This window comes from Zingiber officinale, chromosome 4A (genome assembly GCF_018446385.1).
Source record: "Zingiber officinale cultivar Zhangliang chromosome 4A, Zo_v1.1, whole genome shotgun sequence".
NCBI lineage: Eukaryota > Viridiplantae > Streptophyta > Magnoliopsida > Zingiberales > Zingiberaceae > Zingiber > Zingiber officinale.
In genome coordinates this window covers 48,612,494-48,684,582 of record NC_055992.1, presented here as the reverse complement: position 1 = coordinate 48,684,582, position 72,089 = coordinate 48,612,494, and the positions used below count along the sequence as shown (strand labels likewise).

General features: G+C 38.2%; 1 non-coding gene across 1 annotated transcript; it reads right to left on the bottom strand.

Moving 5' to 3' along the window:
• Positions 1–55,751: 55,751 nt before the first annotated feature.
• On the bottom strand, positions 55,752–55,857 carry LOC121974013. Its single transcript, XR_006109900.1, has one exon. It is a non-coding gene; the product is annotated as a small nucleolar RNA R71 (small nucleolar RNA).
• Between the last annotated feature and the right edge of the window lie 16,232 nt (positions 55,858–72,089).

Here is a 72,089-nt window from a genome sequence, read left to right as displayed (position 1 = left end):
TCAGGACCTTCTTCCTTCTTTGCTTTTTTGCTTCCTTTTGGTTGGCGCAGTTGGCTTTGATGTGCCCCTTCTGGTTGCATCTGTAGCATATTACTTCAAATTTTACCTTAGAACTCGGTTGGGCCTCCTTGGATTGTACAGCCTTCTTCAAATCTTTTTTGTTGAAGCCCTTCTTCTTCTTGTAGAGCTTCTTCACGAGGTTCACGAGTTCGCTGATCAGTTCGTCATCTTCATCTTCTGAGTCGGGTTCGTCTTCTGATTCCGGTTCAGTTTTTCACCGTAATTTCGGTTCCCGTGTTCGACTGGTACCTACAACCAAAGAAACCCCCTTCTCGGTTGGCTGTGCATTAGTCTGCTCGTGAAGTTCAAACTCAGAAAATAAGCAGGATAGGAGAAGTGCACGGTCGTGCAACCCTTTCACGACCGTGCGGCCAACCTAGAGGCAGATCAGAGCATGGTCGTGCATACTTGCACGGTCGTGCCCCCCCATGACTGTAACCAGGCAGTACACGGGCGTGCAACCCTGCACAGTCGTGTCCCAGAGCCGAGCCCCAAGTTCACATGGGCGTGCTAATTGGCACGGCAGTGCAGTGCAGCCAGAGCAAAGAAAGGGCACGGTCGTGCCATCCTTGCACGGTCGTGCCGCCGCAGCAACGCCCTAGTCGCGCCCTATCCTATAAAAGGGTTTTAACCCTTTTTCCTCAAGGGGGGGAGACGAGAAGCGAGCTGTTAGGGAGAGAATCGACTTGGTGCCATTCTACACCGTCCAGGACCTCCGTCAAGTGATCCTTTATCACCACATCAACTCCAGAAGCAAAGGATTGGATCCGAAGACCACACGTCATCGTTGGATAAGCGTCTTTCCTCTTTCTCTCTTCTTGTTTGAGAATTGTATGCTTAACATTATATCTTCGGATTTTTCTCTGCCGTCTATGGAGTAGATTCTCTGTTCTAAGATGAGGGAGTAGTTGTGGATTGGTTTAATGTAGACTCATATGTTGGATCGAGATGCGCTAGAGGGGGGGGTGAATAGCGCTCGTGGCTTTCACTTTTTGAAATCGTAAATCGTATCAAAAACTAACAGAGTAATAAGCAGCGGAAATAGAAAATAAGAGCAAACACACACAGAAGGACACGGAGAATTTACTTCGTTCGGAGCCTGTAGCGACTCCTACTCGAAGGCCCGCGATCCTTGATCGCTTACTGTGGGCAACAACTATAATCTCGAATAGATTTACAAGTTTAAGTACAAGAAGCAAATAAAGAACGTAAATAAACTTTTATACCGACAACTAAAATGCTAAATTGAAGCTCCAGGTCGTCGGTGTCGAGTTGCAGCACTTCGAAATGAGTTCGTTAGCAGTTGAATGCAGAAGAATCGCTTAAGAGTTGATGTTTTTCACTGCTGCTCGAAGTCCCCTTATAAAGGGCATCCAAGGCACCTTGAAAGCCATTCAAGGCGCCTCTATTGCTCCAAGTCCACCGTGCAGATGAGCGCTGACCATTCTACGCTTATCCCATCTAAAGGCGCCTTAATCTACCTGAAGGAACCTCCATCCACCGGTCCAAGGCGCCTTAAACCTCTTCTAAGGCGCCTGGGGCTGTGCTGCGCTGGTCTCTTCTGGCTCGCACCCGAGGCGCCTCCAAGCTCCATGGAGGCGCCTCGGCACTGTTCATCCGAGGTCATTTGTGCACTTTGGTCCCTGCAAGATATGTTAATCCAAAAATACCCTGCAGCACAAAGTTAGCACAAAACAATAATATAAATGGAATGATATAACAGTCTCCGGACTGTCTGAGTCTGACTTCGGATTTCCAACCGGAAACCCTAGGTGACCCGACGTCTACTGTTCCCTCTACGGGGAACGTGTCCTCACCTACTCCACTTAGGAGATTTACCTGTTGCCAGTGCGATCCTCCAGATCGACTGGACTTTTGCTCAGCACTCGACACTTCCGGACTTTCTGCTGGACATCCGCTTCCCGGCTAGTCCAGTCTTTCACCTGGTTCGCGACACCAGGACTTTCCACCTAGGGTTACCACCCTTAGTACTTTTTCCTGAAGCCATCGACCTGCCAAGACTTTTCGCATAGGGTTACCACCCCCTAGGGTTTTCCCTTTGCCTAACCGCAGCTAGGACTTTCCTAAAACACTCAAGCAGACTTGTTAGATCACAAAACACCTTAACTTTGAATCCTTTGCCATTATCAAAACACGAGTTCGATCGTCGGATGCTTCCCGCACCAACATCATACTTTTGCCTCTATTTCATTGGATGATTTCACTTACTTTGTTTCGACTACTCAATCTCTATATCGTGTTAATTGATTGTGTAGGAATTACATATCTTGTAGAGAGAATATCCTAGATCATACACCCGAGGGGCCCTAGTGACAGGGGTAACCTGTTCACGGACATCTAGGGTACTTCCTTGAAAAGAGAGACAACTCTTCCACAAGGAAGTAAGAGACCAAACAAAGCTCCTTATCTCTATCCTTAGTGAGACCAATTAGAGTAGTGTTCTTGTGATCTACCGAGGCGCCCTAGTGACAGGGGTTAACCGTAACAGGATTTCATAGGGATCTACTTTATTTGGCACCTAAGGTTAGATACTTCAGCTTCCGGCGAATGGATGTCGATGGACAATGAGTAAAGGATAGAATGAGATACATCAACACCACCACAATGAAACCGAACTCCTAGGACTCTTCATAAACCAAGTATATTACTTCCTCTTTGCTAGTACTTATTTCTGTTTCCAAACCCCTTTTCTTTAGATAACTTACAACCATTGGTAGTTTAGCTAATCCTAAGTGAGCCATTTTCTAGTGCTTATAACCACTCCTCGAGGGATCGATAATCTTTATTACTGACGACGAATTTGTGCACTTGCAGTTCGTAACACCACACTCGTTGAGCATTTACTTTGGGCAACAACTATAATTGTGCAAAAAGTTTACAAGAGATTATTACAAAACTGTATTGAAAAAGCTATACTGACAACAAGGAATTGAAACTTCGCAACTTTAGGTCATCAAGGTCTAGTTGTAGCTCAGCCAGGTCGTCTCGTCAGCAGTGCACTGAAGAAGGATGGAAGAGAGGAACAATAGAATAGGTTGTGTGTCCATGAAGGCACCCTTTACCTCTCTTTTATATTCCTTAGTGAATCCAAAAAGGAAAGTTTTATAATAAAAAATAAAACTTCCTTTAATTCCTCTCTATGGCCATCCACACCATGTTTTAACAAACAAGGAAAGATTTTAAACAAAAATTAAAATCTCTCTTAAAATTATCCCTTTTGTGGTTACCTATAAAAGGAAAGTTTTATAAATTAAAATCTCTCTCTTTTAAATCCTTTTATGGATATCTATAAAAGATAATATTTAAAAATAAAACTCCTTTTATATCATGGTTACAAAAAAAGGAGAGTTTTGTCAAAAAACTAAAATCTTCCTATCACATTATAGATATCTACAAATAAGAAAAGATATCTAATCTCTCTTTTAATTATTTGTAGAAAATCTTTAAAAGGAAAGTTTTTAAAATTTAAAATTATCTTTTAAAACCATATGGATAAAAACATAAAAGGAAAGATTTTATCAACATTTTATTTTTAATAAAAACCCTCTTCCCTTTCACACTTGGTCGGCCCCTTGCTTGGGCACCAAGCAAGGCTTGGCCGGCCCTAGCCTTAGCTCCAAGCTTGGCTTGGTCAGCCCCTTGCTTGGGCTCTAAGCAAGGATGTTGGCCAGCCCCTAGAATGGGCTAAGAGGCTAGGCTTTGGGTGGATATAAGACTATATATAAGAGGCTACAATAGGGACCGAGAGGAGATATTGGTTTTGGTCTCCCGATGAGCTTGAGCTTCCCATGTTCGCCCTGAACACCCAACTCAAGTTCATCAATAATAACTCATACCACTAAAGAACTACTACATCAATCTCAAATTACATTATGGGCTCTTTCTTATTATGAGTGTGTTGGTCTCCCTATGTTTAAGATATCGAATGTCCATTAATTAAATGAGTTACTGACAACTCACTTAATTAATATCTAGATCCAAGAGTAGTACCACTCAACGTCATTGTCATGCCGGACTAAGTCCACCTGCAAGGTTTACATGACAATCCTTATGATCTCCTCAATGGGACATCATCAACCTAAATTACTAGGACACAGTTTCATTCTATAATCAACAACACACCATATAAATAATATCATTTCCCAACATATCGGCCCTATTGATTTATCGAGCTAAATCTCACCCTTTGATAAATTAAAGAAATAAATATTAAGTATACGTGCTTGTTATTATATTATGATTAAAGCACGTATTTCCATAATAACAGAGGTCTTGTTCTTTTAAAGGGTCAGTATAAAAAGAAACTACTTCAATTGGTCCTACTTAATATACTCATAGTATACCAGTGTAATTTATTAGTCAAGATAAACTAATAACTAATTACACTACAACCACTCCAATGATTTATCCCATTCCATCTTGGTTGTGAGCAACTGTTTATAATTTATAATGAACTGATAACTTGATCTTCTGTGTGTCACCTCACACCATGTTATCTACAATATAAATTAAATGGACAACTACACTTATCATAAATGTAGAGATTTGACCAAATGTGATTCTTATTTCAATATAAATGTTTAAAAAAAAACTAGACTTTCAGTATACACTCTAACACTAACCACAGCTAGGACTTTTATCTAAGATGCCTTAGGACTTTCCTGCAAACTCATTCAAACACATTAGATCACAAATAACCTTAACTTTGAATCTTTTGTCATTATCAAAACTCAGGTTTGATCGTCGGATGTTTCCTGCACCAACAATCTCCCCTTTTTTGATTATGGCAATAAAAATTCAAAGTTAAGTAAAAGGCAAAAAGAATAATGCTATAAAGAATTTAAATAATAGTGTTTGTTACTGCACCACTATTATCACAATAGATTGTGATTATTTTGGGCAAACCAGGAATCACATATAAGTCCATCAAGAAGTTCCTGAGCCATACAGCTTCTTTGGCTACCTCAAAGGCTGCCACATACTCAGCTTCCATAGTTGAGTCTGAAACGCATTTCTGCTTAACACTCCTCCATACTATGGCTCCACCTCCTAAAGTAAACACAAAGCCTGATGTAGACTTACTATTATTCCTATCTGATTGGAAGTCAGAATCCGTATAACTCACAGGGAGCAAATTATCTACTTGGTAAACTAGCATATAATCTCTAGTCCTTCTCAGGTACTTTAATATATGCTTTATTGCAGTCTAATGTCCCTGTCGTGGATTACTTTGATATCTGCTAACCATGCCCACGGCAAAATAGATATCCGGTCTCGTGCATAACATAGCATACATTGGGCTTCCTACAGCTGAAGCATAAGGAACTACCTTCATTTCTTCTATCTCTTTTAATGTCTTCAGAGACATCTCTTTAGATAAAGATACTCCATGCCTAAAAGATAGAAAACCTTTCTTGGAGTCTTGCATGCTAAAATGAGCTAGGATTGTATCGATATATGAAGCTTAGGATAAGCACAACATTCTTTTCTTGCGATCCCTTATTACTTTGATCCCGAGAATATGTGCACATTCTCCTAAGTCCTTCATATCGAATTTCTTAGACAACCATATCCTTACTTCTGACAACACTTTGATATTGTTTCCAACTAACAAAATGTCATCTATGTATAGTACAAGAAATACCACCACATTTCCATCACACTTCTTGTATACACAAGACTTATCCGAATATTGTATAAATCCAAACGACTGGATTACTTCATTAAACCAGATATTCCAAGACCATGAAGCTTGCTTCAGTCCATAAATAGACCGATTGAGCGTACATACTAGATGCTCTTTGCTCTTTGCAATAAACCCCTCTGGGTGCTTCATATGAATATTTTCTTCAAGACTTCCGTTAAGGAAAGTTGTCTTGACATCCATTTTCTAAACCTCATAATCCATATGAGCAGTAATAGATAAGGGTATCCGGATAGACTTAAGCATAGTTACTGGTGAAAAAGTTTCCTCATAATTCGATTCCCTCTTTCTGAATATACCCCTTCACAACAAGCCTTACTTTGAAGGTTTCCACCTTCCCGTCTGTCCCTCTTTTTCTTTTGTAGATCCATTTACATCCAATATCTTTTACACTATTTTATGTTTCTACTAGCTTCCAGACTTTGTTAGAATACATAGATTCTATTTCTGAATTCATTACTCTTTGCCAAGATGCTACATCTTTATCTTGGAGTGCTTCGTCATATGTTCAGGGATCAAGTTCATGTTTACCTAGGATCAAGTCTGATGACTCTCCCAAAAACATGAATCTTTCAGGTTGCCTCACAACCCTCCCACTACGACGAGGCACTGTCTGTAGTTGTGTATCATTTGTGATACGCGTTGCAGTTTCTTGTGATATTTCATCTTGCACTATTGGTACTAAAGTAGACGTGCCCTCTCTCATTTCTTCTAGAAAAATTTCACTGATGGGCTTATGGTTTATTACATAGTCCTCTTCTAAAAATCGGGCATTCATACTAACAATGACCTTCTGATCTTTAGGATTATAAAACAAACCACCTTTCGTTCCTTTGGAATAACCTATAAATAGGTGAACTTCTGTACGAGATTCCAACTTATCAGTATCTCCCTTCAACACATGTGATGGACTACCTCATATCTGAATATGACTCAGACTAGGCTTACGCTCATTCCATAATTCCATGGGAGTAGAGAGTACTGGTTTAGAAGATACCAAGTTCAAAATGTACACTGCCGTTCCTAACGCATATCCCCAGAATGAATTTGGTAATTCTGAATAACTCTTCATCGATTTAACTATTTCTATAAGAGTCATATTCCTTCGTTTTGCCACACCATTCTATTGGGGTGTACCAGGTGCAGATAATTGGGATTGAATCCCAAACTTTGATAAGTAATTCCTAAACTCTCCTGAGAGGTACTCACCACCACGATCAGACCGTAGTGTCTTAATACTTTTACTGTGTTGTTTCTCCACATCAGCCTTGTACTCTTTGAACTTATCAAAGCACTCAGACTTGCGGTGCAACAAGTAAATGTATCCATATCTCGAATAGTCATCTATGAAAGAGATGAAATATTTGAAACCACCTCTCACCTGGATAGTCATAGGTCCACACGAATTAGAATGAACCATTTCCAACACATCTTTTGCTCTATACCCTTTGGCCTTAAAAGGTTTCTTGGTCATTTTTCCTTCCAAGCAAGATTCGTAAGTTGGAAAGTTTTTCAACACTAATGAACCCAAGAGTCCATCGACTATTAGCCTTTGAATCCTACTCAAGTTAATATGACCAAGTCATAGATGCCAAAGATATGTTTGGTTCATATTTGAAGGTTCCTTTCTCTTATTAGAATTAGATGATGTGTTATTAATTTTCATTTGTTGTTTTGTGGGAGTTATCGGATTTAGAGTATATAAATTACCAACTAATGCACCAGAACAGATAATTATCCTATTTTTCTTGACAACCACCTTGTCATTAAAAGAAAGAGTATATCCATCCAAAAATAGTTTAGAAACTGAAATTAAATTCTTTCTAAAAGTTGGTGCATAAAGGCAATTCCTCAAAATCAAAGTTTTATTCCTATCAAATGATAAGTAGACGTCTCCCACTGCAACAGTCGCCACTTTCGTAGCATTGCCCATGTTGACGGTTATCTCTCCCTCATATAGTCATCGGGTTTCCTGGAACCCCTGAAATGTGTTGCAGACATGATCAGTGGCTCCTGTATCTACACACCCTAAACATGTTTCAACTACAAGAAAATAAGATATACATTTATTGTTCTGATTCCTATGAGGACAGTTCGCCTTCCAATGTCCATACTGCTTGCAAATAAAGAACTTGCCCTTCGACTTCTTTACTCCTACTTTAAGTCCAGTACCTAGAGGTTGTTTCACTTTCTTTGCCGAGCTAGCTTGTTTCTTATTCTTCTTCTTACCTTTCGACTTAGAAGTAGAAACATTTTCAACAAAGTGAATTTGAGAATTATGACGAAATAACCGTTTTGCTGCCTGAAGTTCTATCAGTAGTTCTACCAATGAATAAATCCTTTTATTCATATTGTAGTTCAGGCGGAACTGCTCAAAACTTCTGGGTAGTGTCTGGAGAATATTATCGACCTGGGTTTCCCCATTGATTTCAGCTCTAAGGATTTGTATTTCGTTCAAGTAAGTCATCATCTTTAGGATATGATCCCTTACGGGTGTCCCCTTTGTCATGGTGGCTGTCATTACTTTTCTCATTACCTTTTGCCTAGTAGCCCAATTCTGGTGTCTGAAGAGTTCCTTGACATTGTTCATCATGTCATAAGCAGTTGGTAAGTCCTGATGCGGATGTTGCAACACATTTGACATTGAAGCCAAAATGTAACACTCCGTCATCTCATCTGCCTTTGCCCATTTCTTATGATACTCAATCTCCTCTTCACTAGAGTCACTATTAGGCACATTAGGGCAAACCTCTAACAGTACAAACTTATAGCCTTTAGCAATTAGGACAATGTCTAGGTTTCTTTTCCAATCTATATAGTTGGGACCAGTAAGTTTGTTCTCTTTCAGAATAATAGCTAGTGGGTTAAAAGTCATCCTAAGAATCACACAATAAACTTTTGGTCAAGACTCTAAATTTAGAATAATATTGATTCCTCAAACAATATTATTTAAATTTACCAACACCTCAAAACATCGTGAATATTGCATGACACGTTAGTGTGGACGTATACAAATTCAGCATTTGTAAGAGGAGGTTTTACCCATTAATTTTATTATTTTGTCATCCTAACTTTATGACAAATAAAATTAATAGTTGATTTTCCTTTGGTCACATAAAAAATAGCAGTGACTCCGTTGGGGAGGATACTATTGAATGTGTCTAAGTGTATACCATTTCTTGATACTTAGTCCATTAAATAGGATTGTGCCCCTTCAGTTGGAGAAGATCACATGCTCCTAAATAATTTCCTATAACCATTCATAAAGTCTAGTGATATGCAAACAAACTCATCCGATGTGGAGAGAGGCACTCAGAGCCAACAAGTAAGTTTCTTGCATCACTTACAAACCAGTAATGGAGACTGTGGAATTTTTTACTAATCCCTCTCCCACTTAGTTTTTTAAGATGAGGATTTTATCATTCACACACATATCACAACAAATAAGGAAATAAATATGTAAAAATAATTTTCCAACTGTTATGACCTTTTCCATCACTATCCTCCGTGTGCTCCCAACCCTAGCTGCTGCCATCTTTAGCCACCGCAATCGGGTCTAGTTGCCACATCTATCTTACTTCTTTTTTCGTTGCGCCTCTGGTCCTCAAATAGCACCATGCCTCGCAAAGATACGATCCGTGACAAAAATAGAATTTTACATTTATCGATCCTATATTCCACGAAGGAATGTACATAGATTCTAGATCGAACAAAAAGTAAAATCCTAAAACTAATACAGATCCTACTATATTTAATACATACAATCATGCACACAAATAAAATGCCCTCGACATGTCTGAGGGTCCAATCACACACAATCACAATAGGTCATAATAGTCGGATCCAGGATGCCTGCAATCATAGAGTTAATCTATTTGCACATCCTACTATTATCCTGCCTAAAATATGTATGACATGTGCATAATTAAATTGAAAAACCAAACACACAGAGGTAATATCCTAACTCTTATACCAATTGTTGGTTACTACTCAGAATATCGTACTAGTTCTCTTGTATAAAAATTTTGTATAAGTCCGGAACTTTTCCTAACAACCTATTGTGTTCTTTAGAAATTAAATTTGGAATTGCAAACAGAACTTAATATTATTGATTCCAAATTCAACTTATCTGTTCTTAGAGGTTTAGACTTGGATCACAAACGATGCTTAACATTATTGATCCAAATCCACCCATGTTATAAAGTTGGTCAAATATTTATTTTAGAGATCGGCTTCCAGGTTAAACATGGTGAGGCACTAGGCCTTCTTGGGTATAGGATCATCCACCACTTCCTAGACAAAGCCTTTCAACAAAATTCAATATTTAATCTTCTTATAGTAACCCTAGGCTTAACCATTAAGAACAATCGAATCACAAGATCGAAAAAAAAGAAATATAAAATCGAAACATAAATTTGATTTCCTAGAATCGTTAGCCTCTTGTGTTTGGAAATTCAAAATCCGTACAAAGAAAACTAGTATGATGCGAAACAAGACTGTTGGAACCCCAAGGTTGTTTTGGTGTGATCAACAAGTTAAGTTAGGTCCTGTGTGATTCTAACCTTGTGTCTAAGTGTATAGGAACTTAGTAGCACAGGTAGTCGAGCGGAAGATGCAGCTAGCGAGAAGGATGTCAAGCGATGCATCCAAGGGATGAGGCGCTGCAGAAGAGTACCCCGGTGGACGAGAAGGAAGCGTGTGCTGGTTCCGAGGGACGAGAAGCTGGAGAGGAAGATTGCTCAGGGAGCAAGAGATGCAGCTAGCGAGAAGGTGGACGAGAAGGAAGCACGCGGCGATTCCGAGGGACGAGAAACCGGAGCTGAAGCCCGCTCGAGAACTTGGGTTCGGGTGAGCCCTATTCTGGATGACAGAGATCACCCAGGAAAGTGGATCCAGAGCAGAGGACCCGGACCGAAAACGTCAACCAGAGTTGACTTTTGGGTCCGGGGCGCCCGGAGCTGACCGGGGCACCTTGAACGCAGTGGGGCGCCCAGAGTAGACTTTTTCACAGGATCAAGTTCTGACTCGATCTGAATGCTGGGGATAAATTTTTATCCCCCAGGGCATCTGGAACCCTTCGGGGCGCCCCGACCAAGGCTATAAATATAGCCTTGATCCAGAAGCTTTTCAACAAACTCGCAAATTGTAATTCCAACACTTGTGTGCTTTAGTTTAGAGTTAAGCTTATGTTTTTGCGCTTTATTGTTGTACGAGGCTTCTCCTCTTGAAGGAGTATTTAGTGCTATATTTGCCTTAGATTAACAACCACCCTGGTTGTAACCAAGTAAATATCGTGTGCCTCGTTTTTTTTATGATTTACTTTCTGCTTACTTTATTTTATAAGTGTTAGTTTAAGAGTTCGAGAATGGTTGGTTTTGTTTTTGTGTTTACAGGCTATCCAACCCCTCTTCTAGCCGACCGTCGCGATCCTACAAGTGGTATTAGAGATAAGACGCCTTAGAAGGACTAACCGCAGTTTGAAGCAACAAAACGATGGCCGGAAATAGCATCTATCCACCAGCATTAGAGGGAGAGTTTCCATTATAGAAGAAACAAATGGAGGTATATCTAAACACTGATTTTGGTATTTTTTTTAATAATGAAATCTGGTTAAGAAGTACCAAAGACAAAGAATGGAGAAGAAATCAAGAAATATTTATGGAACGAGAAGCAACATAACGAATCGATGGCAAATGCCCGGGCTGAATTTCATCTCCTAAGCGTAATACCAAATGAAGATATCGACAGAGTCAGAGAATACAAAAGCTCAAAAGAACTTTGGGAAAATTTCTTGAAGCTCTACAAAGAACCTTTGGAAGCCGACAACTCAATGGACACCGAGCCACCGACAAAACAGTCCGAGAATGAAGAAACTGCCGAGACAGCCGAACTCCATCCCGAGGACACAGAAAGCTCATCCCAGATGAGCATTGATGAAGGGGGAGAGATTTTGGAAGAAAGCAAATCAACAGAGGGAGAATCAACAGCTGACAAGGTAACTCAGGTATGGTCTCCACCTTCTGAACAATTGGTTAAATCAATTGAAAAGTTGCCTGAAAATTTTTGCGAATTAGAAATTGAATCGTCAAAATAGTTTTTCGAATTAGAAAATCTATTATCAATAGATTTTTGCAAATTAAAATTTATGTTGGCAAAATATTTTTGCAAATTACAAAATATTTTGTCGACAGATTTTTGCAAATTAGAATTTATGACCAAATATTCTTGTGAATTACAAAATAATTTTTTGAATGAATTTTGTAAATTAGAAACATTGTCAAAAAATTTTATCAAGTTAGAATTTATATTATCAAAAAAAATTTATGTATTAGAAATTCAAAATATAACAAAAAATATTAAGTTAAAAGAAACAGACTGTCGATTAAATGATGTCAACAATCAAACAATAGAAAATGGCATGTTAAAAGAACGAATATACTTTTCAGTATGTTTAATATTGTTTGCGTTAAATCTGAAAAGTTATGATTTAATAAATTATGATAGACTAAAATATAAATTTAGATATCATAATAATATTAAAGAAATGGCAATAACTTGATAATGAATTTTATTTAAATTAAAAAAATCCTAACTCAAAAGTTTTTTCTGAAGTTAGAAATTTCTGGTTAAAATTTTATTCTTAGAAAAATCATCAAAAATAATTTTTAACAAATTTCTCAAAATTTGTGTGAAAAATATTTTAACTTAGAAATTTTCTCTGATATTTTTTTATTTAGAATTTTCAAAAATATTTTTTACAAAGTTGCCTAAGTCAGAATTTTTTAAAAAATTCTTTTACTTATAATTTCACTTAGAAAATTTTCTTAGAAAATTATTTTTACTTAGAGACTATTTATGTGAAAATTATTGCAAATTTTTTTAAGTCTCAAAATTTTCTAAGTTTTACCCTTAGATTTTTCTTGCAACCCCGTTTTATGTGATCAAAGGGGGAGAAGAAAAATGTATAAGTTTAGGGGGAGGTAGAAAATTTTCAAATTTCTATCTTTGCACTTAATTGCAAATTTAGTTAGTTTATTTTATGTCTATTTTTTACCCTAGCTTTACTTGGGTTGATCACATCAAAAAGGGGGAGATTGTTGGAACCCCAAGGTTGTTTTGGTGTGATCAACAAGTTAAGTTAGGTCCTGTGTGGTTCTAACCTTGTGTCTAAGTGTGCAGGAACTTAGGAGCACAGGTAGTCGAGCGGAAGACGCAGCTAGAGAGAAGGACGGCACGCGATGTGCCCGAGGGACGAGGCACTGCGGAAGAGTACCCCGGTGGATGAGAAGGAAGCGTGCGCTGGTTCCGAGGGATGAGAAGACGAAGCGAAAGATTACTCAGGGAGCAAGAGATGCAGCTAGCGAGAAGGTCGGCATGGGATACGACCGAGGGACGAAGACTGCGGATGAGTATGCTGGTGGATGAGAAGGAAGCATGCGGCGATTCCGAGGGGAGAGAAGCTGGAGCAGAAGCCCGCTCGAGAAGACCGAAACTTGGGTTCGGGTGAGCCCTATTCCGAATGACAGAGATCACCCAGGCGAGCGTATCCGGAGCAGAGGACCCGGATCAAAAAAGTCAACTAGAGTTGACTTTTGGGTCCGGGGTGCCAGGAGCTGACCGGGGCGCTCAGAATGTACCGGGGCACTCAGAGTTGACTTTTTCACAAGATCAAACTTTGACTCGATCTGAACGTTGGAGATAAAGTTTTATCCCCCCTGGGCGCCCAGAACCCTTCGGGGCACCCCAACCAAGGCTATAAATACAGCCTTGGTCCAGAAGCTTTTCAAGGAACTCGCAAATTGTAATTCCAACACTTATGTGCTTTAGTTTAGAGTTAAGCTTCTATTTCTACGCTTCATTGTTGTACGAGGTTTCTCTGCCGGAAGGAGTATTTAATGCTATATTTACTTTGGATTAACAACCTCCTTGGTTGTAACCAAGTAAATATCGTGTGCCTCATTTTTTTTATGATTTACTTTCTGCTTACTTTATTTTATAAGTGTTAGTTTAAGAGTTCGAGAAGGGTTGGTTTTGTTTTTGTGTTTATAGGTCATCCAACCTTCCCTTCTAGCCGGCCATCGCGATCCTACAAAGACAACTAGTTATACCTTTCTTTGTTAACAAAAACCTCTTGCTCTTCTATTGTATTCCTCTCCTTCTCTTGGACGTCATGTGGGCGACGATCTACCAAGAAGAAATCCACCAAAGCTTTCCTTGCTTCCAAGTTTCGGCCACCACCACAATGCTCTAAGGGATGCTATAAAACAATGCCTCCTTTCTCTACTTCTTCACCTCCAATCAATCGGCCACCAAGAGCTCCCTAAGAGATGATGTCACCGGCCACAAGGAAGAAGAGAAAGAGAAGAGGAAGGGTCGGCCACCAAGGATGGAAGAGAGGAACAATAGAATAAGTTGTGTGTCCATGAAGGCACCCTTTACCTCTCTTTTATATTCCTTGGTGAATCCAAAAAAGGAAAGTTTTATAATAAAAAATAAAACTTCCTTTTATTCCTCTCGATGGCCGGCCACACCATGTTTAAACAAACAAGGAAAGATTTTAAACAAAAATTAAAATCTCTCTTAAAATTATCCCTATTGTGGTTAGCTATAAAAGAAAAGTTTTATAAATTAAAATCTCTCTCTTTTAAATCCTTTTATGGATATCTATAAAAGATAAGATTTAAAAATAAAACTCCTTTTATATCATGGTTACAAAAAAAGAGAGTTTTGTCAAAAAATTAAAATCTTCCTATCACATTATAGATATCTACAAATAAGGAAAGATATCTAATCTCTCTTTTAATCCTTTGTAGAAAATATATAAAAGGAAAGATTTTAAAATTTAAAACTCTCTTTTAAAACCATGTGGATAAAAACATAAAAGGAAAGATTTTATCAAAATTTTATTTTTAATAAAAAACCTCTTCCCTTTCTATAACACCCATAGAGTACTTAGCAAGATTTTAGATATTTTTTTATCATGAATAAAAATATGCCTTATGTGTAAATTTGCAAAATAATAAAAATTGTGAGATCTCAGAAAAATTTAATTAATAGGGTTATTTGGAAAATAGCCTTATAGAATTTTTTCGGAATTTTTAGAAATTTTCTAGGAATTTTTCGGAACTCGTATGACGGGTTTTGAGGGGATTAATTTTGGGTACGGATTAAGCCTATTTGGGATACCCATTTAAAAGAGGAAATGTTTTAATTATAAATTCATTTTCTTTTAATTCTTTTCCCAAATCGCCGATCACCCGAACTCCTTCCCCTCTTCCTCCCCGATCCCCTCCTTCTCTGTTCCCTCTCGCGGACGAATCGGCGCCGAGACCGGAGGAGCACATCACCAGAGCTCGACGGGAACCAGCAGGCTCCAGTTCATCTTTGGCTGAAGAAGACAAGTTGAATTTGGCTGAGGGATCTCTATCTCAGTGGCTTCTTACGCCGATCATCGGCGATTCTTTGGTGGCTAGGGCACGGTGAGGAGCAAGATTTGCATCGTCTCCGAGCCAATCGATCCTTCCTTTCTCTGGTCTCCTTCATCCTGGTTCTCTCTGCCCCTGATTGGTTGTATCTGTCGATCCTTTCTTCCCCGATCCGACGCTACCGGAATCAAGCCAGATCTGATCGCCGGCGTGAATATGCCCTAGGGTTTTGAGGGTAAGCAACCGAAATCCTTCTTTCCTCTTGATTCATTGTTGGATTCTTGTTGATTCACGAGTTAGTGCTATGTTCTGGTGTTGTTGTGATCCGATTGAATCCAGTGAGGAGGAATTCCAAGGAGATCTCGATGAGGTCTTCTTGAGCTGTTGGGCAGAGGCTAGAAGGTTTGGGCTTGATCAATTTGAATCCTTCTTGATCTAATTGATTCTAGTAGGTGAGGTTCTGTTCCATTTCTATGGTGTTGATTTCTTGATCGCCTGAGATGTTATCTTCATCCGATCAGTAGGAAGGATTTTAGCAGCGAGGTTGTGTTGCTGTGATGCTGGAATTATGGTCATTGAGGTGGTTTACAGCAGCGTTTCTGGTTCCAGCAACTCTCCAACAGCAGCTACCTTTCCTGGCAGCACCATTTCTTTGTGTGGATCAACAGAACAGTGCTAGGAATTTAGGTAAGGTATTGGATTTTTTATCTTAGTTGTAGATCATGGTGTGGTTTGATTTCTAGATGGTTATACATGATGTAGATGAATTATACTAGTTGTTAATTGTATGTAGGGTTCTTGATCTTGCTGTAGAATAGTTATTTTAGGTTTATGTATTGCATTAGGGAATTGATACATGATTAGTGTAATTAGTTGTTGGTCATGGGTAGATTAATTTAGGTTTGTGTGTTGAATTGGAGATAGTTGGATTACATGATTACTAAATGGTTAGTGATTGTGATTAGAATTATCTGCTTAGAGTAATCTAATTGGTGATTAGGGATTAGGTAACTAACCCTAATTGACCATTAGATTCAACTAGGCAGGGTGTGATTGTGTTGATTAGGGTTTTGCCCTAATTTAGTATTATGGATTTTATTTAGCTATTCATTTGGATTTAGCTAAATAAAATATTTATACGTGTTTGACGCAGGACGCTGATTCGAGACGGGCGTCTCGACTTCGGATTTGGATTGACTGTACCTTCTATTTGAGGCGGGTACCCTTTGACTTATCTTTTGATACTGTCTTGTGATATGTATAGTTTATATATAATTACTAGTGGTAGATGGTAGATTTATCTCTTCCCTGGTCTTAGCTTAGTTGATACCTATCACATGCTTCTTCTGTTAGTTGATTTACTTTAGAACTGGATGCTTTTATCTTTTGCCATATATATATATATGTTTATGGAGATGGATAGGTACATTTAGTGTTACTTTCCACTGGATTAGTTGCTGTAGGTACTTGTTATATGTTGTTGGATTTATGTTGTTTATATCTCTGTTATATATGCGTTTACCTTTTTGGCACCTATGCATATGGAGGAGGATATGTTCAGGTATGACATACTGTAGCCGCACGCACCATATTGCATGATTGCATGCTGGGTGATTGACGACTCCATTATTGTTGAGCTCATCGGCCGGCTACATGAGGGCCTGCACATAGCGTGACCACTGGCACTCAGGGTGTGTATGGCGGGTTGCTCGGTAGTGCACCGCCGGGGTGCTCATGGGTAGCACGATCTGTGGGTTGCAGTGGGATCCTCCCGTCATCGTGTCTGGGAGATGAGAGCATTCGCTCCTCACTATGTCCGAGGTAGGAGGATAGGTGTGCTTGACAGCATCCGTCCACTCGGTCACTCATCGGGGGTAGTGAGCACGGTGTCACGACCCTACCCACTCGGTCTCGCCATTTATGACCGGCGTCAGGGGTGACCATGTCATATTGCATCATATGCACGGATTGCATTCTTTATGATTGATGCATTTTGGTGAGTGCATATGATTGACATGCATATAGGATACATGCTTTTGCTCTGACTATTTTTATCTGTGTATGTTCACAGTCAGTTGCACAAGCCTCGCAGGTGAGTACAGTTTATTTCAGTTATGCATTTTCTTATTATTCTTGCTATAGACTGTACTTTATGCCTATTGCTGGATATTACAGTTTATTTCAGCTATGCATATCTGTTATACTGTTAGGAGATTGTACCGTTGATTGTACTATTAGAAAACTGTACTATAGATCCTATGGTTTAGGAGACTGTACCTTAGGATATTGTTAGTAGTTATATGTTGCTGTACATATCTATTGGATTACCTGCTGAGTTCTTTGACCTCACCCCGTTGTTACTATTTTTTAGGTTGAGACCGTTAGGAGAGATTCCAGTCGCTAGCCCCTTTATCGCGAGGCTTTCCTGTTGTCTGGATGTGTTTTGCTTTTACATCTTATATACTTGTGATGTGGGTTTTGTATTGTGGACTTTATATCGAACACTTGGGTTTTCTACTTTTGGTTTTCCGCTGTGGATATATTTTCATTACTTCGTGGATTTTGTTTTTCTTAGTTGTAGTGGAGTAGGATGTTTACATATATCTTCGAGGATTCTATATCGTTCTTTCTTTATATAACTGCATGGATTGTTCATATTATATCTGTGTGGAAATGTTGAATATAACTGCGTGGATTGTTTACTATTTGTGTGTATTGTTCCGGCCGTGTGTGGCCGAGGTATAGATATATGTATTCTGGATTCATATTGTCACCCGTACAGGGGAGATGCTGTTGAAATTTCTTCTGACAGGGAATACCTGGGACGTGACAAAAATAGAACAAAAAAAAAAGAGATGACTAAGGTTTGAACCTTGGATCTCTTACTAGATACATGTATGTGTTAACCAATAGACCAAGAGAAGTTATTGTTAGAGAGAGAAGTGACAATATAGTTAAGAGTAAGAAAAGAGCTTCTTTCATTTAGAAGGAGAAGTTAGAGTAGCCTTCTTCCTCTCAAGAGAAAAGAGGATTCTTGCTTCCTCTTTTCATTAAGGAGGAGTAAAAGAAAGCAGAAGGAAAAGTACATTTTCCCTTCCTCCTCTCATGATGAATAAAAGGGGAAATTAAAGAAAAAAATTCATTTTCTCCCCTTCCTCCTCCCTCCTCCTCACCGTGACCAAGAGCATCTCCCCACCTCCATTGCCGAAACCCAAACAAAACAAGAAGTTCCTCTCTAGGAAGGCACCACAAGCAAGATTTCCTCCTTAAGTAAATCAAACAAGGATGTAAGTATCCCCTCACCTGTGGTACAAGTCGCTTACAATATTTTCGAAAGGTTAGAACACTAAAAATAAAAAGAGAAGAACCCATGCTCATGGATCTTATTATGTTATGATATGAACTTAGTTAAAAATTTATGTTGGATATTGTTTAAGCTTGATCTTCTTCTTGCTATGTTTCGGCCATGAATATGCTAGGGCTTTAAGAAGCTTAAAACTTAATTTAACATGCTCCTAGACTTCTTTATGCTATGATATGAACTTGGCTAAGTCTTCATGTTTGTATGTTGCTTAGAAGTTTATTTTCCTTTCCTTGAAGTTTCGGCTATGATGGATTTTAGGGCTCCAAGAAGCTAAAAACCTAATCTAGTATACTTATAGATTTCCTCATGATATGATAAGAACTTGGCTAGGTATTCATGTTTGTATATGGCTTAGAAATTTATTTTTTTGTTTTATGAAGTTTCGGCAATGAGAGATTTTAGGGTTTCATGAAGCTTAAAACCTAATTTAATATGCTCATAGACTTCTTTATGATATGTTGTGAACTTGGCTAGGTATTCATGTTTGTATATTGCTTAGAAGTTTATCTCTTGTTTATTGAAGTTTCGGCCATGATGAAATTAGGGTTTCATGAAGCTTAAAAACCTAATTTAACATGCTCATAGACTTCTTTATGATATGTTGTGAACTTGGCTAGGTATTCATGTTTGTATATTGCTTAGAAGTTTATCTCTTGTTTATTGAAGTTTCGACCATGATGATATTAGGGTTTCATGAAGCTTAAAAACCTAATTTAACATGCTCATAGACTTCTTGATGATATGTTGTGAACTTGGCTAAGTATTCATGTTTGTATATTGCTTAGAAGTTTTTCTCTTGTTTATTGAAGTTTCGGCCATGATGAAATTAGGGTTTCATGGAGCTTAAAACCTAATTTAACATGCTCATAGACTTCTTGATGATATGTTGTGAACTTGGCTAGGTATTCATGTTTGTATATTGCTTAGAAGTTTATCACTTGTTTATTGAAGTTTCGGCCATGATGAAATTAGGGTTTCATGAAGCTTAAAAACCTAATTTAACATGCTCATAGACTTCTTGATGATACGTTGTGAACTTGGCTAGGTATTCATGTTTGTATGTTGCTTAGAAGTTTATTTCTTGTTTTATGAAGTTTTGGCCATGAGAGATTTTAGGGTTTCATGAAGCTTAAAACCTAATTTAATATGCTCATAGACTTCTTTATGATATGACATGAACTTGGCTAGGTATTCATGTTTATATGTTGCTTAGAATTTTATTTCCCTTTCATGAACTTTCGGCCATGACTATATTCTAGGGTTCAAGGAAGTTTAAATTTAAACTTAGCAAGCTCATGGATTTCCCTTATGATATGATATGAAGTTAGCTTTGATTCTTATGATTGTATAAAACTTAGTTTCATGCTCTTAAAGGTTCGGCCACAACCAAGTTAAAAGGCCTAGGAAGCTTAGAACCTACTACCTATGCTCATGATATTCTTTATAGTGTATGACATGAAATTGATTTAAGGTTCACATGCTTATATGTTGTTGTAACCTAAAACTAAGCATGGTGACTTTCGGCCACCATATGAAATTAGGGTTAGAGACCCAATTATGACTTTGCTAGGTGTCTCCCATACTAGGATGTGAATTAGGAGATGCTAGTAAATGTTTTTCATGTATGATTATGTTTTCCTATGATTCTTTATATGTTTATTTAAGGATGCTCATGAACTATGCATGATGATGACTCTTATGATGTGTTTTATGCTTAAGTATGCATTCTTTATGATAAGACAAGTAACATGCCTATTTATGTATGTTTATGAACTATGCATGAAATGATTCTTATGATGACTATGTACCCAAGCATGTATGATTCCAAATATGTAGCATGCTCATTTACGTAAGCTTATGAACCAGGCATGATAATGATTTTTCTTTTATGATGGCTATGTGCCCAAGTATGTATGCCTTATGATATGATAAGTAAATGGCTAAGAGTTGCTTCCCTTAAGTTGGGATTAAGAGCACTCTTCATGTTAAGACAAGAGCATGACATTTATGATGATATGATGTGACAGTTATGATGATATGATATGCATGACATGTATTTTACTTGTATGGCTTGTACCAAGGGTGGGCTCCATAAGCGCCCCTAGGCCGACGGACTATGAACGGGTCTAGTAAAAAGGGATGGGCTCCTTAGTACGCCCCTAGGCCGACGGACTATGAACGGGTCTAGATCCCTAGTAGGTTCGGGGCTAGCTACCCTGTCCTAGGGATTGCGCGCATTTATGTATGTATCTGGTACAAGCCGGGCCCTCATGATGATGATATTATGTTTAAGTATTAAAAGATATGTATAAAGACATCTTGCACTTGACATGACATATGTTTTAAAAAGACATTTTGCATAATGCACCCATTCATAATATGATATGTTTTTATGAATTATATGACATGATGCTATGACATACTCTTATGACTTATAGGACATGATGTTATGAGATGTTTTGTTTATGATTAATATGACCTTATGATATGTTATGCTTCTATGATTCACGTCACATGATTCCTTTATTTATGATATGTCAGAGTATGATGTTTCTTAATAATATGATATGATAGGAGGCTATGTTCACATGATATAATGTAGATGATTTTGTCTCCATTGATTATATGCTTGTATGACTATGATATGAGATACGGTTTTTGTGAGTAGGAAAAGGATCTTACTGAGCCTGTGTGCTCATAGCTTACTTTCCTTGTACCACAGATAAAGGAAAGGAATGGATGATCTAAGGGAGGTGCAGGAGAGGCAAGGAGGTGTGTGTGGCAGTGGCTCGGCTAAGACAAATAAAGGCCTGCTATGTTATTTTTTTTCTGTTATGTCTGACATGAACCAATTGTATTTATGTTACATTCCAGTATAACTTCATGACATTTCCGCTGCTTTATGTTACTCGAAATAAATTTTAAATATGCATGTATCCTGGAATAGTGAAGTAAGTAAGTAGCCCCGTCCCTTTAGTAGCAGGGAGGGCGGGCGTTACAGTTTGGTATCAGAGCCAAGTTAGCCTTTCCACTGCACACACATCGAGTCTCTTTCTGCCGCTCCAAGTAAGAATTTCTATGCTTAGTATATTTCTCTTTATGATGCTTATGCTTAGTTTATTTTTCTTTTATTTATAATGTTTTAGTAGTATGCATGCTTACTTTATTCTTTTAGGTCACAGTTTTTGTTTAGGTTGCATGGTGGTAGGTTAGGGATGATAACACAACAACCTTACAAATAATTAGAAATGATGATACCCTTTCGTTAGCCTGGTTAGAAACGATGATAACTTATGCTAGCTCGATTGTCATTAATGAAGATAAGGATGGCTAGAAGACGTAATACCAGAGCGGAAGAGACAGCACCTCCACCTGATCTGATGCATGTAGTTGCCGAGCTCCGGTCGAGTTAACAGATGATCCTTTGCTCTGAATCAGCAGGGAATCCTACCACCCCGGGACACGAGCGTAGTACCGTAATACCTACCGGTACCACTGCACCATCGGTAGGCCCAGCTCAGTGGTTTGTCGGGAGGCATATCGATTCGATGGCGGAAGCTTTCTCGTGGCTTGTGAACCATGGGACGCTGGTTCAAGGCGTGGAGAGCATAGTGGAGATCTTGGATTGGCGAGCACGAAAAAGTCAAATCGCATCATTACGCCTTCGAGATGCGGGATGTGGTGGGACAGTGAAAGCAAAAGACAAATAAATCGGATGAGATGGACGGACTTGAGGCGGAATTTTCAAAGAATTTTTCCATATGAGTCACAAATAAACACTATGATGAGTTCACCGAGTTCCGGCAAGGTGATCTATCGATCAATGGTTAAGAAATTCAACGCTAGCGTACGTGCGAGTTGGTCAAGAGAGAGAAAGGGTCAGACTTATGCTGAAGATGCTCAGACCTGAGATAGCCCTGAACGTGGCCGGTGGAGTTAATAGGCCGCAGACCGCCGAAGAATTAATCAACAGCGCTCTGATCACGGAACACTATCAAAAGGCGATGAATGAGGGCAAGAATCAAACTCAGTCAGGAAGACATAAATCACAAAGTACCCGAACCAGCTGGAAAGGAAATCACAGTGGAAAGAGGAAGCAATGGAATGATTCCAAGAGTGGTCCAGCAAGCAAGCAGCTCACGTTTCCTCAGTGTACCACCTGCGGGAAGAAACACCCGGGAATTTGCCGTATAGGTACAAATAGATGCTACAGCTGTGGAATGGAAGGACATATGGCCAGAAACTATCCTATACAGATCCATACACCTACCCCTCCGCAAGTTCAGAACAGAAGTGCTCCCCCACAGCTACACCTGATGCAAGCTGTGATAGAAGGCTCGCAGATAATCCAAGGGAGACTGGAAGCTCCGCCAGTAGCGACGGATGCCAGAATTTTCTCCATCACTAAGGAGGCTGCGGCCAATGCTTCTACGATCGTCACAGGTCAGATAATTATTTTCAATCAGTATGCTATTGTACTATTTGACACTAGGGCAACACATTCGTTTATTTCTACACCTTTCACGGAAAAGATAGACATGCCACCCCAAACCTTGGATTGCAAATTTTTAACGATGTTACCTTCAGGAGATGTAATGCCATCCACCCATATACTGCGAGCCGCACCCGTCAGAATCGCAGACAGAGAACTCTACTGTAATCTGATAGTGCTTGACATGCAGGATTATGATATTATACTGGGCATGGACTTCCTGAGTAAATACGGAGCTTCAATAGAGTGCCGAAAAAGAAAAGTAATTTTCCAGCCTGAAGCAGAACCGACCTTCGAATTTATTGGGGAAACCAAGAAAGAAGTTAAAAAGTTTTTATCAGCTCTAAAGGCATAGAAGATGTTAGACAGTGGATGCACTGGGTTTCTAGCTCATGTGGTAGATACAAATCAGGCAGGGGAACTGAAGCCGGAAGATGTCAAAGTCGTATGCAACTACCCAGAGGTATTTCTTGACGAACTACCAGGGTTAGCACCTGACCGAGAAATCGAGTTTAAGATCGAATTGATTCCTGGTACAAAGCCGATCTCTAAAGCACCTTACCGTATGGTGCCGGCTGAGTTGGAGGAACTTCAAAAACAGCTACGGGAGTTACTCAACAAGGGACTTATCCGCCCTAGTCACTCACCATGGGGATCTCCGGTACTGTTTGTTAAAAAGAAAGATGGGTCTATGCGAATGTGCATAGATTATCGAGCGCTGAATAAAGTTACAATCAAGAACAAATATCCCTTACCATGGATTGACGATCTGTTCGACCAGTTGAAGGGGGCCACTGTTTTCTCTAAGATTGATTTGAGATCTGGCTATCATCAAGTAAAGGTGAAACAAGATGATATACCGAAGACGACTTTCCGGACAAGATACGGACATTATGAGTTCGTAGTAATGCCCTTCGGAGTGACAAATGCTCCTGCTCTATTCATGGACCTGATGAACCGGGTGTTTTCAATATATCTCGACGAATTTGTGATCATTTTTATCGATGATATTCTCATTTATTCGAGAACCCAGGAAGAGCATGCCAAACACCTGGAAATAGTAATACAAATTCTTCGGGAAAAGCAATTGTATGCAAAATTCTCCAAATGCGAATTTTGGCTTGACCAAGTATTGTTTCTGGGTCATGTTATCTCTAGGGATGGAGTAATGGTAGACCCAATCAAGATCGAAGCCGTCAGTAACTGGAATAGGCCAAGGAATGCCAGCGAAATCAGGAGTTTCCTCAGACTAGCAGGTTATTACCGGAAGTTTGTAGAGGGTTTCTCCAGAATCGCAGCACCGATGACAGCCCTCACTCGGAAAAATAAGAAGTACGAATGGACAGATGACTGTGAGAAGAGTTTCACAGAACTGAAAAAGAGACTGACCAGTGCTCCAATTCTTACTCTTCCGGATGGCAACGAAGGATTTGATATGTACAGTGACGCTTCTAAATCAGGACTCGGAGCTGTACTCATGCAGAATGGCAAAGTCATTGCCTATGCCTCCAGGCAACTCAAGGAACACGAGAAAAATTATCCCACACATGATTTAGAACTAGCAGCCGTGGTCTTTGCTCTTAAGATATGGAGACATTATCTATATGGAGCACAGTGTAAGATCTATACAGATCACCAAAGTCTGAAATATTTCTTCACACAGAAGGACCTGAACATGAGACAAAGAAGATGGCTTGAACTAGTAAAGGACTATAACTGTGAGATCTTTTATCATCCGGGAAAAGCGAACAAAGTGGCTGATGCACTCAGCCGGAAGTCGTAGGCCACCGTAGCACCCGGAATTATTTTAAGTTCGAGGACGAACTTTTATGAGGTATGGGGGACTGTAACACCCATAGAGTACTTAGCAAGATTTTAGATATTTTTTTATCATGAATAAAAATAGGCCTTATGTGTAAATTTGCAAAATAATAAAAATAGAACCAAAAAAAAAGAGATGACCAAGGTTTGAACCTTGGATCTCTTACTAGATACATGTATGTGTTAACCAATAGACAAAGAGAAGTTATTGTTAGAGAGAGAAGTGACAATATAGTTAAGAGTAAGAAAAGAACTTCTTTCATTTAGAAGGAGAAGTTAGAGTAGCCTTCTTCCTCTCAAGAGAAAAGAGGATTCTTGCTTCCTCTTTTCATTAAGGAGAAGTAAAAGAAAGCAGAAGGAAAAGTGCATTTTCCCTTCCTCCTCTCATGATGAATAAAAGGGGAAATTAAAGAAGAAAATTCATTTTCTCCCCTTCCTCCTCCCTCCTCCTCCTCACCGTGACCAAGAGCATCTCCCCACCTCCATTACCGAAACCCAAACAAAAAAAGAAGTTCCTCTCTAGGAAGGCTCCACAAGCAAGATTTCCTCCTTAAGTAAATCAAACAAGGATATAAGTATCCCCTCACCTGTGCTACAAGTCGCTTACAATATTTTTGAAAGGTTAGAACACTAAAAATAAAAATAAAAATAAAAAGAGAAGAACCCATGCTCATGGATCTTATTATGTTATGATATGAACTTAGTTAAAAATTTATGTTGGATATTGTTTAAGCTTGATCTTCTTCTTGCTATGTTTCAGCCATGAATATGCTAGGGCTTTAAGAAGCTTAAAACTTAATTTAACATGCTCCTAGACTTCTTTATGCTATGATATGAACTTGGCTAAGTCTTCATGTTTGTATGTTGCTTAGAAGTTTATTTTCCTTTCCTTGAAGTTTCGGCTATGATGGATTTTAGGGCTCCAAGAAGCTAAAAACCTAATCTATTATACTTATAGATTTCCTCATGATATGATAAGAACTTGGCTTGGTATTCATGTTTGTATGTGGCTTAGAAATTTATTTTTTTGTTTTATGAAGTTTCGGCCATGAGAGATTTTAGGGTTTCATGAATCATAAAACCTAATTTAACATGCTCATAGACTTCTTTATGATATGTTGTGAACTTGGCTAGGTATTCATGTTTGTATATTGCTTAGAAGTTTATCTCTTGTTTATTGAAGTTTCGGCCATGATGAAATTAGGGTTTCATGAAGCTTAAAAACCTAATTTAACATGCTCATAGACTTCTTTATGATATGTTGTGAACTTGGCTAGGTATTCATGTTTGTATATTGCTTAGAAGTTTATCTCTTGTTTATTGAAGTTTCGGCCATGATGAAATTAGGGTTTCATGAAGCTTAAAAACCTAATTTAACATGCTCATAGACTTCTTGATGATATGTTGTGAACTTGGCTAGGTATTCATGTTTGTATATTGCTTAGAAGTTTTTCTCTTGTTTATTGAAGTTTCGGCCATGATGAAATTAGGGTTTCATGGAGCTTAAAACCTAATTTAACATGCTCATAGACTTCTTGATGATATGTTGTGAACTTGGCTAGGTATTCATGTTTGTATATTGCTTAGAAGTTTATCTCTTGTTTATTGAAGTTTCGGCCATGATGAAATTAGGGTTTCATGAAGCTTAAACACCTAATTTAACATGCTCATAGACTTCTTGATGATACGTTGTGAACTTGGCTAGGTATTCATGTTTGTATGTTGCTTAGAAGTTTATTTCTTGTTTTATGAAGTTTTGGCCATGAGAGATTTTAGGGTTTCATGAAGCTTAAAACCTAATTTAATATGCTCATAGACTTCTTTATGATATGACATGAACTTGTCTAGGTATTCATATTTATATGTTGCTTAGAAGTTTATTTCCCTTTCATGAACTTTCGGCCATGACTATATTCTAGGGTTTAAGGAAGTTTAAATTTAAACTTAGCAAGCTCATGGATTTCCCTTATGATATGATATGAAGTTAGCTTGGATTCTTATGCTTGTATAAAACTTAGTTTCATGCTCTTAAAGGTTCGCCCACAACCAAGTTAAAAGGCCTAGGAAGCTTAGAACCTACTAACTATGCTCATGATATTCTTTATTGTTGGGTTTATCGGGCCGCGAAAATCGCTTTTCGCGTCGCGGAAACCCCGAATCACCCAAAGCCGTAGATCCGTGCATGGAAAAACCGAATGAACTTACGAGTACGAGTTTCAAAATTTTTAGATCTACACTAGATGAGAGTTATACCTTCGAAGCGAGCCCTTTCGCGTTCCCGCTCGTCCAAGGAGTTGCCGGATCACGAGAGTGTCAACGTAGACACTCCTCTAATGATATCCACACGAACAAGGAGTGTCTCCCACACTCAAAGGATGGAGAAGAGAGCCCCAAGTGTGCTAGCACTTTCTAGAGCTCTCGAATGGGATTGGAAAGGAAGAAAAGAAGAAGGTATAAAAGAAATCTTATACACTCACTAGTAGTATCCTTCCTTTGTGACCTTCACTCTTCCTTTGCTCTTGGATTCACTCAACCATCTTCTCCTCACCATGGAAGTCCACGGCAACAGCAGCAAGGAGGAGGAAGAAAGCTTGGAAGAAGATGGAATAATTACCACACATCAATTGCCACAAAACCAAAACCTCCTTTGCATTAGTGTGGCCGGCCACCACATTGTAACCCCCTCATTAATGTGGCCGGCCACATTAAAACGAAGGGGAGAGTGTAACCCCCATGAGGTGGCATACCTCATGAGGTGGAGGTGATGTGGCAAGGATGAGTCATCCTTATGATGTGGCATCAAGTCATACTTGATGTTTTTAATTCCATTTGGTCAAGTCAAAATTGACCAATTTCTTCCTTGTTGAGTTAAATCCATTCTTTGATTCAAGTCAATTTCAGTTTAATGAATCTTAATTCATTAATATAAATTGACTCAATGAATCAAATCTAAATTAGACTCATTCAACAATTGAATCTAATTGAGTCTAACTCAATAAGTCTAATTTGAATCCATTTGGTTCATCATATGAACCCAATCTCCATCCACTTGTTCTTTGTGTGTGACCCAATAGGTTCTTGTAACGTTGGTAATGTTTCTAAACTCCTTTAGAAACATAAGCAATGAGCGGCATCTAGCAATACATCATTGCTACCCAAGTTACAAGAAATGTTGAGATCCAACATCACCTTGTGACTATTAATTGTGACTCCTCACAATATATGACAAGTGTCGTTCTATCCTAGACATCTAGATTGATCAATGTGAGGCATAGACCGTGTCATCCTCTGAACAATCTAAATCTTGAACTCCAAGTAGACTCACTCAATCAAATGAGCTCAATATCTCATATTGACTCATTTGGGTATGGCCATACACTTCGTGGTCTTACTCTATCAAGAATATCGATGTCGCTCCCGTCATATAGGAGGGATAGATCCCATCTACATCACTCACATCCCTCTGCATAATTCATTACATACCTAGTAATCGCCTTTATAGTCCACCCAGTTACGGGTGACGTTTGACGAAACCAAAGTACATAACTCCTTATGTAGGGATCCATGGTGACTTTAGGTCTAAGGACTAATAGTCATACTAATAGCCACATGAGAAAGTATATGACACTCATATAACGATCCATGATACTTTCTCATGGCGGGTCATTCAGTATATATTCTCTAATGCATACCCATGTGTCAGCTTGATATCTCTATATCCATGACTTGTGAGATCAAGTCATCGAGCTGACCTACATGCTAGTCTTATTGCATTAACATTGTCCCTGAATGTTAATACTCGACTAGGAATGATTTAGAGTAGTGTTCCCTATATCATCTCACTATCGATTCAACTAATCGATTGATATAGGTATGAACCTTCTACTCAAGGACGCTATTATACTTAGTCTATTTGGCACTAATACAAATAAGTATAATAACCAAACAAATGCCTTTATTAATATACAAGAATATGATACAATGAGTCCATACAATCATCAAATGATTGGCTCTAGGGCTCTAACTAACATTCTCCCACTAGCACTAGTGCCAATCAGTATAGGCTCTAAGGCCTAATGACCTAGTGTGACCATCATACTTCCTCTGTGCCAAAGCCTTGGTCAAGGGATCTGCGATGTTAGCCTCTGTAGGTACTCTGCAAATCTTCACATCTCCTCTATCGATAATCTCTCGAATGAGATGGAAGCGCCGTAGTATGTGCTTGGTCCGCTGGTGTGAGCGAGGTTCCTTCGCCTGTGCTATAGCTCCATTGTTGTCACAATAGAGCTCAACTGGGTCAGCGATGCTAGGAACCACCCCAAGTTCAGTGATGAACTTGCGGATCCAAACTGCCTCCTTTGCTGCCTCTGATGCAGCAATATACTCGGCCTCTGTTGTAGAATCAGCTACTGTGTCCTGCTTCGAACTCTTCTAGCTCACAGCACCACCATTTAAGCAAAACACGAACCCCGACTGCGATCTATAGTCATCCTGGTCGGTCTGGAAGCTAGCATCACTGTAACCCTTTACAGCTAGCTCATCATTGCCTCCATATATCAAGAAATATTCTTTAGTCCTTCTTAAGTACTTAAGAATATTCTTGACCGCTATCCAGTGACTTTCACCTGGATCTGACTGGTATCTGCTCGTCATGCTCAAAGCATACGAGACATCAGGTCGAGTACATAGCATGGCGTACATGATCGATCCTATGGCTGAGGCATAAGGGATCTGATCCATACGGTCTCTCTCCTCTCTAGAAGAGGGACCTTGAGTCTTCGAAAGACTCACGCCATGTGACATCGGCAGAAATCCCTTCTTGGAGTTCTGCATGGCAAACCGAAGGAGTACCTTGTCAATGTATGTACTCTGACTTAGGCCAAGCAATCTCTTAGATCTATCCCTATAGATCTGTATCCCAAGAATGCGGGATGCCTCACCTAAGCCCTTTATTGAGAAGCAACTCCCTAGCTAGGTCTTGACAGACTGAAGCATAGGGATGTCCTTCCCAATGAGTAGTATGTCATCCACATACAATATGAGGAAGACAACTATATCTCCTACAACCTTCTTGTAGACACAAGGCTCATCTTCGTTCTTGATGAAACCAAACTGTTTGATTGCATCATCGAAACGAAGATTCCAGCTCCGAGAAGCTTGCTTTAGTCCATAAATGAACGTATGCAGCTTGCATACTCTGCTAGTATGCTGTGGATCTACAAAACCCTCAGGTTGTGTCATGTACACATCCTCGAGCAGGTTTACATTCAGAAACGCGGTTTTGACATCCATCTGCCATATCTCATAGTCATGGTAGGCTGCAATAGCAAGCAAGATCCGAATGGACTTAAACATCGCTACTGGAGAAAAAGTTTCATCATAGTCAATACCATGAATCTGCTTGAAACCTTTAGCTACCAAGCGACCCTTATAGATAAGTCCATCCATGTCAGTCTTTCTCTTAAAGACCCACTTGCACCCAATGGGTTTTACCCCTTCAGGTGGATCAACCAAAGTCCATACTTGGTTGGTGTACATGGATTCCATTTCGGATCTCATGGCCTCTAGCCATTTCTCGAAATCTGGTCTCATCACAGCTTCTTGATAGGTGATAGGCTCATCCTCTATGAGCATAACGTCATCATGGTCAGACAAGAGAAATGAGTATCTCTCAGGCTGACGATGTACCCTATCAGACCTGCGAAGAGGTATGTCTACTTGAACCGGTTGTTGTTCCTCAACTCCTTGTGGAACATCATCCACAACACTTTGTGGCTCCAGTTCAACTTCCATCGAGGCTTCAGTGCTAGTATTCGCATCTTGAACTTCTTCAAGATCGAACGTGCTCCCACTAGTCTTTCTAGAAACAAATTCCCTTTCTAGAAAGACCCCAGTCTTTGCCACAACTACCTTGTGCTGACTGGGAATGTAGAAGTAATATCCCTTAGTTTCCTTGGGATATCCGATGAAATAGCACTTGTCAGATTTGGGTCCTAATTTGTCTGAGACTTGACGTCGAACGTAAGCCTCACAACCCCAAATCCTCATGAAAGACACCTGGGCATCTCTCCCAGTCCATATCCTATATGGTGTCTTTATCACTGCCTTGGATGGAACTCGGTTGAGAATGAAAGCTGCCGTGTCTAGAGCATATCCCCATAGATATGTCGGAAGATCTGTGTGACTCATCATAAATCGTACCATATCTAAAAGGGTATGATTCCTCCTTTCAGATACACCATTCCACTGTGGTGTTCCAGGAGGAGTGAGTTGAGATAGAATCTCACACTCAGCTAAATAGTCACGAAACTCATGGCTTAAGTATTCACCACCTCGATCTGATCGAAGTATTTTAATACTCTTGCCAAGCTGGTTCTGTACTTCATTCTTGAATTCTTTGAACTTTTCAAAGGATTCGGACTTATGTGTCATCAAGTACACATAACCATATCTACTGAAGTCATCAGTAAATGTGATGAAGTATCTATAACCGCCTCTAGCAGCGACATTGAAAGGGCCACATACATCACTATGTATGAGTCCTAACAAATCAGTCGCTCTCTCGCTGTGCCCACTAAAGGGAGTCTTGGTCATCTTGCCTCGTAGGCATGATTCGCATATCTCATATGATTCTAAATCAAATGAGTCCAGCAAACCATCCTTATGGAGCTGGGATAAGCGCTTGTCATTTATATGACCTAAGCGACAGTGCCAGAGGTAGGTTTGGTTCATGTCATTTGACTTGAACCTCTTGGTATTTATGTTATAGATAGGGCTCTCAAGGTCTAGAATATAGAGTCCGTTTATTAGAGGTGCACTACAATAGAACATATCGTTTAAATAGACAGAACAACATTTGTTCTTTATTATAAACGAGAATCCTTTCTTGTCCAAACAAGAAACTGAAATTATGTTCTTAGTCAAGGCAGGCACATAACAACAATCATCTAATTCTAGTACAAGCCCAGAGGGAAGAGATAGATGATAAGTTCCTACAGCAATAGCAGCAACTCGTGCTCCATTGCCTACTCGTAGGTCTATCTTACCCTTCGTCAACGCCCTGCTATTTCTCAGCGCTTGTATATTGGTACAAATGTGCGAAGCACATCCGGTATCTAATATCCAAGATGAAGAAATAGAGAGGTTGACTTCTATAACATGTATACCTAAAGTAGAAATCTTATTTCTCTTCTTCGTAAGATCTTCTAGGTATTCTTTAGAGTTCCTCTTCCAGTGCCTTGCTTGTCCTTGATATAGGTGACAAAGATGTTCAACCATATCGTAAGCGTTCATCAACTCATGTTGCTTCTGAAGCTCAGAGTTCATGGTTGCGAGCATAAGACATGACACATCTAATGCGTCATCTTGATGCTTCTTGTAAGCATCCCAGTCAGCTCGCGTAGCAGTGGCAGGAGGAGCCTCCGGAATGGGCTGCTCCAGAACGTACAGTTTACGTTCCTGAGTGCCTGTACTAGTCCAGGAAATTTGCTCCGTTGAGCTTGTCCTTCTTAAGGACAGAACGCAGGGAGAAAGAGTTCGTATTCGACGTCATGGTTATCTACAACAGAAAATTTACAGAAATAAATATCATATTCTTTTAAAATCATTTAATTAGGCCTTTAATTAAATGATGCTCCCACTGAATTCTATAATTCTTGTGGGACAAGATCCACATCATACTAACCCTTGAGTTAGCTTTGGCTAATACGCCCAAGGCTTAGTATGATCGGTAGGTAACGATTATCAATTACATCTCTATGCAACTCTTGTTTATAGAATCAATATCCGCATTTATATTAAAACTCGAGTTAGCTTTGGCTAATACTCCCGAGAGTTAATATAGATGTGATTTTGACCTATCTTTTCCAACCGTTGGAATAATGCCTATAGTTGACTCGATCCAACCGAGTAACTAGGAATACTCAATCTAATTGAGTTTGTGTTCACCCATGCGTTGATAGGCGGGACCAAGATTGTCCCTCCGTACCCTACCAAGATAATATGTATTGCTCTGCTTTGGCAGATTCAACAATACATGTGATCGAGGTAGTGATAGGTATCACGGCACGGTTAGGCATTTAGAGTTGGTTCGATCGAGATCTAATCTAATCGAAAAGAATGCATCTTGTGCACGACTTAGATCTAATCTAATCGCAAGAGTGCATCATGTGCACGACTTAGATCTAATCTAATCGTGAGGCACTAATTAATTAATTACTTATTAAACATGCATCATATACATAAGCAATTAACTAATTAATATATTTGTGATTTAGTCATGGCCCTACTACGATCTTCTCAAGCCAATGAGAAGATCGAATGGTCAACCTAGGGTCAACAGCTTCTCCAAGCTCTTCCCTTTGACCACCTTGTGTTGCTCGTGCCCGCCTCGGAACTTCGTCTCGTGTGGACCCTCCACCGCTCCAATTTGTACATTACAATTTGAAACTCGAGTTACATTCGAGTCTAAATCTAATTTACAACAAGAATATAAGAGAAAGGCACGACGCGCAGGTCGCGGAAAAATAAAACATACAACACTAACACATAACGACACGCATGCCGTATTATGAATTACAACACAATCCAATCATATTGGGTTTTTGGGTCATGACTATCACAAAATTAATATATAATTCAAAATTATATATTTTCATAATTTTCTATAATTTTAAAAATAATTTTTACAATTTTTACAAGTAAAATTTCCCGGCGGTCCCGTTTAACGGTTTCGGGCGCAATCGCGGAACGGATCCCCTTGCGGGGCCCAGGGGCAGCGCCCCTACCCGCGATCTAACCATCTCAAGGGTTCCTTTGCGATCCAACAGCGCCTAAACCCGCTGTTCCAAAATGATTTGGGCCGAGACATTGCCGTTTCGGAAAAATCTTCCCGGCGGGTTCGTTTTTAGCGATTTCGGGTGCAATCGCGGAGCAAATCCCCTTGCGGGGTTAGGGGCAGTACCCCTACCCATGATCTAACCATCGTGAGTTGCTCCTTTGCGATCTAATGGCACCCAAGCCCGCTGTCCCAAACAGATTTGGGGCAAAACGAAACCGTTTTGGAAAAATCTTTCCGGTAGCCGAAGCCTACAAGTGCCGAGACACTTGTGCTTCGCTTCTACGGAAAAATTACCCATAAAACTATAAAATCATAATTTTACAGAAAATTACAGAAACTTTAGTTTTCATAAAACCAAAAATCAAACTCGTACAAGCCTTGCACGTGGCTCTGATACCACTGTTGGATTTTTCGGGCCGCGAAAACCGCTTTTCGCGTCGCGGAAACCCCGAATCACCCAAAGTCATAGATCCGTGCAAGGAAAAACCGAATGAACTTACGAGTACGAGTTTCAAAATTTTTAGATCTACACTAGATGAGAGTTATACCTTCGAAGCGAGCCCTTTCGCGTTCCCGCTCGTCCAAGGAGTTGCCGGATCTCGAGAGTGTCAACGTAGACACTCCTCTAATGATATCCACACGAACAAGGAGTGTCTCCCACACTCAAAGGATGGAGAAGAGAGCCCCAAGTGTGCTAGCACTTTCTAGAGCTCTCGAATGGGATTGGAAAGGAAGAAAAGAAGAAGGTATAAAAGAAATCTTATACACTCACTAGTAGTATCCTTCCTTTGTGACCTTCACTCTTCCTTTGCTCTTGGATTCACTCAACCATCTTCTCCTCACCATGGAAGTCCACGGCAACAGCAGCAAGGAGGAGGAAGAAAGCTTGGAAGAAGATGGAATAATTACCACACATCAATTGCCACAAAACCAAAACCTCCTTTGCATTAGTGTGGCCGGCCACCACATTGTAACCCCCTCATTAATGTGGCCGGCCACATTAAAACGAAGGGGAGAGTGTAACCCCCATGAGGTGGCATACCTCATGAGGTGGAGGTGATGTGGCAAGGATGAGTCATCCTTATGATGTGGCATCAAGTCATACTTGATGTTTCTAATTCCATTTGGTCAAGTCAAAATTGACCAATTTCTTCCTTGTTGAGTTAAATCCATTCTTTGATTCAAGTCAATTTCAGTTTAATGAATCTTAATTCATTAATATAAATTGACTCAATGAATCAAATCTAAATTAGACTCATTCAACAATTGAATCTAATTGAGTCTAACTCAATAAGTCTAATTTGAATCCATTTGGTTCATCATATGAACCCAATCTCCATCCACTTGTTCTTTGTGTGTGACCCAATAGGTTCTTGTAACGTTGGTAATGTTTCTAAACTCCTTTAGAAACATAAGCAATGAGCGGCATCTAGCAATACATTATTGCTACCCAAGTCAAGAAATGTTGAGATCCAACATCACCTTGTGACTATTAATTGTGACTCCTCACAATATATGACAAGTGTCCTTCTATCCTAGACATCTAGATTGATCAATGTGAGGCATAGACCATGTCATCCTCTGAACAATCTAAATCTTGAACTCCAAGTAGACTCACTCAATCAAATGAGCTCAATATCTCATATTGACTCATTTGGGTATGGCCATACACTTCGTGGTCTTACTCTATCAAGAATATCAATGTCGCTCCCGTCATATGGGAGGGATAGATCCCATCTACATCACTCACATCCCTCTGTATAATTCATTACATACCCAGTAATCGCCTTTATAGTCCACCCAGTTACGGGTGACGTTTGACGAAACCAAAGTACTTAACTCCTTATGTAGGGATCCTTGGTGACTTCAGGTCTAAGGACTAATAGTCATACTAATAGCCACATGAGAAAGTATATGACACTCATATAACGATCCATGATACTTTCTCATGGCAGGTCATTCAGTATACATTCTCTAATGCATACCCATGTGTCAGCTTGATATCTCTATATCCATGACTTGTGAGATCAAGTCATCGAGCTGACCTACATGCTAGTCTTATTGTATTAACATTGTCCCTGAATGTTAATACTCGACTAGAAATGATTTAGAGTAGTGTTCCCTATATCATCTCACTATCGATTCAACTAATCGATTGATATAGATATGAACCTTCTACTCAAGGACGCTATTATACTTAGTCTATTTGGCACTAATACAAATAAGTATAATAACCAAACAAATGCCTTTATTAATATACAAGAATATGATACAATGAGTCCATACAATCATCAAATGATTGGCTCTAGGGCTCTAACTAACATTTATAGTGTATGACATGAAATTGATTTAAGGTTCACATGCTTATATGTTGTTGTAACCTAAAACCAAGCATGGTGACTTTCGACCACCATATGAAATTAGGGTTAGAGACCCAATTATGACTTTGCTAGGTGTCTCCCATACTTGGATGTGAATTAGGAGATGCTAGTAAATGTTTTTCATGTATGATTATGTTTTCCTATGATGCTTTATATGTTTATTTAAGGATGCTCATGAACTATGCATGATGATGACTCTTATGATGTGTTTTATGCTTAAGTATGCATGCTTTATGATAAGACAAGTAACATGCCTATTTATGTATGTTTATGAACTATGCATGAAATGATTCTTATGATGACTATGTACCCAAGCATGTATGATTTCAAATATGTAGCATGCTCAGTTACGTAAGCTTATGAACCAGGCATGATAATGATTTTTCTTTTATGATGGCTATGTGCCCAAGTATGTATGCCTTATGATATGATAAGTAAATGGCTAAGAGTTGCTTCCCTTAAGTTGGGATTAAGAGAACTCTTCATGTTAAGACAAGAGCATGACATTTATGATGATATGATGTGACAGTTATGATGATATGATATGCATGACATGTATTTTACTTGTATGGCTTGTACCAAGGGTGGGCTCCATAAGCGCCCCTAGGCCGACAGACTATGAACGGGTCTAGTAAAAAGGGATGGGCTCCTTAGTACGCCCCTAGGCCGACGAACTATGAACGGGTCTAGATCCCTAGTAGGTTCGAGGCTAGTCACCCTGTCCTAGGGATTACGCGCATTTATGTATGTATGTGGTACAAGCCGGGCCCTCATGATGATGATATTATGTTTAAGTATTAAAAGATATATTTAAAGACATCTTGCACTTGACATGACATATGTTTTAAAAAGACATTTTGCATAATGCACCCATTCATAATATGATATGTTTTTATGAATTATATGACATGATGTTATGACATACTCTTATGACTTATAGGACATGATGTTATGAGATGTTTTGTTTATGATTCATATGACCTGATGATATGTTATGCTTCTATGATTCACGTCACATGATTCCTTTATTTATGATATGTCAGAGTATGATGTTTCTTAATAATATGATATGATAGGAGGCTATGTTCACATGATATAATGTAGATGATTTTGTCTCCATTGATTATATGCTTGTATGACTATGATATGAGATACGGTTTTTGTGAGTAGGAAAAGGATCTTACTGAGCCTGTGTGCTCATAGCTTACTTTCCTTGTACCACATATAAAGGCAAGGAATGGATGATCTAAGGGAGCTGCAGGAGAGGCAAGGAGGTGTGTGTGGCAGTGGCTCGGCTAAGAAAAATAAAGACCTGCTATGTTATTTTTTTTTCTGTTATGTCTGACATGAACCAATTGTATTTATGTTACATTCCAGTATAACTTCATGACATTTCCACTGCTTTATGTTACTCGAAAGAAATTTTAAATATGCACGTATCCTGGAATAGTTAAGTAAGTAAGTAGCCCCGTCCCTTTAGTAGCAGGGAGGGCGGGCGTTACACTTTCACACTTGGCCGACCCCTTGCTTGGGCACCAAGCAAGGCTTGGTGGCCCTAGCCTTAGCTCCAAGCTTGACTTGTCCGGCCCCTTGCTTGGGCTCCAAGAAAGGATGTTGGCTGACCCCTAGCATGGGCTAAGAGGCAAGGCTTTGGGTGGATATAAGACTATATATAAGAGGCTACAATAGGGACCGAGAGGAGAAATTGGTTTTGGTCTCCCGATGAGCTTGAGCTTCCCGTGTTCGCCCTGAACACCCAAATCAAGTTCATCAATAATAACTCATACCACTAAAGAGCTACTATTGAACTACCACACCAATCCCGAATGTCCATTAATTAAATGAGTTATTGACAACTCACTTAATTAATATCTAGGTCCAAGAGTAGTACCACTCAACTTCATTGTCATGTCAGACTAAGTTCAGCTGCAGGGTTTACATAACAATCCTTATGAGCTCCTCAAGGGGACATAATCAACCTAGATTACTAGGGCACAGTTTCATTCTATAATCAACAACACACCATATAAATAATATCATTTCCTAACTTATTGGCCCTATTGATTTATTGAGCTAAATGGCACCCTTTGATAAATTTAAGAAATAAATATTAAGTATACGTGCTTGTTATTATATCATGATTAAGACCATGCACTTCAATAATAACAGAGGTCTTGTTCATTTAAAGAGTCAGTATAAAAAAAACTACCTTAATTGGTCCTACTCAATACACTCATAGTGTTCTAGTGTAATTTATTAGTCAAGATAAACTAATACCTAATTACATACAACCACTCCAATGGATTGTCTCATTCTATCTTGGTTGTGAGCAACTGTTTATAATTTATAATGAACTGATAACATGATCTTCTGTGTGTCTCCTCACACCATGTTATCTACAATATAAATTAAATGGACAACTACACTTAGCATAAATGTAGAGATTTGACCAAATGTGATTCTTATTTCAATATAAATGTTTACAAAAACTAGACTTTCAGTATACACTCTAACACTAACCACAACTAGGACTTTTATCTAAGATACCTTAGGACTTTTCTGCAAACTCATTCAAACACATTAGATCACAAATAACCTTAACTTTGAATCTTTTGTCATTATCAAAACTCAGGTTCGATCATCGGATGTTTCCCACACCAACAATCTCTCCCTTTTTGATTATGACAATAAAAATTCAAAGTTAAGTAAAAGGTATAAAGAATAATGCTATAAAGAATTTAAATAATAGCGCAAGCATAAATTTAAGTGAAAAGCTCCCCCTTAATAAATGCTCCCCATTTTAGAATTTTCTAGAATTTTCTTTATACTTGACTTTTAGATTTGAATTTTCTTATACTCTCCCCCTTTGTCATATATCAAAAAAAACTTTGTGAGGGGAGGAGTAAGAAAATGTTGTTTGACAATACTTGCTAAATTTTTTTTTTTATTTGTCAACAACTTGATAAAGACTAAGTTTTAAGAGTGATAAAAGTTTTAGCTTATAAGAACTTAGCTTAAAAATATGAGAAAAGACCCTTTAGTTAAAACTAACTAACTTAGTTTAATAGGAGGTTGAATACATGCTTAAAATATTTTGATAAACGCTTAAAAAATCAGTACTTAGCTTTAAAAAATATTTTCCTTAAAAAAATATTTTTGCTCAAAACCTAAGTTTGGAAAGCTAATGGAAAGATTATCGAAAAGTAACTTAACTAAATTTGAGTTTAAATAAATATTTGATAAAACCCTAAGAATATTTTTAAGAAGGAAATTTTCAAAAAAGAAACACTTTAGGGTTTCAAAAAGCAATTTTACTTAGAAAAAGTTTGAAAAGTACTTAGCTTAAATAGTATCAATTTGTATAACTTTAGCTAAGTCCACTTTCACTTAGAACCAAAAAGAGTAATACAATTTTGTTAAAGAAAAAAACTTAGTTTACTTTTCCAAAGTCCTAAAGTATAAGCATGAGTAATTAAAAATTTAAACTAAATACTTAGTTTCCTTAGCCAAATGTCTAACCATTAGCTACTAGCTGCTTACCTAAAAGGTAATAGCTTTCACTTGGTTAGTTAAGTTAAGTCAGTGATCCAGTTAGATTTGACTAAGATAGGATAACTTAACTTGATTAATGTAAATTTAGTATTTATTGCCCAGACTTATTATGCTGCACAGATATAAGCATTATGAAGTTTAGGCACCAAGCAAGGATGTGGTCAGCCCCTCATTTGGGTAAGAAGCAAAATCAAAATGGGTGAATGCGAGGCTTTATAGAGGCTATAGCAGGGATCGAGAGAAGGAATTAGCTTTGGCCTCCCAATGAGCTTGAGCTTCCTGTGTTCGACCAACACACTCAACTCAAGTTCATCAATAATAACTCATACTACTAAAGAGTTATTATTGAACTACCGCACCAATCCCATATTACATTATGGGCTCCTTCTTGTCATGAGTGCATTAATCTCCCTGTGTTTAAGATATCGAATGTCCATTAATTAAATGAGTTACTAACAACTCACTTAATTAATATCTAGCTCCAAGAGTAGTACCACTCAACTTCATTGTCATGTCAGACTAAATCCACCTGTAGGGTTTACATGACAATCCTTATGAGCTCCTCAAGAGGACATCATCAACCTAGATAACTAGGACACAGTTTCCTTCATATAAATAATATTATTTCCCAACTTATCGGGCCTATTGATTTAACGAATAAATCTCACCCATTGATAAATTAAAAAAATAAATACTAAGTATATGTGCTTGTTATTATATCGGGATTAAGAGTACGCACATCCATAATAACAAAGGTTATATTCTTTTATGCAGTTAGTATAAAAAGAAGAAACCTCAAATGATCCTGCTCAATACACACGTAGTGTACTAGTGTAATTTTAAAGTTAAGATAAACTAATATGAAATTACACACAACCATTCCAATGGTTTGCCCCAATCCATCTTGGTTGTGAGCTACTATTTATAATTTATAAGGAACTGATAACATGATCTTCTGTGTGACACTACACACCATGTTATCTACAATATAAATTAAATGGACAACTGCATTTTACTAAATGCAGACATTTGACCAATATGATTCTCATTTCAAAATAAATGTTCATACAAAAATCTAGGCTTTTAGTATACATCCTAACAATCTCTCACTTATACTAAAAGACTATGCTGCCATATATGCTGTCATACATCTGATTCTCATCCCCTCAACATACCCATCAAAAGCTCTCGCCTGAAGGGCCTAAGTGAAAGGATCCAGGTTATCTGCTGATGCAATCTTAGCGACAACAACTTCTGCTCGTTTTATGATGTCTCATATTAGGTGGTACTTACGCTCAATATGTTTACTTGCCTTATAGGCTCATGGTTCCTTTGAGTTTTCTACTACACCACTATTATCACAATAAATTGTGATAATTTTGGGCAAACCAGGAATCACATTTAAGTCTATCAAGAAGTTTCTAAGCCATATAGCTTCTTTGGCTGCCTTAGAGGCTGCCACATACTCAGCTTTCATGGCTGAGTCCGAAACTCATTTCTACTTAACACTCCTCCATGCTATGACTCCACGTCCCAAAGTAAACACATACCCCGAGGTTGACTTAGTATTGTCCCTATCTGATTGGAAGTCAGAATTTGTGTAACCCACAGGGAGGAAAGCATCTGCCTAGTAAACTAGCATATAATCTCTAGTCCTTTTCAGGTACTTCAATATATACTTTACAGCAGTCCAATGTCCTTGTCCTGGGTTACTTTGATATCTGCTAACCATGCCCACGACAAAACAAATATCTGGTCTCGTACATAGCATCACATACATTAGGCTTCTTGAAGCATAAGGAACTGCCTTCATGTCCTCTATCTCCTTTGATGTCTTAGGAGACATCTCTTTAGATAAAGGTACTCCATGTCGAAAAGGTAGAAAACCTTTCTTGGAGTTTTGCATGCTAAAATGAGCTAGGATTATATCAATGTATAAAGCTTGGGATAAGCGCAACATCCTTTTCTTGCGATCCCTTATTACTTTGATCCCAAAAATATGTCCACATTCTCCCAAATCCTTTATATCAAACTGGTTGGACAACCATACCCTTACGTTTGCAATACTTTTGTTGGTTGCGACTCAGAATATCGTTCTAATTCCCCTGTACAAAAATTTGTACAAGCATAGAACTATCCTAACTACACATGTGCTCTATTGAAGTTAAATTTGGATTGTAAACGATGCTTAACATTATTAATCCAAATTGTCCTTCAGAAGTTAAACTTGGATTGGAAACGATACTTAACATTTTTACTCCAAGTTTAACCGATGTGATCTTCCTAAGTTAAACCATATTACAGAAGTTAATTAAATATCTATTTCAAAGATTGGCTTCCAGGTTAAACATGGCGAGATACTAGGCCTTCTTGGGTATGGGATCATCCACCACTTCCTAAACAAAGCATTTCAAAGAAATCAGGTATTTAACTTCTTACAGTAAACTAGGTTTAACTACAAAGACCTCAATAGAAGCACAATATCGAAACATGAAATCAAACAATAAAATTGATAAACTAAAACCGACAACCTCTTGTGTTTGGTTTTTCAAGATCTATACAAAAAGATGAACTAGTCATGATATGGAAACAAATAACTAGTTATACCTTTTTGTAGCTTATAGACCTCTTGATCTTCTGTTATATTCCTCTTCTTCTCTTGGACGTCGTGTAGGCAACGATCTTCCAAGATGAAATCCACCCAAGCTTCTTCCTTTGCTTCCAAGTTTCGGCCACCAACTAACCTCCAAGGGATGCTAGACAAGAGAGCTTCCTTCTCAACTTCTTCTCCTTCAAGCAACCGACCACCAAGAGAAAACCAAGCTTGATGCCGCTGGCCTCCAAGGAAGAAAACAAAAGGAGAAGAGAGAAGGAAGAGGGTCGACCACCAAGTAAGAGAAGAGAGGAATATAAGATGATATTATTGTACCATGAAGGCACCTTCTACCTCTCTTTTATAATCCTTGGCGAATGTAAAAAAGGAAAGTTTTAAAATAAAAAATTAAAACTTCATTTTATTCCTTTACATGGTCGGCCACATCATGTCCTAACAAGGAAAGATTTTAAACAAAAATTAAAATCTCTCTTTTAAAATCCCTTTTGTGGATAGCTATAAAAGGCATGTTTTATAAAATTAAAATCTTCACTTTTAAATCCTTTTGTGGATGTCTATAAAAGAAAAGATTTAAAATAAAACTCTTTTTATATCATGGTTACAAAAAAGGAAAGTTTAAAAATAAAATCTTTCTTTTAAACATTATAGATAACTACAAATAAGGAAAGATTTCACTCTCTCTTTTAATCTTTGTAGAAAGCTATAAAAGGAAAGATTTTTTAAATTTAAAACTCTCTTTTAAAACCATGTGGCAAGCATCATAAAAGGAAAGTTTTTAACAAAAAAACTCCCTTTCATTTCCTTTTCTTATATGGTCGGCCCCTTGCTTGGGCACCAAGCAAGGCATGGCCGACCCTAGCTTGAACTCCAAGCTTAGCTTGGCCGGCCCCTTGCTTGGGCTCCAAGCAAGGATGTGGTCAGCCCCTAAGCTTGGTTAAGAAGTTGGACATTGAAAAGATATAAGGCTTTATAAATATAAGGCTACAACAGGAACCAAGAGGAGGAATTTGTTTTGGTCTCCCGATGAGCTTTAGCTTCCCGTGTTCGCCCCGAACACCCAACTCAAGTTCATCAATAATAACTCATACCACTAAAGAGTTATTATTGCACTACCACATCAATCTCATATTACAATATGGGCTCCTTCTTATCATGAGTGTATTAGTCTCCCCGTGTTTAAGATATCGAATACCCACTAATTAAATGAGTTACTGACAGCTCACTTAATTAATATTTTAGCTCCAAGAGTAGTACCATTTAACCTTTTTGTCATGTCGGACTAAGTCCACCTGCAGGGTTTACATGACAATCCTTATGAGTTCCTCAAGGAGACATCACCAACCTAGATTACTAGGACACAGTTTCATTCTATAATCAACAACACACCATATAAATAATATCATTTCCCAACTTATCAGGCCTATTGATTCAACGAACTAAATCTCACCCTTTGATAAATTAAAGAAAAAAATATTAAGTATATGTGCTTGTAATTATATCGGGATTAAGAGCACACACTTCTATAATAATAGAGGTCTTGTTCTTTTATGCAATCAGTATAAAAGAACAACCTCAAATGGTCATGCTCAATACACTCATAGTGTATTAGTGTATTTTTATAGTAAAGATAAACTAATACCAAATTACACTACAACCATTCCAATGGTTTGTCCCATTCCATCCTGGTTGTGAGGAACTATTTATAATTTATAAGGAACTGATAGCATGATCTTCTGTGTGACCATATTATCTTCAACATAAATTAAATGAACAACTACATTTATCATATGAATGTAGACATTTGACCAATGTGATTCTTATTGCAAAATAACTTATACAAAAAGCTAGACTTTTAGTATACATCTAACAACTTTGACATTGTTGCCGATGAGCAAAATGTCATCTACGTATAGTACAAGAAATACCACCACATTTTTGTCACTCTTCTTGTATACACAAGACTCATTCGGACACTGAATAAATCCATAAGACTATATCACTTCATTATACCAGATGTTCCACGATCTCGAAGCTTGCTTCAGTCCATAGATAGACCGATGCTGCATCTTTATTTTTGAGTGCTTCATCATATGTCCAGGGATCAGGTTCACATTCACCAGGAATCAAGTGTAAAGATTCTCCCAAAAACATGAATCTATCAGGTTGCCTAACAACCCTCCCACTACAACGAGGCATTACTTGTAATTGTGCATCATTTGTGACACGTGTTGCAATTTCTTGTGGTATCTCATCTTGTAGCGTTGGTACTAAGGTAGACGTGTCTTCTCTTATTTCTTCAAGAACAATTTTACTCATGGGCTTGTGGTTCATTACATAGTTCTCTTCTAAAAATCGGCCATTGATGCTAACAATGACCTTCTGATTTTTAGGACTATAAAATAAACCACCTTTCATTCCTTTAGGATAACCCGCAAACAAGCAAACTTCTGTACATGATTCCAACTTATTAGTGTCTCCCTTCAACACATGTGTTGGACTATCCCAAAATTCGAATATATTTTAGACTAGGCTTATGCCCATTCCATAATTCTATGGGAGTAGAGAGTACTAACTTAGAAGGTACCAAGTTCAGAATGTACACTGTCGTTTCCAGAGCTATCCCCAAAACAAATTTGATAATTCTAAAAAGGAAAGATTTTAAAATCTCTCTCTTTTAAATTTCTTATTGTTGTATCATGGGAGTTATTGGATTAAGAGTGTACAAATTGTCAACCAATGTACCAGAACATATAATGTAACGCCCACCCTTCTTACCCAACCAAAGGTGGCGCTACGTTCTTATACTACTTACGTACATGCTTTAGTTATAACAGCGGAAGAATAAAAACTTTAAAGAATTTAATTTATTAAGCATAATATCACATATTCTGATTTGTTCAAATGTGCATATGTTGATTCTATAACTAATCATATTAATTTGTCCGGATCGTTCTTTGCCGAGCCACCACCACACACATCACTATCTGCTCCTCCTGTTGCTCCTCTAGCTCATCCAGCTTCTTTATCTGCGGTACAAGGAAAGTAAGCATTGAGCACTCATGGCTCAGTAAGTTCCTTTCCTACTCACTAAAACCGAATTCATATCATTGCATATCAATATCATGCGAGGTATCATAAGCATACGACATACAAGGGTATCATATTCATAGTCATATCATAATATCACGTGACATAATATCTAATCATCAGATAATTCAAGCACATATGTAGGCAATGCATCATGAATTTGAAAACTTATACTTATAAGTACTTGAAATTCATATCATCATTAGAGGGGATCCCGGTTTGTACCACATACATAATGCGCGCGCTTCTTAAGTAGGTCCAAGGTAGCAAGTCTTGAACCCTACCATACATACATACTAGGTCCGAGTCTTATTCCATCGACCTAGGGCATTCAGAAGCCCATTTCTGACGAGGCCCGAGTCTTATTCCATCGACCCCGGGGCGTTTACGGAGCCCACCCTTGGTACAAACCATACAAAAATAATTTATCATGCATAACTATCATATCATATCCCTAACAATCTTTCATGCATTTCATTTTTCATTTCTTTCCATTATGTATAGCATTTCCTATGCTATCACATATCATGGCATTTACATAACATAAATTTCATTCTTTTCTCATTATGTATAGCATTTCCTATGCTATCACATATCATGACATATACATAACATAAATTTCATTCTTTTCTCATTATGTATAGCATTTCCTAAGCTATCACATATCATGGCATATACATAGCATAAATTTCATTCTTTCTCATTATGTATAACACTTCCTAGGTTCCTTTCCCTTTTTTTTTTTCTTTTATTTTCAATTATCTTCTAAACAAGAAAACAAATACATGATCCTTAACATTTCATAGGGAGAACCTCGTACTAGTTGGGTAAAACAATAATTTCCCTAGCCTCTTAAAAATATTTTTGGCCGAAATTCTAGGGTTAAGTACTCCTTTGATCAAGCATCATATAGGTGTAAAAACATGAAGAAGATCCCTTTTCTATGGCATAGAAAATCTATCATGTAGTGTAGACTTAGTTAAACCTCACTAGATTTTGAAAGCTCTTCTTAACCGAATTTTCTCAAACTTGTTTCTAGGTTTTAAAATCCTCATAAAATCTGAAAAATATATAAAAGCCTTGTACCACAGGTGAGGGAAGCTTACCTTCTTCGCTTAAGTTTCCTAGAGTTGAGAACTTGCTTGGACCTTTCTTCCTTGCTTGCTTTGCTCGGCACCAATGGAGGAGAGGAGTGGCTAGGTCTTTTGGTGGAGAGGAGGAGGAAGAAGAGGCTTCTCTTTCCTCTTGTGTTGCTCGGCAACAACAAGAGAGAAAGAGGGAGAGAGTGAAGAGGAAGAAGAGGTTCTTCCTCTTGTGTTGCTCGGCAACAAGAAGAAGAAGAGAGGGAGAGGTGAGTCTCGGCACAAAAGGGAGGAGAGGAGGAGAATGAGTGGGGGATGAAGTTGAAGTCACCCCTCCATGCCTATTTATACTAAAATGAGGGGAGGAAACTTGACTTGATCCATCCTCCCTATTCATTTCTCCCCTTAAATGACAAGAATATTCTAGAGAAATGCCTTTTGAGTTCTCTCTTTTCTTTCCCTTAATTTCTCTCTTTTCTCTCCTTTAATTAAAATTCCTATCTCTCCTCTTACAATATCCTCTCCTATCCCACTTGGTTAACACATGCATGCATCCACAAGAGAACCAAGGATCAAAACTTGTTTATGTATATTTTTATTTCTTTTTACTTCCTTTTCCTTTTAAGTAGAAAGAATCCTTTCTTATTCTTAACTACTTAATCCTTTCTCTCCTTATCAATAATTCTCCTATCCCCTTTGGTATCCTATACATGTTTCTTACAAGAGATCCAAGGTTCAATCTCTCTTCTAACATTTTATTTTCTTTTGTACATAATAATTCGTATATTACTATATTATGCATTATGCATAAATATTTCATACATATATATATTATCTCATATTTCTTCCTTTTGTCCATATTAATTCCATACATTTTAAATCATGCATAGATGATTTATACTCTCAACTTTATTTTTCTTTCATAAAGTTTTAATCATCTAAATCCATCTTAATATTTAACTTATAATATTTACACCCTCTTTTCATTCGTACTCTCATTATCCTCACTTTCTTATCTAGGCTTTCTAGGGGTGTTACATATAACCATCCTATTTTTCTTGACAACTACTTTATCATCAAAAGAAACAAAATATCCATCCTTTAGAAATTGAAATCATGTTCTTTCTAAAACACGGTACGTAAAGACAATTTCTCAAAATCAATATTTTATTTCTATCAAAAGATAAATAAACTTCTCCCAGTGCAACAGCCGCCACTCTCGTAGCATTGCCCATGTAGACGGTGATTTCCCCTTCATGTAGTCGTCGGGTTTCCTGGAACCCATGCAATGAATTACAGACATGATCAGTGGCTCCCGTATCTACTCACCAGGTACCAATAGATAATACCGCTAAACATGTTTCGACAACTAATGAATAAGATACACCTTCATTGTTCTCGTTTCTACGAGGATAGCCCGTTAAATGAGCCATCATCTTGAGGATATGATCCCTTACGGGTGTCCCCTCAGTCATGGTGGTCGTCATTAAGTTTCTCATGGTCTCCTACCTGGCAGCCTGATTCTGGTGTCTGAAGAGTTCCTTGCGATTGAGCATCATATCATAGACAGTGGGTAGGGACTAATGCTAATGTTACATCACATTTGACATAGGAGCCAAAATGTAACACCGCGCCATCTCATCTGCCTTAACCCATTTCCTATGCTTGTCAATCTCCTCTTCACTAGAATCGCTATTAGGCATGCTAGGACAGACCTCAAGAAGTACGAACTTATAACCTTCAGCAGTTAAGACAATGTCCAAGTTTTGCTTCCAATCAATGTAATTGGGACCAGTAAGTTTGTTTTCTTTCAATATAATTGAAAGAGGATTGAAAGCCATTTGAAATCCTAAGAATCACAAAATATTTGGTCAAAACTTTAGAATTTAAAATAATATTAATTCCTCAAAAAATATCATTTAAATTCACAAACACCTCAAAACACCAGGAATTTTGTATGCCACGATAGTGTGGACATATACAAATTCAAACATTTGCAAGAGGGGGTTTTATCCATTAATTTCATTATCTTGTCATCCTAACTTTATGACAAATAAAATTAATAGTTGGTTTTTCTTCGATCACACAAATAATAGTAGTGACTCCGATGGGGAGGATATTATTAAATGCGCCTAAGTGTATACCATTACTTGATACTTAGTCCATTAAATAGGATTGTGCCCCTTAAGATTGAGAAGATCACACAAACCTAAATAATTTCCTATAATCATCTATAAAGCAAGTTTGATCTAGTGATCCGTAAACAAACTCATCCGATGCGGAGGAAGACACTCAAAGCCAACGCGCAAGTTTGAATGCATCACTTACAAACCAGTAATGGAGACCGTGGAATTCAAATAATTCCTCTCCCACTTAGTTATTTAAAAACAAGGAATTTTAACATGTACACATGCACATCACATATAAACAGCATAGCAGGCAATAAATATGAAAAATAATTTTCCAACTATTATGGCCTCATCCATAGCTATCCTCCGTGTGCCACCAACCCTAACCACCGCCAACGGGTCATATCATCGTGTCTATCTTGCTTCATTTTCCGCTGCACCTCTGGTCCTCAAAAAGCACCACGCCTCGCAAGGATATGATCCTTAACAAAAATAAAATTTTACCTTTATCAATCCTATATTCCACAAGGGAATATACATGTAATCTAGATCGAACAGAATGTAAAATCCTAAAACTAATACAGCTCCTACTGTATTTAATAATTACAATCATGCGCACATATAAAATGCCCTCAACATGCTCGAGGGTCCAATCACACACAAACACAATAGGGCCATAATAGTTGGAACTAGGATGTCTGTAACCATAAAGTTAATCTATTTGCATATCCTACTATTATACTGCCTAAATTTATGTATGAAAAGTGCATAATTTAACAAAAAACCAAACACATAAAGGCAAAAAACTAGCTCTGATACCAATTGTTGGGTGCTACTTGGAATTTCGTTCTATTTTCCCTGTATAAAAAAATTATATGACCACAGAACTTTTCCTAGCAACCCATGTGCTTTTCAGGAGTTAAATTTGAATTGCAAAGGAAACTTAACATTAATAATTCAATTTCAACCTATGTGTTCATCAGAAGTTAAACTTGGATTACAAACGAAACTTAACATTATTAATCCAAGTTTAACTCATGTGTTCTTCATAAATTAAACCAATTTATAAAAGTTGATTAAATATCTATTTCAAGGATTGGCTTCCAGGTCGTTGGTGAGGCACTCAGCCTTCTTGGTTATGGTATCATCCACCACTTCCTAGACAAAGTCTTCCAAAGAAATTGAATATATAAACTCCTTAAAGTAACCTTAGGTTTAACTACAGAGAACTCAATTGAAGCACAAAATCGTTAGCCTCTTGTGTTGGTATTTCAGGATCCATACAAAGAAAAACTAAACTAGTAAACCACGGAAATAATTAACTAGTTATACATTGTTAGAGTGTATACAAAAAGCCTAGCTTTTGTAAACATTTATTTTTCAAATGAAGAATCAATTTTGGTCAAAAATATCTACATTTATGTTAAGTGTAGTTATTCAATTAATTTTATATCGTAGATAACATGGTGTGTGGTGTCACACACAGAAGATCATGTTATCAGTTCTTTATAAATTATAAACAGTTGCTCACGACTAAGATGGAAAGAAACAAACCATTGGAATAGTCATAGTGTAATTAAGTATTAGTTTATCTTGACTAATAAATTACACTAGTACACTCTAAGTGTATTGAGTAAGACCATTTAAGGCAAGTTCTTTTTATACTGACTTAATAAAAGAACAAGACCTTTGTTATTATGAAAGTGTGTGCTCTTAATCCTAATATAATAACAAGCATATATATTTAATATTTATTTCTTTGACTTATCAAAGGGTGAGATTTAGCTCGATAAATCAATAGGCCCGATAAGTTGGAAAATGATATTACTTATACTGTGTGTTGATGATTATAGAAGGAAACTATGTTCTAGTTATCTAGGTTGAGAATGTCCCCAAGAGGAGCTCATAAGGATTGTCATGTTAAACTCTGCTGGTGGACTTAGTCCGACATGACAATAAAGTTGAGTGGTACTACTCTCGAAACTAGATGTTAATTAAATGAGTTGTCAATAACTCATTAAATTAATGGACATTCGATATTTTAAACACAGGGAGATTAACACACTCATGATAAGAAGGAGCCCTATAACGACCACCCTTCTAACTACTACTCTCTAAGGGTGACTGTTACTTAACCACTAACTCTACTTAACCGGTATGATTGAAACCACGAGGAGTCCCTACCAAAAAATTTCGACAGCACTTCCCCTGTACTGGTGACCATAAACTGAGATACATACATAGTATACATATTTAGAAATGCTTTAGAAATATTCTAGGGGTTTTTAGAAATTTTTAGAGTATTTTTATGCAATTTTTGGAGGTCGTTTGGTATTTTTACTAAATGAAAGAAGTTTCGACAAAAAAATGTCCAAGCCGAGATTCGAACCAGAGACCTCCGGTCGAGCCAACTCTTAAGCGAATCCGGCTGACCAAGTGTTCCAGCGAGCATTGTTGATTAAAAGGGGAATGAAATTTATTTAAGTAATAGTTAATAGGAAACAGAAAATAAATGGGAAAAAAAGGGTTCGACTGAGGAATCGAACCCGCGACCTTTGACCTAGTCAAAACGCGGCTTGCCAGGCGTTCCAACGGATGTTTCGTAATAAGAGGGATAACGAATCTTATTTATATGGTAGTAGATAATAGAAATAATAAGTTAAGAGAGGAATTTGAGGATTTTTCCCGTGACCTAATTTCTTCCTCTCCTCTCTTCGGCATGCGACGGTGATTCTCTCGGGCTAAAACGAAGCCGAGTTAGGGCTTCTCTCCAGTGGCCGGCCAAGGACTCATCCAGAGGTTTCTTCATCTCCTTGTGATCCTCTCGTCGAGGAGGAGCCGTGAGCACAAGAAGGGACTGAGAGCTCGAGTTCTCCGAAGCCCTAGGAGCCTTCCCCTTCGGCTGTAAGTCCAAGGAAGCCTAAGGTAAGTCGCTACTCACCTGCAGTAGGATAGTTTCGGATTCCTATTCCTTTTGTTTTCGAATTTTTCTGTGAAGATTGTTGGTTTAGGGTATCTGCTGTGAGTTTTTTATAGGAAGATGAGAAGGGGTTCTAATGGATTTGGCATATAGTTAGGCTTCTCAATTCTGATATTAAGCATCTCTTAATTGAATTATGTGGAGTATCCTATTCTGGTTTTAGGTTTTCTGCCGTGAGGTTGAATGGAAGAATATGGAGAAAAAAAATGTGAGGAGCATTTAGTTCCTTTTGGTCACCGTCGTGCCATAGTTTCGGGAGGAATTGCTTTGTTTGGTTTTCGGATTTTAGTTGTAGAGGATTATGATGTTTAGGGATCTTAGAATAGATTTAAGATTTTGCTTGCTTTCTTGCTAATCTGTTGAAGCATGATTGGAGAATTTGGTTGTTTTACAAAAAGGTTTAAGCTATGAATTGTTACATAGGTTTGTTTTAACTTTATAGCAAGATGAATTTAATCTTGTGCAAGGAAAAGGGGCACGAGTAACTCCCTTGGGGTTGCTGTGCAATTCGGCTATTTAGCGGAACAGGAGAAGGCATAGATTTGTTGATTAGCATGTAGTTTCCTTCATGTCGTTACTTTAATGCTTCCTCCCTTACTGTTGATTTGGAGCTGCAGTATAGTTTACTTGTGTTATGAGGTGGGCACGAACAGCATTACTATTAGTTTCGGTTGTGTTTTCTATTGCTCGGTAAAGGTTTGAGTTTTGAACGGGTTTAATTAGATTCCTTTTTAGCTTCAGCAGGTTCTTAATTAGTTGGAACAACCATGCCTTAAGCTTGCTGGTTAGGTCATTTTTATGCTTTGCATTGGGCAAGAACAACCCTATATTTAGCATTGCTGTTTAGACCTTTTTGTGCTATGTAGTGGCACGAACAGCCCTTGATCTAAAGTACATAGTGTTAGTTTTCTTTGCTATTTAATAAATATGATCAGCCCTGTTTAATAGCATTTCAAATTCAGCCTCTTCGTTATTTAGTAAGCATGGTATTCTATTGAGTATGTGTAGCATTGATTTCTTTTCTAGTTTCCTTGCCATTAAATGTGCACGAGCAGATTTATTTCCTAGTTTTATTTGCCATGAGTTGAGCATGACCAGTTTCCTTGCTATTAGATATACATGAACAGAATTTTCTAGTTTTCATTTACTATTAGATAAGCAGATTTTTCATGTTGCTATTAGTAGAACACGAGCAGTATTTTCCTAGTTTTCCCTATTGTTGTTATTTGAGCATGAGCAGATTTTTAGTTTGCATTTAGTTCCTAGATTTCTTTGTGTAGCAGTAGGCGTGCACAACAAATGAAGCAATACAGATCTTTAATTTCATTTAGCTATAAGAAAGATAAAGAAAAGAAAGAGAAAGGCCAAGGCCTTAAGAAGATCCCAAAGTCAAGACTTTATGGATTTTGGCACACAAAGTGCTTATTAAAATGCCGAGACATTATATATTAGAAGTAATAAAAGATAACAAGTATTTTACTTTTTTTTAAGAGGCTAGTACCCGACTTTCGAGGTTGTCGTTAAACAAATCTAGGTGTCCAATTCTGAGGTCTTGGCCCTGGTAGACCGAGGTCTGCTCTTTTAGGATTGGTGGCTCGCTACCCCAACCTATTAGGGAACGCGCATAAGATGGTACTACGCTTGGGCCCAAGAAGAAAGTTGATTATTATTTTGATGTATTAAAAGTATAAGTTTTTGAACAAGTAAAATAAGTTTCACATAAGTATAAAAGTATAAATTTTAAACAAGTGAAATAAGCTTCACATAGGTTTAAAATTCAGCAAGTTTAGTTCTTTATGCTAGCATGATTGTATAAATTTGCTTTACATGTTTAGCTTTTCAGTATGTGATGTGCGTAGATTATATACTCTTTTATGCATGTTTTTACGCACATTTACATACTTTGATCATGCTTGATCTATGCACTTTTATACTTCCAGCTTTCCTTTTAGCATATTTACTCTTTTGGTTCGGAGATCTGATTTTTGTGCATTTTCTGTACACAGGAGTCGAAATTGGTGAAGATTATGTGTCCTCGGGCAAGCTTGGAAGGAATTGAAGGGAGAGAGCATCAGGCTGTGTACCACACATGGCCGTGTAGTTTTAACAGGAAGGGAAGAGGACATGGCCGTGTGAATCTCACATGGCCGTGTCTTGATTTGAAGAAATTAGAGCAGATGCCTTACATGGCCGTGTAGATCTACACGGCCGTGTGAGGTTTCCAGAGGCCAAGCAGGTGGTGGACGTGTGCACCATGCGGTCGTATAGCATTTCAAGAGAACAGAAGGGTCCTGGCCGTGTGAGTCACACGGCCGTGCAGCTTTGGCAAAGAAGGAACTGGACATGGCCGTGTGAATCTCACACGGTCGTGTCATGGGGCCGTGTGGCGCCCGATATCCTCCTCTATTTAAACCCTCCTTCATAAATTGAAAGGGGATCTCTCCCCCTTTGGGGGAAGGCAAGATTTGGTGGTTTCCTTCCATTCTTGGGAGGATTTCTGGGCGATTCGAGGGGAGTTCTTGACGATTTCGACTCCGGAGCGAGGATTGGATCCGAAGACGAGGCTTCTTCGTAGATAAGTTTTCTCTTTCCCCCTTTTTCTTGGTTTCTTGGATTGGGGATTTAAGAAATGCTTGTAATCTTTATTTCTTCGGGTGTTCTTCCTCGATTCATGGAATAGATCTTGTATTCTAGGATTAAGGGAGTATTTGTATGATGGATTGATGTAATCTCTTATGGATTTGCCAATTTCTTGCTTCAATGACATTGTCTTGCTTGTATCAATTAGATCTTGAATGATTAACGGTGATTTGTGCTTAATTCTCATTCTTGATTGATTGTTTGAATTTCTTGTGGACTTTGTAAAGATAAACTCTCACTCGATCATCCGAGGGATCCACGTGACAGGTGCAAACCCGTATAAGGACGTTTAAGAGATAATCTTGAAGAGGAAATAGGAATATTCAAGAGAGTAGGATGGATCTTGTGATTAGTTTCTTGTATCTTGATAGATTAATAAGTTGTGGGCTTCTATGTTGATATCCGAGGAAGGCATAGTAATAGGTGCGCTTCTGTGTAAGGACAACGTAGGTTCACGTCTAATTGATCATATTTAGATACATTTCTCAGTCCTTAGCCGGTTATCTATTGCAAGAGAGAACCGGCAACTTTCTACAAGTGTTTGGCAATTGAGGGATAAGAATTGGTGAACCATTTACATTCAAGAAATCTTACAAAGAAACCGAAATTCCTAGAATCTCCCTTTATCATAACCCAAAACACTAAACTCTTGTTTGTTGATCTTTAATATTAGATTTGTTTACCTTCACTTTGCATTTGAAACAATTGGATAGTTGTTTAGCTAATTCGTATTGAGACATTTCTAGTGCTTATTCCAGTCCCTGTGGATACGATAATCTTTTATATTACTTGCGACATTTCCGTACACTTGCGAAGCGTAACAAGTTTTTGGCGCCGTTGCCGGGGAACTGCGCTATAACATTAGGAATTATCAATTGAGTTAGACTAAACATAACATTTGTTTTTCTTTCATATTGCATAGTTGTAACTAATCATTAGATTTCTGTTTTTACTTTCTTGTATAACTTTTACTTCTTGTTAATTCTTTTTGTACAAATTCAATTCTGCATTTTTTATTCTTTTATTTTTTTTCTTTTTCTGTTGAATTGTCATTTGCTATCTTGTTCTTGTGTATGCGAAGATCTAACTTTGCAGGGGAATTCTTTCCTTTTGACCCTGAGATTGACAGAACTTTCCATAAAAGAAGAATTCTGCAAAGGCAAATTGAAGAACAGGAACATTTGAACATGGCGAATAGACCACTCAAGGATTATGCAGCACCTTATGCAAGAGGTTTTCGATCTAGTATTTCAAGACCTTCAGTGGAAGCTAATAACTTTGAGATCAAACCCGCAATTATATCTATGGTGCAGCAGAACCAATTTGGTGGAGGACCTCATGAAGACCCCAATCAACACTTAGAGGTCTTTTATGAAATATGTGGTACCATGAAAATGAATGGAGTTCCTTCAGAAGCAGTTAGATTATTATTATTTGGGTTTTCTTTAAGAGATAGGGCAAAGCAATGGCTGAATTCTTTGGCCCCTAATAGCATCACCACTTGGGAGCAGTGTGAGCAACAGTTTCTTGATAAATTCTATCCACCAAGCAAAACAGCTCATATGAGGAATTTAATTGCAAGCTTCAAGCAAACTGACTCAGAATCTCTTTTTGAAGCATGGGATAGATATAATAGTATGCTCAGACAATGCCCACATCATGGGTTGGAAAGATGGTTAGTGTTGCACACTTTTTATAATGGTATCAACTATCATACTAAAGTGTCCCTTTATTTAGCTGCTGGAGGGGCACTTATGAATAAAAGTTTAGATGAAGCTGAAGAAATTATTGACAGTGTAGCACGAAATCATCATCAATGGGCAAATGAAAGAAGCGGTGGCTATTCTTCTTTAAACCCAACAATTAAAGCATCAGGGAAGTTTGATGTAGATGCAGTCACTCTTTTGTCTGCAAAATTGGACGCTCTTACAAAGAAATTCGAGAATATGGGGACTAGTGCTAATATGGTCAATGCTATTAGTACATCTTGTGAAGTATGTGGGAGTTCAGAGCACTCAAATGACTCATGTCCATTGGGAGCTATCACTGCACAAATCAATCAACTGGAACAATGTGATGCAATCATGAGTTACAATCAAAGGCAGAACAACCCATACTCAAATACTTATAACCCTGGATGGAAGAGCCATCCCAATTCTTCTTACAGAAATAATCAAGATCAAGGACCATCTATGGGGGCAAGACCAAATTTTCAAGCTGGGCAACAAAACTTTTAACATCTATCTTCTCAAGGCTTACCAAAGTCAAATATTGAAAAGATGCTTGAAGAAATTATCTCAAGCCAGAATGAAATGAAGCAAGATTTAGCAAAACTTATTCAGAGAATGGATAATTCTAAAAAGCATCAAAAGATCCAGGATAGTCAAATTGCCCAACTAGCTTCCTCATCATCCAGAGCACCAGGACAACTTCCAGGAAAACCATATGTGAATCCTATGGAGCATTGCAATAGAATTAAGCTTAGGAGCGGACGGACCTTGGGAGACTCCCAAGTGACTGCTCCAAAAGGGATACAAAAAGAAGAAGAGCTCTCTCCTCTTATACCAAATCAGATTCAAGCTAATGAGGAGAGTACCATTGAGGTTGAAGAGACTCTTCCACTGAACCATCAGAGCAAAGCTGTCCCTTTTCCTCAGAGACTTACAATGCTCAAGAAAGATGAAGAATTTGGCAAGTTTTTAGAAAAAGTTAAGGAAATTTGTGTAGAGGTACCTCTTATTGATGCTATTCTTCAAATGCCTAGATTTGCCAAATTCCTGAAGGATCTCATGTCAAACAAGAGAAGAAGAGGAGAGGTTGAGACCATTGCGCTTAGTGAGGAATGTAGTGCTATTTTGGAGAAGAACACTTCCCCAAAACTAAAGGACCCAGGGAGCTTTTATATTCCTTGCAACATAGGAAAAGAATTTTTTGAAAAAGCTTTTTGTGATTTGGGGGCAAGTGTTAGCCTCTTTCCCTATTCAACTTGTAATAAATTAGGTCTCAAAAACATTAAACTTACTACTATGGCACTTCAACTTGTCGATCATTCCTGCAGGTACCCTTTGGGTATTATAGAAGATGTGCCAGTAGAGGTGGATGGGAATGTTATTCCCACAGATTTTGTCGTGTTGGACATGGAAGAGGACCCCAGGATTCCTATCATATTAGGAAGACCTTTCCTTGCTACAGCTGGAGCTATAATTGATGTAAAAAATCATAAGCTTTCTTTGGTAATTGGTAAGGAAAGGTTGGAATATGATTTATCTAATATCTCTAACCATGTCTCGTCTCTTTTAAATGCTTGTAGCAGGACAAGCATTTATAAACTCAAGGAATGGAATTTCCATCCTCATGGAAGGCCACCAAACGAAGGAGACAATGTGGTGGAAGATGTTGGGAGAAGATCTCCCAACAAAAATGAAAAGTATATCTGTCCTCCAAGGGCGAGGAAAAGAAGTGAATGATCAAGTTTGGTCGAGCTAAAGACCTTAAACAAGCGCTTCTTGGGAGGCAACCCAAGGGTTCTTTTAGTTAGTTTTGATTTGTATTTTAATTTCTTTTAGTTTGATGCATTATTTTGATTTTGTTTTCAGGTTAGGTGCAAAGCAGAGCCCGGCCGTGTGCTATACACGGCCAGGCAAAGGTTGCAGAGAAGGGAAGTGCTTGGGCCATGTCATCCAGACACGGCCGTGTAGGATCTCCCGAGGAGAAAAAGGTCTAGGTCGTGTCCCAGACACGGCCGTGCGAAGAAATCCGTGAAAGAAGACGTTTAGGCCGTGTCCCAGACACGGCCCGTGTCTGGAATCCAGAGAAGAGAGATGGAGAGGTCGTGTTCCAGACACGGCCGTGCGAAGAATCCAGAGAAGGAAGTGGGGGAGGCCGTGTGGATCTGCACAGACCGTGTAGGAGAGTTATTAAAGTCTTTTTTCTACCTTACACGGCCAGATCTTGGCCGTGTTCCGCACACCCCCGACTCTCCAAAACATCTCTTTCTCTCCCAATCTCTTAAAAACTCCTCTCTAGTCTCTCAAGATCTCTCAGATCCGGATTCTCCTCCTCTCTAAGACTTGGACTTTTTGTTCTCCTAACCTAAGATCTTTGCTCTTTGAAGTTTTGTTCTTTGAGTTCCATTTTTCCAACCCTAGATAATTCTTCCCCTATCTAAACTCATCAAGATGTCCAACATTTTGAAGAAACTTCGCAAAGGAGGTGGTGGATCCAGTGGAGACAAAGAGAAGGAGCCATCAAGGGACAAAGGAAAACAACCAGTGAAGGCAAAGGCAAAAGGACTTCACGCAACGAAGGTAATGACAATGAATTCAATATTGTGTTTAGAAATGATGATCAAGTAACTAGATTTGCAATTCTTGTCAATAGAAAGATAGTGTGTACTAGATATATGGACCCAACTGTTCTTGATATGCTTGGAATTAGGGAAGATGCAGATTTGATGATTGGGTTTTTGGATTGGGGTGATATTATGTACACACATTTGCCTACATATCCTCGTCTTGTTTTGGAATTTTTAAGTTCATTGGATGTCCATTTTACTAATGAAGATGATTATTTTAGAAAAATCTCATTTAGACTAATGAATCAAGAATTTCTATGGGCATTTAGTGACTTTAATTCTTGTTTTGGATTAACCACCGATAGCCCTCGTAGGTTTAATCCAAGGTTTAATTGGAATCATTTTTGGAATGCAATAACTGGGTTAGATCAACCTTATGAGCCTTCAAGAGATAAGGCCTCCCATATGCAAAACCTCATCTTTAGGTATCTACATAGAGTCATGAGTAAAACTATTTTTGGTAGGGGAGAGAGTGATGGGGTGGTTAAAAAGATAGAGATTTATGCTTTATGGGCTATGCTTTATAAGGTTGAATTTGATTCTGGTTTTCATTTTGTTCAAACCTTATTAAGATCTGCTAGGGCATCATCGGGATCAATTGTTTTTGGTGGTTTGATTACCCGAATAGCTTATAATTTAAATCTTGATGTTGATGGGTTGGAAATAATTCATGGTAATGACATGATTGACATTGATGCATGTCTTGCTATGAAAATAATCGTTCGGGATGAGAATGGTTTCACGTTTCCTAGGAGGAGTGGTTCTCCTTTACCCCTTCCTTTTCCTGAACGAACTACTATTCGTAACCCGGCTAATTGGGTAATTTCTGAGTTAGATTTTGAGGATAACCCTTCTATACCTGGAGACACTGAGCCACATCATGAGCCCTCGTCATCTGGACACCCGCAGCCTTCTAGTTTTATGGAGCCTGCTAGGCATTCTTTTGCATATGGCACGGGATCTTCTAGGTTTGATTTTTCATATTTTCGTACGTCTCTAGAATCACTTCATGAGAAGCAAGATGCCCAACGGAAAATGTTGGAGGGGAGCTTCTCTTTATCTGATGATCAATTTAGGGAGGTACAAAATCATTTTCAGTTTACGAGGAATTTTCAAGGTCAAGTGGCTGAGTTTGTGTAGGATTATGATACTGATCAGGCTAGGATGAGAGATTTTATGCAGAGCATGATGCTTTCTATCCAACAAGTAGATGCTTTATATGAGTATCATAGATCCTTGGGTGAGATTCCAGGTTTTCCTAGTTTTCCTATTGGCCAACCACGTCGTAGACCTCCTTTCCCTCGTCCACCTCCACCTCCTCCACCATATTGATTTCATCGGGACGATGAAAAGTTTAAGTCTGGGGGGGTGTCATGTAGTTTTTAGTTTTTGTTAGTTTTTCATGTTGGTTCTTATTTTCATTGCTTGTTGCTTTATTTTGCTTGTTTTTGAAATAATCATGGCAATTTTGAGAACATCAAATCTTCACTTATATGCTTTCTTGGATTCAAGTGAAATGTTAGCACGATTATTGTCTTGATTCATGATGTTCGAATGATGCTAGTAGTAAACTTTGTGTAGTTCTTTTTTTCTATCTTGGGAAGCATTAATAAGCTAAAAATCTTATGGTGATGAGTTTTAGTTTTGGTTCAACCTTAAGGATTTTATCTTCACTACACTTGTGCTTGATGCTTGAATAGTTGATGTCATTGAAATAGTCATGATTCATCTTGTTTGCTTAGTACTTGGTTTCCATGGTGATTTCTCAACTTTCATTTTGGTTACTGGATGAGGCTCAAATCATTAAAGCTCATTTGGAAAAATCAAAATATCCCAACATGTGTGCTAAAAGTACATTTGTGAATAAGTTTTACAAAATGCAAACACTTATAAAAAAAATAATAATAATAAAAAAATAAATAAGGGATATAAAAAACAATTGTCATGAGTGGAATCTAGCAAGCCACCCCTTTGAGACCGAGTTAGGTTACTGGGGAAATGACTGCTTAGCTTCCCTTGAGATTGAGCACACCTTTGAGACCTTGGGTTAGTTGAGAAATATGAACCAAGTGAATGGTGAGTATGTGCCTATTGTTGGAATGTATACTGAAAGCCTAAGCTTTGTAAACATTTATTATGAATAAAGAATCACATTTGGTCTAATTGTCTACATTTTTTTGTAGTTGTTCATTTAATTTATATTGTAGATAACATAGTATGTGGTGTCACATACAGAAGATGATGTTATCAGTACCTTATAAATTATAAACAGTAGCTCACGACCAAAATGGAAAAGGAACAAACCATTAGAAGGTCGTAGTGTAATTAGGTATTAGTTTATCTTGACTATATAATTACACTAGTACACTCAGAGTGTATTGAGTAGGACCATTTGAGGTCGTTTCTTTTATACTGACTTTATAAAGGAACAAAGACCTCAGTTATTATGGAAGTGTGTGCTCTTAATCCTAATATAATAACAAGCACATATATTTGATATTTATTTCTTTAATTTATCAATGGGTGAGATTTAGTTCGTTGAATCAATAAACCCGATAAGTTGGGAAATGGTATCACTTATAGTGTGTGTTGTTGATTATAGAAGGAAACTGTGTCCTAGAGATACTAGGTTGATAATGTCCTCAAAAGGAGCTCATAAAGATTGTCATGTTAAACCCTGCAGGTGGACTTAGTCCGACATGACAATAAGGTTGAGTGGTACTACTCTTGGACTTAGATATTAATTAAATGAGTTGTCAGTAACTCACTTAATTAGTGGACATTCGATATCTTAAACACAGGGAGACTAACACACTCATAATAAGAAGGAGCCCAAAAAATGTAATTTGGGATTGGTGCGGTAGTTCAATGATAGTTCTCTAGTGGAATGAATTATCATTGATAAAATTAAGTTGTGTGTTCGGGGCGAACACGGGATGCTTAATTTTATCGGGAGACCAAAACCAATTCCTCCTCTCGGTCCCTATCGCAGCCTCTTATTTATAAAGTTCTATACCCACCTATACCCACCTTCTATACCCACCAATAAGGGGTCGGCCAAGCTAGCTTGGGAACCAAGCTAGGGCCGGCCTAGGTATATTATTGGGTGGCCGGCCCTAGCTAGCTAGTAGGGCCGGCCAAAATAAATTAAAAAGGAAATTTAATTTTAATTTTTATTATAATGTGGAAGATATAATTTAAAGAGAATTAGAATTAAAATATCTCTCTTGTAAAAGATTTACAAAAGATTAAAGAAAGAGATTAGATCTCTTTCCTTATTTGTAGATTGGAGAGATGTTTTATTTTCTCTTTAAAATTATTCACATGTTAATAAAATTAAAATTATAGATATTTCCTTTTATTAACCATGAAGAGATTTTAAAGAGAAATTTTATTTTTTAAAATTTTCGGAAACAAATTAGGAAGTTTTAATTGTTGATTAAAACTTGTCCTCTTTTGTTTTCCAATGATGTGGCCGACCACTTGAAATTGATTTGGGAAATTTTATTTTATTTCTCTCAATTAAATCAAGTCAAGGAAATTAAGGAAAATTTATTGTAATTAAATTTCCTAATTTGCCTAGGCCAAGGAATATAAAAGAAGGGTAGGGTGCCTTCATGAGAGACAACCTCTATTGTTTTCTCCCTTTTCCTTGGTGTTGTGGCCAGTCATCCTCTCCTCTCTTCCTCTTGTGGTGGCGAATACTTCATCTCTCTTGGAGTTCTTGTGGTGGCGGATACTACTTGGAGAAGAAGAAGAAGAAGGAGAAAGTTAGCATCTCTTGGAGCTTGGTTAGTATTTTGATTTTCTTCTTTGGTAAAGTTCTTCCTTTGTGGCGAACCTTGCTTGGAGGAGAAGAAGGTGGTTGGTGGTTTCTCATCTTGGTAGATCGTTGCCCACACAACGTCCGAGGTTAGAAGAGGAATACGGTAGAAGATCAAGAGGTTTTCTACAAGGTATATTTAGTAATTTTATTTCCGCATCATGCTAGTTATTTATGGAAATAATACCAAATACAAGAGGCTTATGATCTAGTATTTCGAATATGTTTTTCGATGTTGTGTTCTTTTGTTTTCTTTCTTTTCCTTGTGATTTGATTGTTCTCTTTGGTTAACCTAAAGTTATTTTAGGAAATTAAATATTAGCTTTCTATTAAAGGTTTTGTCTAGTCGGTGGTGGTTGCTCCCATATCCAAGAAGGTCATGTGCCTCGCCACGTCAGTACTGGGAACCTTTTATGGAAATTAATATTTAATGGAATTAATAACTTAAGGAGACTTGGGTCGAACGTGTTAAGTTCCGCAGGAGATCCAAGTCAAAACCTGAAAGAACAAATAGATTAAGTTTTGGATCAAACGTGTTAAGTTCCGCAGGCGATCCAAAATTTAATTTAAAAGAACACATGGTAGCTAGGAAAAGGTTCAGACCTTTGTACAAAATTTTTGTACAGTGGAACCTCTAGGTTTTCCGAGTAGCAACCAACAATTGGTATCAGAGCTAGGGTTTTGCCTCTGTGTATTTGGTATTTAGTTTAATTATGCACATGTCATACATAATTTAGGCAGGATAATAGTAGGATGTGCTAACTTTGTGGATGCAGGATCCAACTATTATGGCTTTTAGTTAATTATGTGTGTGATTGGACCCTTGGACATGTCAAGGGCAATTTATATGTGTGTGCATGATTGTATTAAAATACAGCAGGAGCTGTATTTAGTTTTATTAGGATTTTATTTTTGATCTAGATACATGTACATTCCTTTTATGGAATATAGGATCAAAAATGTAAAATTCTATTTATGTCGCGGATCGAATCTTGCAAAGCGTGGAACCTTCTAAGGACCAGAGGCGCAGCGGAACTAGGAGCAAGATGCGACAGCTAGACCCTAAGCGGTGGCCAAATATGGCAGCAGCTTGGGATGACAACACACGGAGGACAATTTAGAGATAAAAGCCATAATAGTTGAAAATTAAATTTTCTATTTATTGCTTTTATATTGTGCTGTGTGTGCATGTTAGTTTACAAGTTTAGTAGGCTAGCATAGTTAAAATTCCTCATTTATAAATAACTAAGTGGGAGAGGGATTTTTAAATAAATCCCATGGTCTCCATTACTGGTTTGTAAGTGATGCAAACAAGCTTGCGCGTTGGCTCTGAGTGCCTTCCTCCATAACGGATGAGCTTGTTTGTGGATCACTAGATGACTTCCATTTTGGATGACTATAGGAAATTAATTAAGAGCGTGTGATCTTCCCCAACGGAAGGGGCATAATCTTATTAATGGACTTAGTGTCAAGTAATGGTATACACTTAGACACATCTAATAGTATCCTCCCCAACGGAGTCACTATTATTATTTGTGTGACCAAATAATACCAACTATTAATTTTATTTGTCAAAAAGTTAGGTTGACAAGATAATAAAATTAATGGGTTAAAACCCTCCTTTTACAAATGTTGAATTTGTATACGTCCACACTAACGTGGCATACAAAATTCACGGTGTGATGAGGTGTTGGTTAATTTAAAATAGTATTGTTTGAGGAATCAATATTATTCTAAATTTAGAGTTCTGACCAAAAGTTATTTGTGATTCTTAGGATGACTTTCAACCCACTGTCCATCATACTTCAACAAAATAGACTTACTGGACCTAATTACATAGATTGGAAAAGGAACCTGGACATTGTTCTTATTGCTGAAAGCTATAAATTTGTACTGACTGAGCCGTGCCCTGAAGCACCTACTGGTGAATCTACCCAAGAGGAGATTGAGTATCATAGGAAATGGGTAAAGGCAGATGAGATGGCGCGGTGCTACATTTTGGCTTCAATGTCAAATGTATTGCAACATCAGCATCAAGATTTACCAACAGCTTATGATATTATGAACAATCTCAAGGAGCTCTTTGGTCATCAGGATAGGGCTTCTAGACAAGAAGCTATGAGAAAGATAATGACAGCCACCATGCAAGAGGGTACTCCTGTAAAGGATCATATCCTAAAGATGATGGCTTATCTGAACGAGATACAGATCCTTGGAGGAGAAATTGATGGGGAAACCCAGATCGATATGATCCTCCAAACGCTACCTAGAAGTTTTGAGCAGTTCCGCCTGAACTATAATATGAATAAAAGGATTTATTCATTAGGGGAACTACTGACAGAACTTCAAGCAGCAGAAGGATTATTTCGTCACAATTCTCAAATTCACTTTGCTGAAAATGGTTCTACTTCTAAACCGAAAGGAAAGAAGAAGAAGAAACAAGCTGGCTCAGCAAAGAAAGTGAATAAATCTCAGAGTACGGGATTTAAAGCTGGAGTGAAGAAGCCGAAGGGCAAGTGCTTCATCTGCAAGCAGGCAGGACATTGGAAGGCGGACTGTCCTCGTAGGAACCAAAACAAAGGTATATCTCATGCTCTGGTTGTTGAAACATGTTTAGCGGTGTTATCTACCAGCACCTGGTGTGTAGATACGGGAGCCACTGATCATGTCTGCAATTCCTTGCAGGGGTTCCAGGAAACCCGACGACTATCTGAAGGGGAGATTACCATCTACATGGGCAATGCTACTAAGGTGGCAGCTGTTGCAGTGGGAGACGTCTACTTGTCTTTTAGTAGAAATAAAAATTTGGTTTTAAGAAATTGTCTTTATGTACCCAGTTTTAGAAAGAATTTAATTTCAGTTTCTAAACTGTTTATAGATGGATATTCAGTTTCTTTCAGTAATGATGTAGTTATTAAAAGAAATAAAGTGATTATCTGTTCTGGTGCATTAGTTGGCAATTTGTATATTTTAAATCCAATTTCTTCCACAAAGCAAAACATGGAAATTTATAACTCATCTTCTAATTCTAATAAGAGAAAAGAACCTTCAGAAATGAACCAAGCATATCTTTGGCATCTAAGACTTGGTCATGTTAATTTAAGTAGGATTCAGAGGCTTATGGCCGATGGACTTTTGAGTTTATTAGAGTTGGAAAATTTTCCAACTTGTGAATCTTGCTTAGAAGGTAAAATGACCAAGAGGCCGTTCAAGGCCAAGGGGTATAGAGCCAAAGAAGTGTTAGAGTTGGTTCACTCTGATTTGTGTGGTCCTATGTCTGTCCAGGCAAGAGGAGGTTTTGAATATTTTGTCTCTTTCATAGACGATTATTCAAGATATGGATACATTTACCTAATGCGCCGCAAGTCCGAGTGCTTTGACAAGTTCAAAGAATACAAGGCTGATGTGGAAAAACGATTAGGTAAAAGTATCAAGACACTACGATCTGATCATGGTGGCGAATACCTCTTAGGAGAGTTTAGGAATTACTTATCAGAGGCTGGGATTCAATCCCAATTGTCTGCACCTGGAACACCCCAACAGAATGGTGTAGCAGAACGAAGGAATAGGACTCTTATGGAAATGGTTAGATCGATGATGAGTTATTCAGAATTACCAAATTCATTTTGGGGATATGCTCTGGAAACAGAAGTATACGTTCTGAACTTAGTACCTTCTAAATCAGTTTCTTCTACTCCCATAGAATTGTGGAATGGGCGAAAACCCAGTCTAAGACATATTCGGATTTGGGGTAGTCCAGCACATGTGCTGAAACCAGATGCTGATAAGTTAGAATCTCGTACAGAAGTTCGCGTGTTTGTAGGATATCCCAAAGGAACGAAAGGTGGTTTATTTTATAGTCCTAAAGACCAGAAGGTCATTGTTAGCACCAATGCCCAGTTTTTAGAAGAAGACTATATAATGGATCACAAGCCCAGTAGTAAAGTTGTTTTAGAAGAACTTAGAGAGGACATGTCTACTTCAGTACCAACAGTACAAGATGAAGTACCACAAGAGACTGCAACACGTGTCACACATGATACACAACCACAGACAGTGCCTCGTCGTAGTGGGAGGGTTGTAAGGCAGCCTGAAAGATTCATGTTTTTGGGAGAGTCTTCGGACTTGATCCCGGGTAAACATGAACCTGATCCACGAACATATAACGAAGCACTCCAAGATATAGATGCAGCATCTTGGCAAAAGGCAATGAATTCTGAAATAGAGTCTATGTACTCTAATAAGGTTTGGGAGCTTGTAGAACCACCTGATGGTGTAAAAGCCGTTGGATGCAAGTGGATCTACAAAAGGAAAAGAGGGACAGACGGGAAGGTAGAAACCTTCAAAGCTAGGCTTGTTGCGAAAGGGTACACTCAGAAAGAGAGAATCGATTATGAGGAGACCTTTTCACCGGTAGCCATGCTTAAGTCTATCCGGATACTCTTATCCATTACTACTCATATGGATTATGAGATTTGGCAAATGGATGTCAAGACAACTTTCCTTAATGGAAGTCTTGAAGAGAACATCCATATGAAGCAACCAGAAGGGTTCATTGAAAAAGGCAAAGAGCATCTAGTGTGCAAGCTCAATCGGTCCATTTATGGACTGAAGCAAGCTTCAAGGTCTTGGAACATCCGGTTTAATGAAGTAATCCAGTCATATGGATTTATTCAAAGTCCGGATGAGTCTTGTGTATATAAGAAGTGTAACGGAAATGTGGTGGTATTTCTTGTACTATACGTCGATGATATTTTGTTAATTGGCAACAATGTCAAGGTATTATCAGACGTAAGGGTATGGTTGTTCAAACAATTTGATATGAAGGACTTAGGAGATTGTGCACATTCTTGGGATCAAAGTTATAAGGGATCGTAAGAAAAGAATGTTGTGTCTATCCCAAGCTTTATATATAGATACAATCCTTGCTCGTTTTAGCATGCAGGATTCCAAGAAAGGTTTCTTACCTTTTAGACATAGAGTAGCTCTATCTAAAGAGATGTCTCCAAAGACATCAAAGAGATAGAGGACATGAAAGCGGTTCCTTATGCTTGGTTGTAGGAAGCCTAATGTATGCAATGCTATATACGAGACACGATATCTGTTTTGCCGTCAGCAGATATCAGAGTAACCTGGACAAGGACATTGGACTGCGGTAAAGCATATATTGAAGTACACGAGAAGGACTAGAGATTATATGCTAGTTTACCAAGCAAACGATCTGCTCCCTGTGGGTTACAGATTCAGATTTCCAATCGGGATAACAGTAAGTCTACATCAGGCTATGTGTTTACTTTGGGAGGTGGAGCCATTTCATGGAGGAGTGTTAAGCGAAATGCGTTTGGACTCAACCATGGAAGTTGAATATGTAGCACCTCTGAGGCTAAAGAAGCAGTATGGCTCAGGAGCTTTCTAATGGACTTAGATGTGATTCTGGTTTACAAAATCATCACAATTTATTGTGATAATAGTGGTCCATTGCAAACTCGAAGGAACCACGAGCTCATAAGGCAAGTAAACATATAGGCGCAAGTACCACCTGATACTTGTGAAGCGAGGAGAAGTTGTCATCACCAAGATTGCATCAGTGGATAACTTGCGAGATCCTTTCACTAAGGCCCTTCAAAGCTTTCGATCGGCATGTGGAGGAATGGGAATCGGATGTATGGTAGAAGATATGGCACTTAGTCATTAGTATAAGTGGGAGATTGTTGGAATGTATACTGAAAGCCTAAGCTTTGTAAACATTTATTATGAATAAAGAATCACATTTGGTCTAATTGTCTACATTTTTTTGTAGTTGTTCATTTAATTTATATTGTAGATAACATAGTATGTGGTGTCACATACAGAAGATGATGTTATCAGTACCTTATAAATTATAAACAGTAGCTCACGACCAAAATGGAAAGGAACAAACCATTAGAAGGTCGTAGTGTAATTAGGTATTAGTTTATCTTGACTATATAATTACACTAGTACACTCAGAGTGTATTGAGTAGGACCATTTGAGGTCGTTTCTTTTATACTGACTTTATAAAGGAACAAAGACCTCAGTTATTATGGAAGTGTGTGCTCTTAATCCTAATATAATAACAAGCACATAAATTTGATATTTATTTCTTTAATTTATCAATGGGTGAGATTTAGTTCGTTGAATCAATAAACCCGATAAGTTGGGAAATGGTATCACTTATAGTGTGTGTTGTTGATTATAGAAGGAAACTGTGTCCTAGAGATACTAGGTTGATAATGTCCTCAAGAGGAGCTCATAAAGATTGTCATGTTAAACCCTGCAGGTGGACTTAGTCCGACATGACAATAAGGTTGAGTGGTACTACTCTTGGACTTAGATATTAATTAAATGAGTTGTCAGTAACTCACTTAATTAGTGGACATTCGATATCTTAAACACAGGGAGACTAACACACTCATAATAAGAAGGAGCCCAAAAATGTAATTTGGGATTGGTGCGGTAGTTCAATGATAGTTCTCTAGTGGAATGAATTATCATTGATAAAATTAAGTTGTGTGTTCGGGGCGAACACGGGATGCTTAATTTTATCGGGAGACCAAAACCAATTCCTCCTCTCGGTCCCTATCGTAGCCTCTTATTTATAGAGTTCTATACCCACCTATACCCACCTTCTATACCCACCAATAAGGGGCCGACCAAGCTAGCTTGGGAACCAAGCTAGGGCCGGCCTAGGTATATTATTGGGTGGCCGACCCTAGCTTGAACCCAAGCTAGTAGGGCCGGCCAAAATAAATTAAAAAAGAAATTTAATTTTAATTTTTATTATAATGTGGAAGATATAATTTAAAGAGAATTAGAATTAAAATATCTCTCTTGTAAAAGATTTACAAAAGATTAAAGAAAGAGATTAGATCTCTTTCCTTATTTGTAGATTGGAGAGATATTTTATTTTCTCTTTAAAATTATTCACATGTTAATAAAATTAAAATTATAGATATTTCCTTTTATTAACCATGAAGAGATTTTAAAGAGAAATTTTATTTTTTAAAATTTCCGGAAACAAATTAGGAAGTTTTAATTGTTGATTAAAACTTGTCCTCTTTTGTTTTCCAATGATGTGGCCGACCACTTGAAATTGATTTGGGAAATTTTATTTTATTTCTCTCAATTAAATCAAGTCAAGGAAATTAAGGAAAATTTATTGTAATTAAATTTTCTAATTTGCCTAGGCCAAGGAATATAAAAGAAGGGTAGGGTGCCTTCATGAGAGACAACCTCTATTGTTTTCTCTCCCTTTTCCTTGGTGTTGTGGCGGCCATTACCCTCTCCTCTCTTCCTCTTGTGGTGGCGAATACTTCATCTCTCTTGGAGTTCTTGTGGTGGCGGATACTACTTGGAGAAGAAGAAGAAGAAGGAGAAAGTTAGCATCTCTTGGAGCTTGGTTAGTATTTTGATTTTCTTCTTTGGTAAAGTTCTTCCTTTGTGGCCGAACCTTGCTTGGAGGAGAAGAAGGTGGTTGGTGGTTTCTCATCTTGGTAGATCATTGCCCACAGCGTCCGAGGTTAGAAGAGGAATACGGTAGAAGATCAAGAGGTTTTTCTACAAGGTATATTTAGTAATTTTATTTCCGCATCATGCTAGTTATTTATGGAAATAATACCAAATACAAGAGGCTTATGATCTAGTATTTGAATATGTTTTCGATGTTGTGTTCTTTTGTTTTCTTTCTTTTCCTTGTGATTTGATTGTTCTCTTTGGTTAACCTAAAGTTATTTTAGGAAATTAAATATTAGCTTTCTATTAAAGGTTTTGTCTAGTCGGTGGTGGTTGCTCCCATATCCAAGAAGGCCATGTGCCTCGCCACGTCAGTACTGGGAACCTTTTATGGAAATTAGTATTTAATGGAATTAATAACTTAAGGAGACTTGGGTCGAACGTGTTAAGTTCCGCAGGAGATCCAAGTTAAAACCTAAAAGAACAAATAGATTAAGTTTTGGATCAAACGTGTTAAGTTCCGCAGGCGATCCAAAATTTAATTTAAAAGAACACATGGTAGCTAGGAAAAAGGTTCAGACCTTTGTACAAAATTTTTGTACAGTGGAACCTCTAGGTTTTCCGAGTAGCAACCAACACCTATCACTGGTTACTTGCCTTTCACTGGAAACACTAGGAATTCAAATTTGATGATGACTTGACTAGGACATGGATTGAAACTTGAAGGGTGTTGAGTTACTTTTACACTGTGCACAAGATTCTTATGCTTGAACCATACTTTACTTGTTTCCATGATCACGCTTGTTAATGAAACTTTTTGATAGAGTTAGGAAAGTGCAATAGGTTTTATGAATGTGTTGTAGAACATATGAATTTAGACCGCAGCATTTTGCTTGAGGACAAGCAAAGGTTTAAGTCTGGGGGTGTGATGTGCATAGATTATATACTCTTTTATGCATGTTTTTACGCACATTTACATACTTTGAGCATGCTTGATCTATGCACTTTTATACTTCCAGCTTTCCTTTTAGCATATTTACTCTTTTGGTTCGGAGATCTGCTTTTTGTGCATTTTCTGTACACAGGAGTCGAAATTGGTGAAGATTATGCGTCCTCGGGCAAGCTTGGAAGGAATTGAAGGGAGAGAGCATCAGGCCATGTACCACACACGGTCGTGTAGTTTTAACAGGAAGGGAAGAGGACATGGCCGTGTGAATCTCACACGACCGTGTCTTGATTTGAAGAAATTAGAGCAGATGCCTTACATGGCCGTGTAGATCTACACGGTCGTGTAAGGTTTCCAGAGGCCGAGCAGGTGGTGGCCGTGTGCACCACACGGCCGTATAGCATTTCCAGAGAACAGAAGGGTCCTGGCCGTGTGAGTCACACGGCCGTGCAGCTTTGGCAGAGAAGGAACTGGACATGGCCGTGTGAATGGCCGTGTGGCGCCCGATTTCCTCCTCTATTTAAACCCTCCTTCATGAATTGAAAGGGGATCTCTCCCCCTTTGGGAGAAGGCAAGATTTGGTGGTTTCCTTCCATTCTTGGGAGGATTTCTGGGCGATTCGAGGGGAGTTCTTGACGATTTCGACTCCGGAGCGAGGATTGGATCCGAAGACGAGGCTTCTTCGTAGATAAGTTTTCTCTTTCCCCCTTTTTCTTGGTTTCTTGGATTGGGGATTTAAGAAATGCTTGTAATCTTTATTTCTTCGGGTGTTCTTCCTTGATTAATGGAATAGATCTTGTATTCTAGGATTAAGGGAGTATTTGTATGATGGATTGATGTAATCTCTTATGGATTTGCCAATTTCTTGCTTCAATGACATTGTCTTGCTTGTATCAATTAGATCTTGAATGATTAACGGTGATTTGTGCTTAATTCTCATTCTTGATTGATTGTTTGGATTTCTTGTGGATTTTGTAAAGATAAACTCTCACTCGATCATCCGAGGGATCCACGTGACAGGTGCAAGCCCGTGTAAGGACGTTTGAGAGATAATCTTGAAGAGGAAATAGGAATATTCAAGAGAGTAGGATGGATCTTGTGATTAGTTTCTTGTATCTTGATAGATTAATAAGTTGTGGCCTTCTATGTTGATATCCGAGGAAGGCATAGTAATAGGTGCGCTTCTGTGTAAGGACAACGTAGGTTCATGTCTAATTGATTATATTTAGATACATTTCTCAGTCCTTAGCCGGTTATCTATTGCAAGAGAGAACCGGCAACTTTCTACAAGTGTTTGGCAATTG